The sequence below is a fragment of the Salvelinus alpinus genome, chromosome 34 (assembly GCF_045679555.1).
Source record: "Salvelinus alpinus chromosome 34, SLU_Salpinus.1, whole genome shotgun sequence".
In the NCBI taxonomy this organism is placed as follows: Eukaryota; Metazoa; Chordata; class Actinopteri; order Salmoniformes; family Salmonidae; genus Salvelinus; species Salvelinus alpinus.
Genome location: NC_092119.1, coordinates 20,762,323 through 20,834,411, shown reverse-complemented (window position 1 = coordinate 20,834,411; position 72,089 = coordinate 20,762,323). Strand labels below are relative to the sequence as shown.

The window sequence follows — 72,089 nt, the reverse complement described above, 5'->3', positions numbered from 1 at the left end:
CAACTGTTCCAGAAACTGGTCACAAGTCTCTGCCTGTACTTCCATCTGCGTGTCATGTCCTCCTTGTTTAGCGTTGGGTGCTGAGTGTCAGCTGGAAATGGCTTTGGAGGCAAAGAGGTTAGTCGTTTACCCACCAGGAAGTGTGCTGGGGTCAGGGGTTGTGGTTCATCCACTTCATTGTGCACGAAGGTCAGAGGCCTAGAATTTAGAATAGCTTCAACCTCTGTCAGGACTGTGCACATCTCTTCAAAGTTGAGTGAAGCTCTCCCAAGAACCTTTCGCAGGCATGTTTTCACTGACCTGACAAGTCTTTCCCAGAATCCGCCCCACCAGGCTGCTCGCTCGGCGATGAACCTCCTGGCGATGCCCCTTTCTGAGAAGAAAGCCAAGAGTTGGGGCTCTTCGATTGCCTTCCACAGCTCTTTCAAGTCCTGATCAGCTCTCTTGAACGTTTTTGCATTGTCTGAGTAGATTACCTTGCATAATCCTCTCCTTGAGATTAATCTTTTTAGAGCTAAAAGGAATTTCTCTGTTGACTGATCTGAGACCAGTTCCAAATGCACTGCTCTGGTTACAGCACAAGTGAACAGTGCAATGTATGACTTCTTCACAGACCCATTTTCTTTCACATAGAGCGGTCCTGCAAAATCCACACCTGTGACTTCAAATGGTGGCGATTCCGTTATTCTGTCTTTTGGTAAAGGCGCAGTGACCTGCTGTCCGGCCCTTGCCTTGAATCTTTTACACACTATACATCTTGCCACTGTACTCTTGACTAGCTGCCTAGCACGCAAGATCCAGTATCGCTCCCTGATTTGTACTAGAGTGTCTCTTGCTCCAGAATGCATCACCTGCTCATGGTGGTACTGTATCAGCATTTCTGAGTATCTGTACTTGTTGGGCAGAACCCATGGGTGCTGCTCTCTGAATGTGAAGCTGGACTGTTGCAGTCTTCCTCCTACACTGAGTAGTTCGTGTTCGTCCAGGAACGGTTTCAGTTCTCTGATTTTACAGTCATTGTTTAGGCTTTTTCCTGCCTTCAGTATTTTGATCTCCTGTCCAAAACTCTGTTGTTGTGTTACCTTAATCCAGTACTTTTCTGCATCGAACAGTTCGTCAGCAGTCAGTTCACCTTGTATCTTTATGGTTGTACGAGCATTGGCTATGAATCTCTTTATCCAGGCGGTGACTCTGAACACTCTTTTCAGTTTGCTGTACCTTTCAAGCTCCAACACAGGTTCAGGGATGTCTGTGCTGTTTGCTGCGAGTTGTACAGAAACCTGGCAGCTGGACTTGAGTTCTATATTCACCTCTTCCGGAACCTTGTTATCATCAGTCTCTTCGGACTGATTGGGTGATATCAGAATTCTGGGTCCATTCCACCATAGCTCGCTCTGTATCAAGTTTCGAACAGTTTGTCCTCTTGTAGGAAGGTCAGCTGGATTAGTTTTCCCTTCAATATGTGACCATGACTCTGGATTGATCAAGGACTGGATCTCCGTCACTCTGTTCGCAACAAACTGTTTCCATTTCTGAGCTGAGCTGCAAATCCAATGCAGCACGATCATCGAGTCTGTCCACATTTTGATCTGTTTTTCTTCCATTTTCAGTGTGGTCATCAAGTTGTTTGCTAGTCTCGCTCCAATCACAGCTCCCATGAGCTCCAGGCGTGGCAGCGTCATTTTCTTGAGTGGGGCTACCCTGGACTTGGATGCGACTAGACTTGTTGTTTCCCTGTCTTGTGATTCACCTTGCAAGTAAGCTACTGCACTGTAAGCCCTTTCACTTGCATCACAGAACACGTGTAGTTTCAGGGTGTGGCTATTATGTGGCCGCATGTCTGTTCTGTACCACCTTGGTATGGTGAGCTGGTGTAACTGGGGTAGTTCTGAACACCACTGTTGCCATTCTCGTGTCAGATCAGGTGGTAATTCTTCGTCCCAGCTGAGTCCCCTCTCCCACATTTCCTGGAACATGCACTTGATCCTGATGGTGAAGGGTGTCAGGAAACCAAGAGGGTCGAAGATACGTGCAGACGACTGCAGAACACTTCTCTTTGTGTTTTCCTTTTGCTTTAGAATGCTCAGTAGCGGCCTGAGGTCAAACACAAAGTCATCTGTTTCCGGTCTCCATACTAAACCTAAAACCTTCAACACTAATTCTTGTGTTTCTAGCGTCAACGGGTGGTCAGTTGTCGTACTCTCCTCCCATTTTGTTTTCAATTCAGGAGAGTTGGTCATCCATTTGCAGAGGTCCATGCCTGCAATCGACAACATTCGCTTTGCAGTTGTTGTCACAAGGTAAGCCTCTTCAACATTGCGTGAACTTGCAATGAAATCATCTACATAGAGTGACTCTCTCAGTATCTCTACAACTTCTGGTTGTTCTGTTTCATATTGTTTCAGGTGCTTCCTGATTGTAGCTGCCAGCAAAAATGGACTTGGGGAAGCTCCAAATACCACTCTTTTCATCCTCAGCACACGCAGCTCCTCTTCATTTTCTCCCTTTGGTGGGCCTGTGAGCCATAGAAATCTCACGGCGTCTCTGTCTCTCTCTGCTAGGGATATCTGCAGGAAAGCTTTCTTGATGTCTGCCATGAATGCGATCTCATGTAGTCTGAACTTTATCAGAACGCTGAGCAGATCCGGATTCAGGTTCGGTCCTGTGAGTAGACAGTCATTGAGGGATGGACAGCCATCTTCATGGGACGAGGCATCAAACACCACTCTCAGTTTTGTTGTCACCTTATCTTCTCGGAGTACTGCATGGTGAGGTAAGTAGTATTTTACGTTGTCTGCACTTGATGCGTTGTCCTTGGGCACGTCCTCTGCCATATCCTGTTGTAAGTAGTCCTCTACCACTTCATTGTATCTGCTGTACAACGTCACATCCTTCTTCAGTCTTTTCTTCAGACCTTCAAACCGTTTCTTGGCGATTCTATAGTTGTCTTTGAGTTCTGGCATTTCTCGTTTCCATGGCAACTCCACGTGGTATCGCCCATCTTTGAAGGTGGTTGTTTCCTCGAACCTCTGTAGAGCCTCGGTTTCCTCTGGGTTCTGTGTTTTCTCGCTTATAATACCCAGAGACTCAAGCTCCCAGAATGCATGCAGTTGTTTGGAGACTAGTGTGTCTTCATCAAGTGGGATGAACATGCAAGTTGCCTCGGCGACACTTGACATGAACACGGGTCCCTGCACCGACCATCCAAAGGTGCTCTCTAAAGCAACCAGCGTCTCCGTCAGTCGCTCCACTCTGCCTGATACTATCTGCCAGTAGTAGTCTGCTCCTATCAGGACAGAGAGTTCAGGATCATTGTCATCTCCTGGAAAGTCTGCGAGCTGCAGTCCCTTTCTATTGAGCTCATGTCGAATCTGTTCACCAGGAACCTTCATCACAGCTGTGCACACTTGTGGGGTTTCAATTGCCTCTATCTCTATTCTCTGCTGTTTGTCCCAGACATTCTCCAAGATGACTTTCACTGTGTTGCGTTGGGACGTTGCTGGGGCAGAGGAGCCAAACGTGTGAAGAGTGAGTGCCTCTTGTCTGATTACTGGTAGCTTCAAGCCCTTCACAAGGTTTTCATGTATGAAGCTTCTCTGACTGCCTCCATCTAGTAAGCAACGAGCTATCTTCCTGCCCGATGGGCCTTCTACCCATGCCTTTGCCGTTTGTAGCAACACAGTGTTCTGTCCATCTGGTTTCATCTTCACTGAATGGGGAATAACTGAGGAAACAACAGCATCTGCAGAAACAGTAGGGGGTTGCACCTCACTCCTCTTACCGGTACACACAGCAATGTGATGTCTGCTTCCACATGTTGCACATGACACATCTTTGACTTTACAGAATTTTGCTATGTGTTTCTGTCCTAAACATACAAAGCATCTTCCCATTTTCTTTAGTTTCTCTTTGCGTGTAGCAATATTGTGGTCAGGGCAGTTTTCTGATTTGTGGTCTGCACTGTCACAGAATAGACAGTTTTGTTCCTTCTGGCTGGCTGTATGCAGTGCTGCAGCAGAGGGCATGTTGGGTCTTTTTGTTTTCATTTCATTGGAGAAGCATGACTTGTTCCATGGTTTGCTCTCTTTCTGTTGGTTGCATGATCTTGTCATTTGTAGCGCTCTCTCCCTGCTCTGAACCTCCTTCTGTAGGAAACTGACAATCTCAGACACTTTCCATTCATCATCTACTCCCCTCTGACGACTATAGTCAAGAGCTATGTCCTCTGGAATCATCTGCAGTAAGATTGGGCATAGTAGGCTTCCATAGGTTTCTGACACTACACCCAGTGATTCCAGGCTCCTAATCTGAATTTCACATTCATCATATAGCTGCCTCAATGCATTTAGATCAGAGGATTTCTTCACAGGAGTGAGATTCAGCAGCTTTGACATATGAGCACTAATCACAAGATCTTTCCTTCCAAATCTGCTCTTGAGTAGAGCGATTGCATCATCATAGTTACTGTCTGTTAACATCAGTCCTGCTACTGCCTTTGCAGCTGGTCCAGTGAGATATGTTTTCAGATAGGTAAACTTCTCTTTATTACACAGTGAATCATTGTTGTGAATAGCAGTCTCATACTGACTCCAAAACTCCTGCCACATACTGACATCTCCATAGAATTTCTCAATAATCAACTTTGGTAGCCTTACTGATTGTCTCTGTGATCTGTTTGAGTTAGCGTCACTCACCCGTGCTGGTAGTGGATTGAGATCCTGGTTTTTCTTTATCACTCGTTGTGCACGGCTCTTAAGCATGATAACGCGCTCTTTGTAATCCTCCGTGCATGCAATCTCTGCCTCCAATCCGTCCAATGGGGTTAACTGTTCAATTCCACCATCAAGTTCAAACAAACTGTTCTCCTTAGCTAACAGCAATTCCAACAATGTACTCAAGTGATCGGTATCCGGATTTGACTGGGATATTTCCACGTCAATCTGATTCAAAATCCGTGTTGTGGCACCTCGAATGGTACCCCGCTTTCGTCTCATTCTTTCGGTTTCATTCCGACGTTCTTCCTCAGCCATTTCAGCCGCTTCTTCGTCGCAGCTCATATCCCGGGTTTCGGCACCAAAATATAGAATAACTATCTTCAAAGTAATGACTCGGGACGTCGGGTTTGATATGAAAGCTTCTTTTAGTAATAATTCTTGATCACGTTACATTTAACAACTTTAGATTCTACAAAGCAATGCTAAGATGCTAGCGCAAAGGAGCCAAACGTAATCACCTCTTAATTGCACTTAACTAGCGCGTTCCCTCTCTACTTCCTGTCGCAAGGCATTCTGGAACTTGCAGTCAAAAGCGTAATTCAATACTAACCAATACAATTACATATGTAAATAACTGTAAAGAAATATCTTTAGATACAGCTCAATGAATTAACTTAAACATTAACTCTGTAACACATTAAAGTTACAACAGGCAGTTCTATCTTGTCAGACAATGTTGTAGTTGGGGATGGAAATTTCAGAATTTTTGGTGGCCTTCCTAAGCCAGGTTTCAGACATGCCTAGGACATCAGGATTGGCGGAGTGTGCTAAAGCAGTGAATAAAACAAAGTTAGGGAAGAGGCTTCTGATGTTAACATGCATGAAACCAAGGCTTTTACAGTTACAGAAGTCAACAAATGAGAGTGCCTGGGGAATAGGTGTGGTGCTGGGGGCTACAGGGCCTGGGTTAACCTCTACATCACCAGAAGAACAGAGGAGGAGTAGGATAAGGGTACGGCTAAAGGCTATAAGAACTGGTCGTCTAGTGCGTTGGGAACAGAGATTTAAAGAATCAGTTTTCTGGCCATGGTAGAATAGATTCAGGGCATAATGTACAGACAAGGGTATGGTAGGATGTGAGTACAGTGAGTGAGGATGAGAGGTTGTGTCTCTGGGGGCACCAGTTAAGCCAGGTGAGGTTTCCGCATGTGTGGGGGTTGGAACAAAAGAGCTAAGGCATGTTGGGCAGGGTTGGGGGCTCTAGAGTGAAATAAAACAATAATAACTAACCGAAATAGCAGTAGTCAAGGCATAATGACATTAGGGAGAGGAATGTGTAGGCGATTGATCACGCTAGGCGCTACTACGCTAGGCGAGCTGGAGACATGGCGATTCAGAAAGCTAGCGGGCCGGGGAGAGCAGATGGGTCTTCGCAACGGAAAAGCCTGTTGAAACCACCTCGGACGATTACGCCGGCAGACCAGTTGTGATGGATCGGCGGGGCTCCGTGTCGGCAAGAAAGGGTCCAGGCCAATTGGCAAAAGAGGTATTGTAGCCCAATAATTAGCTGGTAGACCTTTTCAGCTAGCCAGGAGATGGGCCTAGCTTGAGGCTAGCTCAAGGCTAACTGGTGCTTGCTTTGGGACAGAGGTGTTAGCCAGCAGTAGCCATTCGGTTGCAGCTAGCTAGCTGCGATCATCCGGCGTAATGGTCCAGGGCTTGCGGCAGGAATCCGATGATGTGGTAGAGAAAAAGCCGTCTGGGTTGATATCGCGTTGTGCAGACTGGCAGGTATTGACCGAGCTGATGCTGGCTGGTGTCCGAGTTAACGGTGAAGACCGCTAGCAGTGGCTAACTGACTACTAGCTAGTAAGCTGGCTAGCACCTGATGGAGGTTCCGGTTCGAAAGTATAAAAATAGCAGATCCGTACCACATTGGGTGAGGTGGGTTGCAGGAAAGTATATTCAGTTCATAGATGGAAAGTGAGATTAAAATAGATACGAAATATATACAAAAAAAACGTGGAAAGCAACTATTTACACGGGACAAGACAAACACACGTCCGACTGCTACGCCATCTTGGGTTCTGGCCCAAGGTGTATACATAAAGGTGTATACAAGAGATCACCATGATGTCCCAATAGCAAGAAAATGTAGTTCTGGGTGGAGAAAGTTGCTTTCTGTGCATGGTTCTCTGCACGGCTGTGCTCTGTATTCACAAATCAGTAATTGTGTAATGTAGTTGAAAGTACAGTAAGGAGCCGCCAAAATCAACTTTCCAATAACATGGTTCATTGTCAGTGTCGCGGTGCTATTTCATGGTGTTATCTCGAAATTATCCAGCAGGTGACGGTAGTGAGCCACTACCTACATTACCTGCCTATGTGAGGTTAGTGTGCCATGTCAAACGGTTTGTTCACAATAAACAAGCAATGATATGATAGCCGGTGCCTGTTCACTCATCATAGCTGAAGGATATCACAATCAAGCAATAATAGTCTTTTAAACAGAGGTTATTATTTTCTGTTTGACATTAACTCTCAAATTGCAATGATTAACTTTACATGTCGACATGTAGGCCATGGCTTATGCCAGACAAGTAGCTAGCTAGTACACTTCCTGATCACCTCATAGCTCCAGCTCAGCAACTAACGAATGGCAGGCTATGGAATCATCATCGGTATCAGGTGAGGAAATATTTGTGTGCAGTTGAAGCTACCAAGCCAGCTTATTCATTGAAAATGAGGGTTGTCTTTGCCTGCTAATGTGACATGACCGACATCCGCATTCATCCATGCCTGCAAAATAGTCAAGGTAATGCCAATGGCTGAGGCAGGGATAGCCAGGTAGCGCACCCACTGGCAGGCAGCTTGTGGTCATTCGGTGTTCAAACAAGATAGCTGAAAAATTATTTGGGGGCTACATAAATGGAACAGAATAGCTATCTATCCAACGTTGCAATTAGAGCTAGCTGGCTGGCTTCAGTACTAGTCAAAAGTTGACACACCTACTCATTCAAGGGTTTTTCTTAATTTTTTTACCATTTTCTACATTGTCGAAAAATAGTGAAGACATCAAAACTATGAAATCATGTAGTAACAAAACAAGTGTTAAACAAATCAAAATGTATTTCAGATTCTTCAAAGTAGCCACCCTTTGCACACTCTTGGCATTCCCTCAACCAGCTTCACCTGGAATGCTTTTCCAACAGTCTTGAAGGAGTTCCCACATATGCTGAGCACTTGTTGGTTGATTTTTCTTCACTCTGTGGTCAGACTCATCCCAAACCATCTCAATTGGGTTGAGGTCAGGTGATTGTGGAGTCCAGGTCATCTGATGCAACACTCCATCACTCCCCTTCTTGGTCAAATAGCCCTTACACAGCCTGGAGGTGTGTTGGGTCATTGTTCTGTTAACAAAAAAAGTTAGTCCCACTAAGCGCAAACCAGATAGGTTGGCGTATCACTGCAGAATGCTGTGATAGCCATGTTGGTTAAGTGTGCCTTGAATTCTAAAAAATGTACAGACAGTGTCACCAGCAATCACACCCCACACCATCACACCTTGTCACGCCCTGACCAGAGTTTGCTTTGTATGTTTTATGTTTTGGTTGGTCAGGGTGTGATCTGTGTGGGCATTCTATGTTGTTTGTCTGGTTTGTCTATTTCTGTGTTTGGCCTGATATGGTTCTCAATCAGAGACAGGTGTTTTGCGTTGTCTCTGATTGGGAACCATATTTAGGTAGCCTGTTTTGTATTGTGGGTTGTGGGTTATTGTCTATACGTTGGTTGCTTGTGTCTGCACTTTCGTTATATAGCGTCACGTTCGTTTTGTTGTTTTGTAGTTTGTTTAAGTGTTCTTCATTTCTTTGTTTATTAAATTAAGTATGTATTCTAACCACGCTGCGTTTTGGTCCGATCCTTACTCCTCCTCAGACGAGGAGGATTACGACGTTCGTGACACACCTCTTCCATGCTTCACGGTGGGAACCACACATGCGGAGATCATCCGATCACCTACTTTGCGTCTCACAAAGACACGGCGGTTGGAACAAAAAATCTCAAAGTTGGACTCATCAGATCAAAGGACAGATTTCCACTGGTCTAATGTCCATTGCTCATGTTTCTTGGCACAAGTAAGTCTCTTCTTATCATTGTTGTACTTTATTACTGGTTTCTTTGCACCAATTCGACCATGAAGGCCTGATTCACCTAGTCTCCTCTGAACAGTTGATGTGTCTGTTACTTGAACTCTGAAGCATTTATTTGGGCTGCAATTTCTGAAGCTGGTAACTAATGAATTCATCCTCAGCAGGAGAGCTAATTTCATCATAGTGCTTGATGGTTTTTGCGACTGCACTTGAAGAAACTTTCAACATCCGTATTGACTGACCTTCATGTCTTAATGTAATGAGGGATTGTCGTTTCTCTTTCCTTGTTTGAGCTGTACTTGCCATAATATGCACTTGGTCTTTTACCAAAAAGGGCTATCTTCTGTATACCACCCCTACCTTGTCACAACACAACTGATTGGCTCAAACGCAAGGAAAGAAATTCCACAAATGATCTATTGACAAGGCACACCTGTTAATTTAAATGCATTCCAGGTGACTACCTCATGAAGCTGGTTGAGAGAATGCCAAGATTGTGCATAAATATATTTTTATTTGTTTAACACTTTATTGGTTACTACATGATTCCATATGTGCTATTTCATAGTTTTGATGTCTTCCCTATTATTCTACAATGTAAAAAATAAAGAAAAACCCTTGAATGAGTAGGTGTCCAAACTATATATATATAATCTATATATAATATAATTTATAACTACAAAAATGGACATAGCAACTACAGACTGCCCCTTTAAGGATATCAAAAGTGTGCGAGTTTAAGCATGTGTCCATTAGGCCTATGGATTTGTACTTATCAGCATGAATTAGATTGAGCAATAAAAGCCGCACTTTTATTCCATAGGCTGGGATCAACACTATGTAACTGTTGCAAGAGCACATTTTTCATTTGCCAGCCACTGTTTTCAAAAACATTGATTGAAAGACAGCTTAAACATCTTGAAATCAACCATTATTGGGTTCAAATACACATTTAGATTTGTGAACAGCCATACACAACAATCACAATCCGTAAGGCGCAAATAACTAAATTAGAGAGCAGCAGTGTGATTCACGTCAATGCGCTATGAAAACTCAGCAAAAAAAGAAACTGCCTTTTTTCAGGACCCTGTCTTTCAAAGATAATTCATAAAAATCCAAATAACTTCACAGATCTTCATTGTAAAGGGTTTAAACACTGTTTAAAGGCATGAGGACTGCAGATGTGGCCAGGGCAATAAATTGCAATGTCCGTACTGTGAGACGCTTAAGACAGCGCTACAGGGAGACAGGAAAAACAGCTGATCATCCTCGCAGTGGCAGACCACGTGTAACAACACCTGCACAGGATCGGTATATCCGAACATCACACCTGCGGGACAGGTACAGGATGGCAACAACAACTGCCCGAGTTACACCAGGAACACACAATCCCTCCATCAGTGCTCAAACTGTCCGCAATAGGCTTAGAGAGGAAGGACTGAGGGCTTGTAGGCCTGTTGTAAGGCAGGTCCTCACCAGACATCACCGGCAACAACGTCACCTATGGGCACAAACCCACCGTCGCTGGACCAGACAGGACTGGCAAAAAGTGCTCTTCACTCACGAGTCACGGTTTTGTCTCACCAGGGGTGATGGTCGAATTCACTTTTATCGTCGAAGGAATGAGTGTTACACCGAGGCCTGTACTCTGGAGCGGGATCGATTTGGAGGTGGAGGGTCCGTCATGGTCTGGGGCGGTGTGTCACAGCATCATCGGACTGAGCTTGTTGTCATTGCCGACAATCTTAACACTGTGCGTTACAGGGAAGATCTCTTCCCTCATGTGATACCCTTCCTGCAGGCTCATCCTGACATGACCCTCCAGCATGACCATGCCACCAGCCATACTGCTCGTTCTGTGCGTGATTTCCTGCAAGACAGGAATGTCAGTGTTCTGCCATGGCCAGCGAAGAGCCCGGATCTCAATCCCATTGAGCACGTCTGGGACCTATTGGATCAGAGGGTGAGGGCTAGGGCCATTCCCCCCCAGAAATGTCCGGTAACTTGCAGGTGCCTTGGTGGAAGAGTGGGGTAACATCTCATAGCAAGAACTGGGGCAAATCTGGTGCAGTACATGAGGAGGAGATGCACTGCAGTACTTAATGCTGCTGGTGGCCACACCAGATACTGACTCTTACTTTTGATTTTGACCCCCCCCCCCCCCCAGTTAGAGGACGTTTATTTTTTTGCTGAGTTTAGATATCAATAATAAGTGATATCCGTATCACTGTAGACTACACCGCCTGCTGTCATCCTTACCTCCATGTTTGTATTCAAGTTGATTCATCTTTGGATTCCGACAGCAGTCGCACCATTGGAAGAGATAGCTTGGACTGTAGGCTACAAAAGCCTATTCCTGCTCCTTTCCCACGATCCATCAAACATATTTGGTGTGTCATCATAGTTGTCTCTGACTTGTGGTCAGACTCGCTCAGGTGGAACAAACTTAAACCTGCTTCTTTTTTCAATGCTGATTTGAATGTCATTGAGAAAACAGAGATTTTGTTGTTTTCGCAATCATCCTTTCTGAATTTAAGAGCAGTCATGTCGTTTTTCAAAAGCATCTGTAATCTGGTTTTTGAAATCTTTACATGTAACGGATTACATGTAATCCGTTACTCCCCAACCCTGCCAGTGTCACATCAAGCCCCTCGCCACGATGACTGGGTAACTGACAGCTGTCTCTCAACTGATAGGCTATTTGTATATAGCCACTCCCTGGTTTAGCACTGCATGGCCTGGGCTCTGGAATAGCATTGAGACAGCTAGCTGGCACTGTTCTTCAGTAAATGTAGTTCAACTGGTAATACATTTTGCAGGAGCTTGGTGGTAGTTGAACAAATCTAGGTACTGTTTTCAGTAGTTAAATACTTTTTTTGCCAGGTAAAGTTGAAGCTAACTACTGGAACTACACACTCCTTTTTTTTATTAAATATGAGTGAAGTAAGCAATAATTTCCTGACATATTGTTGGCCTTTTTGTCAAGCTCCTGTTGAGACGGGAAGGCATCTTCACCGGCCCTCTGAGCCATCTGTCACGAATAGAAAATGCAGGCTGCTGACTTACCATGAAATAGGCATTAACAGGGAGCTGAGGGAGGAAGTGGACAAATAAGAGTTTGATCCATGTAAATAGAAGCTATACAACCATACACTCTTAGAAAAAAAATGGGTTCTAGAAAGGGTTCCTTGGCTGTCCCCATAGGAAAACCTTTTTTGGTTCCAGGTAAAACTATTTTGGGTTCTGTGTAGAACCCTCTGTAAAGGGTTCTACATGGAACTCAAAAGGGTTATTCTACCTGGAATTAAAAGGGTTCTACCTGGAACCAAAAGAGTTTTACCTGGAATCAATCTAGATAGCACCTTTGTATTCTGAATGTAGTGTATCGGTCAGAAAATATTGGAGTTCCAGGAACTGGCCTCCCACTGGTTGAATCAAATCAAACTTGATTTGTCACATGCGCTGAATACAACAAGTGTAGACCTTACCGTGAAATGCTAACTTACAAGCCCTTAACCAACAGTGCAGTTCAAGAAAAGTTAAGAAAATACTTACCAAATAAACAAATGTAAAAAGTAACACAATAGCGAGGCTATATACAGGGGGTACTGGTACCGAGTCAGTGTGCGGGGGTACAGGTTAGAGGTAATTTGTACATGTAGGTAGGGGTGAAGTGACTATGCATAGATAATAAACAGCGAGTGTACAAAACAAATGGAGGGGGGGATCAATGTAATAGTCCGGTGGCCATTTGATTAACTTTTCAGCAGTCTTATGGCTTGGGGGTAGAAGCTGTTAAGGAACCTTTTGGTCCTAGAGTTGGCGCTCCAGTACCGCTTGCCATGCGGTAGCAGAGAAAACAGCCTATGACTTGGGTGACTGGAGTCTCTGACAATTTTATGAGCTTTCCTCTGACACTGTCTATTATATTAGGTCCTGGATTGCAGGAAGCTTGGCCCCGGTGATGTACTGGGTCGTACGCACTACCCTCTGTAGCGCCTTATGGTCAGATGCCGAGCAGTTGCCATACCAGGCGGTGACGCAACCGGTCAAGATGCTCTCGATGGTGCAGCTGTGGAGCTTTTTTTTAAAGTGGCAGCTCAACATCTGCTCGATGTGGATGTTGCCTGTAATCCATGGTCACTGTGGGGAAGACGCCGTTGATGCACTTATTTATGAAGCCGATGACTGAGGTGGTGTACTCCTAGATGCCATTGGATGAATCCCGGAACATTTTCCAATCTGTGCTAGCAAAACAGTCCTGTAGCATAGCATCCGCACCATCTGACCATTTCCATACTGAGCGAGTCACTGGTAATTCATGCTTTAGTTTTTGCTTGTGCGCAGGAATCAGGAGGATAGAATTATCTCAGGCGAGCAATACCTCCATTTTTTTTATATTAAACATCGCGAACCAGCTGTTATTGACAAAAAGACACACCCCCACCCCTCGTCTTACCATATGTAGCTTCTCTGTTCTGCCGGTGCATTGAAAATCCCTCCAGCTCTATATTGTCCGTGTCATCGTTTAGCCACGACTCTGTGAGACATAGGATATTAGAGTTGGTAAGATAATTCTAATCGTTGTTCATCCGTTTTATTTTCCAATGATTGCATGTTAGCAAGTACATATGATGGCAATGGGAGTTTACTCGCTCACCTACGGATTCTCAAAAGGCAGCCTGATCTGCGTCCTCTTTTCCTCCATCTTTTCTTCACGCAAATTACGTGGATCTGGGCCTGTTTCCTGGAGAGCAGTATATCTTTCTCGTCAGACTCGTTAATGGAAAAAGCTTCTTTCAGTCCGTGGTGTGTAATCCCAGTTCTGATGTCCAAAAGATATTTTCGGTCATGAGGTTCTCAATACCCCAATCCACAGTGGCAGCAAGGCATGAGGTAGGTAGAATGGTTTCAGAGGTCGAGGGTGTGGCAGAGGAACTGTATAGGCGGGAGAGGGAGTCAGGCTTCACATTCTTTGAGCCTGGGCGGTAGGAGATGGTGAAGTTAAATCTGGTGAACAGGAGGGCCCCCGTGCCTCCCTGGAGTTGAGGCGCTTGGCTGTACGGAGATATTCCTGTTTTTTATGGTCGGTCCAGACCAGGAATGGCTGTTCTGCTTCTTCCAGCCAGTGCCTCTACTCTTCCAACGCCATCTTCACTGCCAGGAGTTCTCGGTTGCCAACATCGTAGTTCCTCTCAGCAGGATTGAGACGATGAGACAGGAAGGCATAGGGAGGAAGCTTCTGGTCCTGGGCAGATCGCTGGGACAGGATTACCCCCACTCCAACATCCGAAGCATCCACTTCCACCACAAATTGGACGCGAGTGGTCCGGATGGATGCTGTTGTGAACTGATGATTCAGGTCCACAAAGGCTTTGTCAACAGCTGGAGACCATTTGAACGGTACCTTGGGAGAGGTGAGTGCCGAGAGGGGCGCCACCAGGGTACTGTAGTCCCGAATGAAACGGTGGTAGAAGTTTGCAAAACCAAGAAACCGTTGCAACTGCACCCTGGACATTGGTTAAGGCCAATCCACCACTGCTTTCATCTTTCCGGGATCCATTTGAACATTGCCCTCAGCAATGACATATCCCAGAAAGGTGATGGTAGAGCGGTGGAACTCACACCTCTCGGCTTTCACAAACAGTTGGTTCTCCAGGAGGCACTGAAGGACCTGTCTGACATGAAGAACATGTTCTTGTGCAGATCGGGAAAACAGGATGTTGTCAAGGTACATGAACACAAACCGGTTTAGTATGTCCCGAAGCACATCATTGACCAAATCCTGGAAAACAGTGGCCCTCACTGTTTCCAAAATGCATGACCTGGTACTCATGTCCACTGGCTGTGTTGAAGGCTGTCTTCCACTCATCCGAACCAGTCGGTAGGCATTTCGAAGGTTCAACTTGGAAAATATGGTGGCCCCCTGGAGAGGTTCAAACGCCGAGAAGAGGAGCGGTAGGGGGTAACGATTCTTGACAGTAATGTCATTAAGTCTCTGGTAGTCAATGCACAGGGTCTTGTCCTTCTCCACAAAGAAAAACCCTGCATCGGCAGGAGAGGCAGATGGACGGACAGCCCCAGTGGCCAGAGACTTCTCTATGTACTCCTTCATAGCTTTGGTTTCTGGTACAGACAGAGAATACAACCAACCCCGAGGTGGTGTAGTGCCTGGGAGAAGATCAATGGCACAATCATAAGGATGGTGCGGGGGAAGGGAAGTAGCATGTGCCTTACTGAACACTTTCAGGAGGTCATGGTATTCTGTGGGGATAGCAGAGACATCCACAGTCTTGCTAACATCCTGAGGAAGATGACTTGAGTAAGGCTGTGCTGCTTGAAGGCAGTGGAAATGGCAAAATGGGCTCCAACCCAGGATGGAGCTTGTGGTCCAATCAATCATCAGATTGTCCTTTTGAAGCCTGGAAAATCCCAAAACAACCGTAACATGGGGAGAGGTAATGAGGAAGAACTGTATTGTCTCACTGTAAAGACCAGAAACCCGTAATTGAATGGGCACAGTACTATGGGTGACTTCCCCTATAGAGCGGCCGTCCAGTGCCCTAGCATCCATGGTCACAGAGAGAGGCTGAGTGGGAATACCAAGCTCTGAAGCTATCATGGCATCCATAAGACATTCATCAGCCCCAGAGTCAATGAGCACTCGGAGAGACTTAGATTGGTCTACCCACAGCACAAGAGCAAAAAGGGGTGTGCGGGTGATGGGAATTAGGGAACTCCCAGTCTGACTCACGATAGTACTGGTACCCACTAGAGACAAGGGTTTCCTAATAGGGCAGGTAGCTATAAAATGACCTGCCCCGCCACAGTACAGACGACAGTTATTATTCATCCTCCGTGAGCGCTCCCAAACTGATAGCCTAGTTCTTCCCAAATGCATAGGCTCAGGAGTATCCAACTCACCCGTCGTAGATTCACGAGAGAGCTCAGGTGGCTTTGACTCCTCTCGGAAGAGCCGCCTTCAGAAACTTCCGGATTCCAAAGGAGGTGAACGCGCCATATCGGGTGCACGAGTGTGCCTGAGACCAGACCTCCTCTCACTCTTGCGTTCCCTTAGGCGTCCATCAATTTGAATGGTTAAGGCAATAAGGGAGTCGAGGTCCACCGAGAGTTCACGAGCAGCTAGCTTATCCTTTACCTCCTCAGATAATCTGTGCAAAAAAGTATCGAAAAAGACTCCGGATTCCAGGCACTCTCAGCGGCCAACGTACGAAAGTCCACTGCGTAGTCTGCCACACTACGGGAGTTTTGACATAAGTTAAGCAGTTTGCTGGCCGCCTTTCTCCCGGATACCGGAGACTCAAAAACTTCTCACCTCTGCCATGAATTCCTCCAAATTCCCGCAAATGGCGGATTGTTATTCCCAAACTGCCGTAGCCCAGGAGAGCGCCCTTCCCGGCATTAGCGTAATTATATACGCTATCTTCGATCGGTCTGAAGAAAACGAAGATGGCTGTACCTCAAAAATAAGCGAGCACTGAGAAAGAAAAAACCCGGCAGGCACCAGGATTCCCCGAATATCAAATGTCGCTCTGGAGGAGGTAAGCGGGGTTCACGGGGAGTCGGGATAGGCTGTACCAACTCACCACAGATAGGGAAAAAAATTGCTGGGTGATTGTTTTTTTTCCAGAGGTGGCAGACAGTCTGAGCTAATTCCCTGAGTTGCGCCATAATAGCTTTTAACCCATGGTCGTGGCGTTCCGTCAAGGAACTGAGCCCTTCCAAAAGGCCTGTAGCAACTCCTGATGTCTCCTGTAGGGAGACAGTGTGGCGGAGCTGGTCTGTCATGGCCAGTTTGTACTATCAAGGCACAAGGCGAGACCAAAATGCAGACACAGGAGGCAGATGGTTGGAGTCTTACAATGTGTTACGAATCCCTTTGGCCCGGCAGTCTAGGGGGGATGGTAACGAGACCCGTAACATAACTCATGCAAAGTATAATAGTGAAAAAGTAACAGTGAGAACGAATAACCACAGACAACAAATCTACCGTCAAACACTCATGGTTTATTTGGTAAACACACGGTAAAGGGGGGGGGGGGGGCAGGAAAAGCGGCTGAGCTCGACCCAAGGAAAGAAACAAATATCTAAAAACACCCCTAAGCTAGACGAGCCTAATTCAATACAGCTAACTAACTAACAAAAATACAGTGGGTGGTCCACCCAGTTCTAACTAGTGTTCTTAGACAAAGTATTCCTACGGGTAATGTAGGCCCATGGGCGACTTGTCTTGGTACCCCCTTTTCCACACCATCAAACAAACAGTCAAACACCATAACAAAACAATACTCACAGGATAACGGACACAGTGACATGCAGTTGCTAAACCAAACGAGAGATCTACAGAGAGATTGCATGACTGAGAGATTGAGCTCCAGAGAAAACAACTGAATGGGTTTTTAAACCAAGGGAAAGGGGATGTGATTGGGTAATGGAAACAGGAGGAGGTGTGTCTTCTGATTAGGGGAGAAGGAGAGAAAATAAATACACACACAGGATACACACCCACAGGATACCTGTATCCGTGACACAATGTTTATTAATCCAGAGGGGTAGGCAAGAGTGGTCGTGGACAGGCAAAAAGGTCAAAACCAGATCAGAGTCCAGGAGGTACAGAGTGTCAGACAGGCTCATGGTCAAGGCAGGCAGAATGGTCAGGCAGGCGGGTACAAAGTCCAAAAAACAGGCAAGGGACAAAACCGGGTGGACAAGAAAAGGAGAATGCAAAGAGCAGGAGAAAGTGAAAACCGCTGGTTGACTTGGAAACATACAAGACGAACTGGCACATAGAGACAGGAAACACAGGGCTAAATACACTGGGGAAAATAAGCGACACCTGGAGGGGGTGGAGAATATAACCAGGACAGGTGAAACTGATAAGGGTGTGACAGAAGGATTAAGTTTTGAGCTTCATTTAATATTCAAAGCCACACAATATCTGCCCATCTTTATTGTTTAGGGAGCCTGGTTATTGTCAGAGGCATATTCAGTAAAATCAACTGAAAAAACGTGCTCTATAAATGGAGCGACATCATAGGAGCCAAACACCTAGATAACGGCTGAGCTAGCTGGTAATGCCACACCTGAAACACAACAAGGGTTTGTGTGTGTGAGTGTGTGTGTACTCATGGTTTGTGTGGGAGAGGAGAGCTCAGTGTATTCAAGGGTCCAGCTGGAAAGGGTGATAGGAACAGTGATGATGCTGACCTCTGACATTATAGTCCATACTGAGCCATCTTGCTCTCTGCCTCCCTGACTGCACGCAACTCCTACTCCCACTCCCTTCATGCCATGGCCGTGACACAGCCCTGTGAGGCTCTAACCTTTAGGAGCATCTGCTTTGACGAACCCTGACTCTGGCATTGCACTCTCAGCCCTAGCACAGCCCACCAGGCTGGTAGAGCAGATCAGAACAAAGGGGGACAGCCTTGAGTGTCTGTGCCCTCTGCACTCTGGTTGAACTTTGACCTGGCACCTCACACTCCACTTGGTTCAGTGCCTCCAGCCTGGCCTTGAACAAACTCCCTGTAAACGAGTCTGCAGCTCTGCACATGATGTGGGGCCGCCGCCCGTGCGAGCCTATTGTCATACAAACAGATCTGTTTAAGCTGTTCAAAGCATTGTTTAATTGCACCCAGTTAAGTGGCTAGGGAAGGTCTCTGTAGTAGAGAAGCCTCCTACAAATAGAATGTGTGTGTGTGTGTGTGTGTGTGTGTGTGTGTGTGTGTGTGTGTGTGTGTGTGTGTGTGTGTGTGTGTGTGTGTGTGTGTGTGTGTGTGTGTGTGTGTGTGTGTGTGTGTGTGTGTATTTGCATGTGTGTGCATATGTGGGAGGCCAGATGTCCAGAGCATCTGAATTAACAGTGGACAGTTAATTCAGTGAGGAGAATAATCTGAGAGATGAGGGGCTGATCGCACTGGGAAGCCTATCGACTGGCTTTGGCTTAGAAGTAGAAAAGGGGATTAGCGTTGCAGTTCAGTGCCTGTGTGCCAAAGCCCTAAGATAGACATGGCACAGTGGAAATATCATTGCATTTAAACACCCTGAGTGGAGTGTCTGATCTCTGGTTTTAATGATATTCTCTGAATTATTTGGCCACATTATAATGGTATAACTGGAAGCTTTTACAACAGCACATAACAATGTCAACATGGTGAATTCTATTGACTGCTAGATCACCATGAAGATGCTTTGAAGGCTGAGGCAGCCCAGCATATACTAAATGGTTATCTTAAAACTGTTCTTAGAATTGTTTTCTATACGTCAATTGACCTCTCTTGTTAATCAATATGGTACTTCTGTTGATAGTCAGACAAAGCTCTTGTTATATAGCCTATAGTCTATTGGCCATATGTCAGATGACTTGAGGCTGGTAATACACTCACTAAACCATGCCCTTCATTGTGTCCACACAGGTCTGTTTTAATATTTAGAGACCACCCGTTTATGATGATGCTATGATCAGATGAATGATCTGCCGTGATATCTGCTGCATCTCTTTCTCAGTGGCGTTCTCAGTGCATCTCAGTGGTGGCTAATGGGCCAACAGGCTACAGTCATTATCACGCTGGGTTCTCAGGGTTTCGGTACTTAGATTCAGAAATTCTGCTCCAGATCATATCTGTCTGACCACAACGGATTCATCACCAAACCACTCGACCGGAAAAGCCAGCGGTGAAGGTTTGTTTCAGATGTACCATCAGTACCGGCTGTTTCAGGCTGTTCCTGGTACCCATCCTCACCCTGAAAGGCATGCGCCAGGCTAGCAGTGCCACAGCAGTGTATCTGCCTGCCTTCCTTCCAGTACATATGCCAGTATGGACCTCAGCAGGCATAGACACACACAGCCTACTGCACAAACCAAATGGCTGGGAGACAGATTGGGATTAAACGCTCCATTAGCTCCATAATATTGCATATTTCTCTCTCTCACTGTGAAGGCGGTAGGCGAGGGAGGGCAACATTGTGTTGTGGTGCATATGCAAAGGAGAGAAAATGTTTTTGTCACCATAATCATTCCCCACATTGACAAGCCAATGACATGACCTCAATAGCTATATCAAATTGCAGTTTTTTATATTTCTACTGAGGGGGCAAATGAGAATGGGGTTAAATCCCATTATGGTAGAGCAAAACCAAAATTGCAGCACTCCATGGCACAGTGACTTGTAACATATTAGTTTTGCTATTTTTCACAAAATGTCCTCAAAGGCTTGTGACTCCGACGTTCTTTAAGCTGTTCCCTTTCATTTATTGTTTCTGATGTTTTCCTTTCTTCCTATTTTAGAGTCTGTTTCTGTATATGCAGACAGGGAAACAACAACTGCCATTTTATCTTTTGAGAAGCCTTGGCTAAAGCCAAGAAGCTGTGCTCCTTGACAGTCTGAGGGCAAGCCGGTTGTTTTATCTTCCACCCTTAGAGACCAGCCCACTAAACAACACTAAGACTAAAATACAGGGAGTCAGTGGAGGGGCTGTGAGATGCCCTCTTCTTTCAGAGGTTTAGGAGCAGTGAACAGATACACTCCAAAGGCGACAGAACATTTCAGAATGATGAATAATACAGGCTCAGCTCCAGAGGAGAGAAGGGACTTTGCTTGACATTCTCCATGAGACTAGCTCGGAGCAAAATGGCCCATTCGCCATCCTTAAGTTGACGATTCAAATGTAATTGGAGGGAATCGAAGCATCGACAACAAGAGGATGAGTCGACTGTAGGCCTAAGCAGCAGGCCGCCACTGACCTCAATTGATTTCTTTGTTTTCAGACAACAATGTTTCCCATTAACCTTAAGTCTTGTTTTTAACTCAACATACTGAACTATGCAAATGGTATACACAAGGGTCCATTGTTAAAATAATCACAATTCATTATGTAAATTATTAATCAGCAAAACAAATGCACTTTCTTTATAATTCATAAGAAACAGTGGCCAGTTCTGAAAAATGCAGAACTATAGGGACAGTGTGTGTCTTTAGTGGGACCACAGAGCAGTCAGAAGCACAAAGACATGAGGAACGCAACTGAGATAATGGATCAATTCTCAGAGGAACTGTGAGATGAACATGCTTACGACAGAGCCCATTCTAAACCCACTTGTACTTTCATGTTTATCCAACAATGCAGTCAGTCGTATATTAGAAGTTTGAAAAGCATCTAACATTCTCTAACTGTCGACATATAGCATGATTTGTAAACACCAATGCTTTTGAACCCAAACTTTTCTGATCAATAAAGCAATTGGTTGCATGCAATTTTTCATTCAATTCAATATTTTCCCTTTCAGACAGCAGCGCAATGAATCCTAAAGTACCATGACACCATCAGTTATAACTGAATATATAAAGCAAGACTGCATATTTTCTTAGACCAATTCACTGCACGTTGGCAATCACTTTAATATGTTACAATTAGATCAGCATTTAGAGTTGCCCTGACCTAAGAAGTCATTGAAAAGGCCGAAATACTGAGATTTTGAGGACATTTACTGAACTAATTCCATTAAATTATGTATCTGGATTACAGTGTATTAATTTTGGGAAGACCTTTGAACGGAAGTTGGAATTGAATTTAGCATCTTCTCCTCTGAAAAGTTCATGATGTCAGAAGGGGAGGAATTTGTTTTGAGTCTGTGCAAGAAGCCCATAGGGATGAAAGAAGTCTCCTTTCAACAACACGTTTTGTGATAGGCCAGAATACAAACATAGCTATAACAACAATTCAGAATATACGCTGGAAAGAAAGTATGGTGGCCCTAAGGAGCAAACTAAGAAAAGCCTATGAAGCAGACAAGTCATTACTCATCTTGGAGACAAGATATAACTAGTTGTTTTACTTAGAGAGATAAGTCAGAGTAAAGGGATAATGTAGCCAGTATTATTTCTACAAAATGATATCACTAAGTACATAAATGTCTTGCTTTGGGGCTTATTTAAATAGACAAACAAACACCACACATCACGCTAAGCAACACTGTATTATTAATACTGCTTATCTTATTCTGAGCCGTTAGTCACCCACCACGGCATTACCATCGTTTTGTCTCATTTAGCTAGTAAGAGGGGCACAGCAGTGTTTTCCATTGTTGATAAGGTCACAGCCTTTATAAATCCTTCAGTGTTGGCAGGAACAGAGAGTTGATGAGTGCCAGAGACAGCTAGCATTGACACGGCATCGACACGGCATCGACACGGGTCGGCCAGCCAATCGACACAGGACAACCTAAAAACACGTCACTTCGATACAGCTACGACCGAAAGGGACTTTTTCCTAACAGGTTAAGATAATTAGGTTAAGGTTAAGAAAAGGGTTAGGGTTAGCAAAAATGCTTCGCTAACCTGCAACGAAAATTGCTTTGGGCAAAGCGGCATGTTGTTAGGGAGTCCCCACTCACCACGTCATCCCTCGCCTCATTTAGAGGGTGGAGAGAGCAGCAGAGTGGCCTGGTGGCTCTGGCTCCCTATGGGGAACCTCACCACCATGGCCACTCTGCCCTCTCCACCCACCTCACAGCACATTCCAAATGTTCAGCATCCATTGCTTTCCCTAAACACTGATGTTGCGGCCATTTTGAAAGCCTTAGCAAAAGTGTTGTCCCTCCGTTAAATGTGACCCGATTAAGGAAACTAGGCGTATGTCGCAAGTCACGACTTCACAGAAGAGCCTTTTGATCATACATTTTTGTTAAATCAAAATGCGTTTTTTGTCAAAAATGCCTTCTCGAACATGTGAACTTTCATGTGCCTTAATATCAAAGGTGTATGTCATCTGTAAATACAAAAAAAATAAAAAATTACGAGCCTAGTTGGTTTAGCCACAGAAAAAGTCAGCAAACCTTCCCGCTAGTCATGATTGGCTGAGATAATGAGTGGGCTGGACATGCCGAGAGATGAGTTTGGATTGGTCTGCAGTGTTGCATCTTGTGTCTATGAAATGAGCTGCTCATAATACCTCAATAATCCTTTCTACTGCAGTTTTTTTTCGAAAGATACTATGTTAGCCATGGAGGACTGAAAATATGTTGCTACTGCTCTCAATAACATTGCTGCCTTGAATTTATCAGGCGCTATCGACAAAGGTCAGTGGGAAAAAGTTGTGATGGACTACTTTCTGGACGAAGATCGTGCCATGCATTGCTTACTCTCTCATTTCATAACATGTTTTGAAATCAGTGGAACACAACAGGCCAAACAAGCTGTGCAAACTAAACGGAAACAACACAGGATGTCTGATAAAAGGGGTTGCAATCTGCCGTGAAGCTTTCATACATGTATACGGGTGGGAATAATTTGTGGAACGTTCCAACAAGAATCTGTTCCAAAAACTTTGTAAATAACAAGGATGCCAACAAACGCATACAATGTAGCATGATCAATTCACCTAGATAACTAGCTGCCGAATAGGCATAAACTCACCACGTAGCTTATTCTTAATGTTTGTCCATGGGCTACCTGGGTGAGGACCGACATTTTTCGGAATAAACTTGGTGAGTGAAAAATTTTACAATATTGCCCACTCCCTACCCGGTATCTTACTCTGCCGCTGTACAACATTTTATGCGTTGTTTGTTGGCAACCTTGTTATTTATGAAGTTTTTGGAACAGATTCCTGTTGGAACGTTCCACAAATTATGCCCACCCCATGTATACAGCCAGGTAAAAATCTAGCTACAGTTTCAGATATTATACGTTTCTAATTGTCAAAGTTTTTTCATTGCAAGCTAAAGCTTGCTAGCTGGAGTTCGATGGGTGGCTTACTAACTAACAATGAAGTAACTAACAATTAACCTAATGTGAAGCTTTCATCCATGTATACAGGTAAGAATCTAGCTACAGATTCAGATATTATACGTTTCTAATTTTGTCAGTTTTCATTCCAAGCTAAAGCTTGCTGTTAGCTAGCAAGCTGGAGTCCGATGGCTGGCTTGCTAACTAACAATGAAGCTAACATTATTTGGTTAACTTTAGCTTGCTATGACAATCGGTTTGCATTGCTAGTAACTTTACTCTATGGATTGGGATAGCTAGCTAACATTAACGTGACATGTCTAAACAAAATATCCCAAGTTAAAGCTTGCTGTTAGCTAGCTAACGTTAGGTGGCTGGCTTGCTAGCTAACATTAACTTATGTGTATAAAGTGTGTGTAACGTCAGTGAGGTTTTCTCAGAATGCCATTTCACATTGCTAGTTATAGCCTAATGTTAGCTAGCTAACACTGAACTTTTTGGTTAACTTTAGCTAGCTATGACAATCGGTTTGTACTGCTCGTTAAAGTTTGCAGTTAGCTAACCATCTGACGTTAGATGGCTGGCTAGCTACAGTAGCTAACATTACCTGTGTGTAGTGATGTGAAATGACATTGAGAACATATATTGTATAAATGCTAAAATATTTGTCTTTCAGCATTAATAAGTAGAACACATACAGTCATCAAAAAGAGAGCTGGCCCAAGCAAGCATAGGCAGCAGTGCAGTTATCAACTACATGCACCATTTCTTCACCAACTACGGCGTTGGGAAAACACGTGTGGACCTGAATTGTGATAACTGCAGTGGACAAAACGAGAACAAGTTGTCCTCTGGTATTGTGCCTGAAGGACCATGCACCAGCTCCACCACAATCTGGAACTTCACTTCCTGATCACAGGCCACATCAAGTTTGCCCCTGACTTGTGCTTTGGCCTCATTAAGGAGCGCTTCAGAAAGACCAGAGTGAACACTTTGTCTGAGATTGCTGGTGTTGTGAAGGACAGCACTGTGACAGGTCAACATCCCACGGCTGGTTGGACTGGAGGATGGTACGGTGCTGATGGAAAGCTATGGCTGGCAACAACACCTGACTCTGTACTTCAGGCCGCTGCCACAGATCAAGCAGTACCAGCACTTCAGGTAAAAAATAATTTTCTTTGTATGAGGTTATTCTTATCTAAACTTGGGAGGTGAATTGATGTTGTGCAGGGTTGTAATGTTTTCAGATATCTTTTGTTATTCCCTGTTTTACAGCTTCGATGCTCTGGAGCCTGGTGTTGTCGCCAAGGAGCATTTGGACTCAGTCGGGACTAGGTTTCAGCTGCTGCACAACGCTGACATCCTTCCTCCCATAGATGGTCTGCCTGTAAAGCACCACCTGGACTGGACACAGCTAGACAATATCTTATTGACAAGATCAGAGTTTTGCGACGAACAGGCTATGGACATCACATGACCTGCACCAAAGTCAAGGGCAGGACAGAAACAGGCTCTCCGAATATAGATTCCCCTGTTCATGCGTGGTTTGGACGGACCAGTCATCAGCACTCTCTGCAGTGTCTCTATTCACATGACTCTCTCCTAACACACACCCCATACACTGCTGCTATTTTTTTTTTATCCTGCTGCTCAGCCACTTTACCCCTGATTGTATGCATATAACTACCTCGTCTATCACTGATATCGTTATTGATATTGTTCTTGTACATAGTGTATATTTTATTTATATTTACACTATCTATTTCTGATATTGCTACTATGCAAGTAACCATTTGGATAAAACGTTTACACCTTCTGTAGATACCATCCACTTAGCAAGACTTAGAAAATATTGATATGTGTCTTCGTAACATGGTTTTTGTGACATACCACAACAATATCATGTGACCGTATCACATGTCCACCACTTAAATATATGGCGCAAGCATCTGTTTATGTACTGTACTTGTGGACCTCACTCAGGTTTCAACTCAGGTTGCATGGCCTTAACTTATGTATAGAATACTATGTGATAAGTGCATGTGTAACAGTATATAAAGTATGCTAATTTTTACTCCATACATTTTCCTTGACACCAAAAAGTACTTGTTACATTTTGACAGGAAAAATGTGCAATTCAAACACTTATCAAGAGAACATCCCTAGTCATTAATACTGCCTCTGATCTGGCAGACTCACTAAACACAAATGCTTTGTTTGTAAATTATGTCTGAGTGTTGGAGTGTGCCCCTGGCTATCCATGAATAAAATTGTGCTGTCTGGTTTGCTTAATATAAGGAAGTTGAAATGGTTTATATTTTTTACTTTTGATACTTAAGTACATTGTGCCCCTGGCTATTCGTCAATACATTATTATTTTTTATATATATACAATTGTGCCGTCTGGTTTAATGTAAAGAATTTGAAATGATTTATACTTTTACTCAAGTATGACAATTTAGTACTTTTCCACAACTGGATGTTGCTGGGTGTTATAGCATTTCTTTCACATGACCCATCAATTTAGACAAGTGTATTTTGTAAGTGTCATACTCTAACTTCCGCGGTGCATACAAAGCCCTCTCCCTCCCTCCGTTCGACAAATCTGACCATGACTCCATTTTGCTTCTCTCCTCTTATAGGCAGAAGCTCAAACAGAATGTACCCGTGACAGGACCATTCAACGCTGGTCTGACCAATCAGAATCCACGCTTCAAGATTGTTTTGATCAATGCGGACTGGGACATGTTCCGGGTAGCCTCAGAGAATAATATAGATTTATATGCTGATACGGTGAGTGAGTTTATAAGGCAGTGCATAGGAGATGTTGCACCCACTGTGACTATTAAAACCTACCCTAACCACAAACCGTGGATAGATGGCGGCATTCGCGCAAAACTGAAAGTTCGAACCACCGCATTTAACCATGGAAAGATGACCGGAAATATGGCCGAATACAAACAGTGAAGTTATTCCCTCCACAAGGCAATCAAACAAGTGAAGTGTCAGCATAGGGGCAAAGTGGAGTCGCAATTAAATGGCTCAGAAATGAGATGTATGTGGCAGGGTCTACAGACCATCACAAACTACAAAAAGAAAACCAGCCACGTCACGGACAACGAGGTCTTGCTTCTAGACAAACTAAACACCTTCTTTGCCCACTTTGAGGATAACACAGTGCAACCGACGCGGCCCACTACCAAGGACTGTGGGCTCTCCTTCCCCATTGCCGACGTGAGTAAGACATTTAAACATGTTAACCCTCGCAAGGCTGCCGGCCCAGACAGCATCCCTAGCTGCGTCCTCAGAGCATGTGCAGACCAGCTAGCTGGTGTGTTTACGTACATATTCAATCTCTATCTATCCCAGTCTGCTGTCCCCACATGCTTCAAGATGGCCACCATTGTTCCTGTACCCAAGAAGGCAAACGTAAATGAACTGAATGACTATCGCCCTGTAGCACTCACTTCTGTCATCATGAAGTGCTTTGAGAGACTAGTCAAGTATCATATCACCCCCACCTTACCTGTCACCCTGGACCCACTGCAATTTACATACCGCCCCAATAGATCTACAGACAATGCAATCGCCATCACACTGCACACTGCCCTATCCCATCTGGACAAGAGGAATACCTATGTAAGAATGTTGTTCACTGACTACAGCTCAGCATTCAACACCATAGTACTCTCCAAGCTCATCATTAAGCTTGAGGCCCTGGATCTCAACCCCAACCTGTGCAATTGGGTCCTGGACGTCCCGACGGGCCGCCCCCAGGTGGTGAAGGTCGGAAAAAACATCTCCACTTCACTGATCCTCAACAATCGGGCCCCACAAGGGTGCGTCCTCAGCCCCCTCCTGTACTCCCTGTTCACCCATGACTGTGTGGCCATGCACACCTCCAACTCGATCTTCAAGTTTGCAGAATGCACGGCAGTAGAAGGCTTGATCACCAACAATGACGATACAGCCAATGGGGAGGAGGTGAGGGTACTCGGAGTGTGGTGTCAGGAAAACAACCTCCCACTCAACATCAGCAAAACAAAGGAGATGATCATGGACTTCAGGAAACAGCAGAGGGAGCACCCCCATATCCACATCTACGGGACAGCAGTGGAGAAAGTGGAAAGTTTTAAGATCCTCGGCGTATACATCAGCGACAAACCGAAATGGTCCACCCACACAGACAGTGTGGTGAAGAAGGTGCAACAGCGCAACAGCGCCTCTTCAACCTCAGGAGGCTGAAGAAATTTGGCTTGTCACCTAAAACCCTCACTAACTTTTACAGATGCACAATTGAGAACAGCCTGTCGGGCTGTATCACCGTCTGGTACAGCAACTGCACCGCCCACAACCGCAGGGCTTTCCAGAGGGTGGTGCGGTCTACACAACGCACCACCGGGGGAAAACCACCTGCCCTCCAGGACACCTACAACACCCAATGTCACAGGAAGGCCAAGAAAGATCATCAAGGACAACAACCACCTGAGCCATTGCCTGTTCACCCCGCTACCATCCAGAAGGCGAGATCAGTACAGGTGCATGAAAGCTGGGACCGAGAGACTGAAAAATAGCTTCTATCTCAAGGCCATCAGACTGCTAAACAGCCATCACTAACACAGAGAGGCTGCTGCCTACATACAGACTTCAAATCATTGGCCACTCTAATAAATGGACACTAGTCACTTTATTAATACCACTTTAATAATGATGTTTACATATCTTGCATTACTCATCTCATATGTACATACTGTATTTTATACCGTCTATTGCATCTTGCCTACGCCGCTCGGTCATTGCACATCTATATATGTATATGTATATATTCTTATTCCATCCCTTTACTTAGATTTGTGGGTATTAGGTAGTTGTTTTGGAATTGTTAGATTACCTGTTGATATTGCTGCACTGTCGGAACTAGAAGCACAAGCATTTCGCTACACTCCTCGCAATAACATCTGCTAACCATGTGTATGTGAACAATAAAATTTGATTTGATTTGACGTGATTTTCCCCCCTCATTATGCCATCTATTTTGTGAAGTGCACCAGTCCCTCCTGCAGCAAAGCACCCCCACAACATGATGCTGCCACCCCTGTGCTTCACGGTTGGGATGGTGTTCTTCAGCTAACAAGCCTCCCCCTTTTTCCTCCAAACATAACAATTGTCATTGTTGCCAAACAGTTCTGTTTTTGTTTAATCAGACCAGAGGACATTTTTCCAAAAAGTACGATCTTTGTCCCAATGTGCAGTTGCAAACTGTAGTCTGGCTTTTTTATGGTGGTTTTGGAGCAGTGGCTTCTTCCTTGCTGAGCGGCTTTTCAGGTTATGTCGACATAGAACTCGTTTTACTGTGGATATAGATACTTTTGTACCTGTTTCCTCCAGCATCTTCACAAGGTCCTTTGCTGTTGTTCTGGGATTGATTTGCACTTTTCGCACCAGAGTACGTTCATCTCTAAGAGACAGAACGTGTCTCCTTCCTGAGCGGTATGACAGCTGCGTGGTCCCATGGTGTTTATACTTGCGTGTTATTGTTTGTACAGATGAACCTGGTACCTTCAGGCGTTTGGAAATTGCTCCCAAGGATGAACCAGACTTTGTGGTCTACAATTATCTTCTAAGGTCTTGGCTGATTTCTTTATATTAAGTGAAATAATCTGTCTGTAAACAATTCTTGGAAAAAAGACTTGTGTCATGCACAAAGTAGATGTCCTAACTGACTTGCCAAAACTATGTAAACTTCCGACACACAACGCAAGAGAGAGTAAAGATCACATCTGTTACACTGGTGCCCAGACCAGTCTTCTTGTCTTTGCTGTACATCTGTTACACTGGTGCCCAGACCAGTCTTCTTGTCTTTGCTGTACATCTGTTACACTGGTGCCCAGACCAGTCTTCTTGTCTTTGCTGTACATCTGTTACACTGGTGCCCAGACCAGTCTTCTTGTCTTTGCTGTACATCTGTTACACTGGTGCCCAGACCAGTCTTCTTGTCTTTGCTGTACATCTGTTACACTGGTGCCCAGACCAGTCTTCTTGTCTTTGCTGTACATCTGTTACACTGGTGCCCAGACCAGTCTTCTTGTCTTTGCTGTACATCTGTTACACTGGTGCCCAGACCAGTCTTCTTGTCTTTGCTGTACATCTGTTACACTGGTGCCCAGACCAGTCTTCTTGTCTTTGCTGTACATCTGTTACACTGGTGCCCAGACCAGTCTTCTTGTCTTTGCTGTACATCTGTTACACTGGTGCCCAGACCAGTCTTCTTGTCTTTGCTGTACAACTGTTACTCTAGTAATGCCAAGGTTGCGGGTTCAATTTCTGCAGGGTTCACAAACGCATACGAAAACGTTGATGCACTCACTGTACTGCAAGTCTCTTTGGATTGAAGTGTCTGCTAAGTGACGTACATTAATATGATAGTTTCCCTGCTATGAACCTCAGTGTTGTTGCTGGGTAAACTTTGCCCAACTTTTCTCTTCCTGCCGTAGAAGTGGAATGCACACATTGTAGCCTCTTAGTTAGAATGAGGTGTTGATGTGCTCCCCTCTCTGAACCTCTACACAAGGGTGTTATACAGCTTTCAGTTAATTAATGTGTCAATCCTGTGTGTTTATCTGTTCATAAGTATGACCAATCCTCAATCTACTCAAGGTGACTTTGACCAATAAAATGTATACGTAGCTCATGACATAGTTACTAAATAGGTAATAGTCAACTGTTAATAAACTAGCTAGTAATGCCTCTCTGTTGCCAAAACCTTGATCAATATTACAAAAAATGGATATACTAATGTCCTGGAATTTCCTGTTAAAATCCTGTGCAATTTTTGAAAACAATTCCAAAGCCAACCAATGCATGGCAAAACATCACACACTGCCACTGGCAAGATACTGTAAACAACACATTATTAAGCTTCACAAAAGGCAACTGCAACCAACTGTGGTCTTGGGTCAGTGACTCGCAGAAATAATTGATGTGTTACCACTGCTATCACAAAGCAGAGCAGCTGGAACAGGAGTATAGAGTTGGTGTGTTCATTAGCAGTCATTGTATGAGGTTTATTAGTGCTTGTGAACTGCTTATTTGTATATCATTGCCCTGAAATACATCAGAAAGGCTTCCATAACAACCACAGTATAGACCTTTGAAATGAATTTCCAATGGGAAGAGGTATAACTGTGACACATCAATCCCCTGGTGAGATGACATCATCCATTACATAAAAAGGAAATAGATTCAACCTGTTCACTCTTTATTAAAAGAGAGCAGGAAGGCCACTCAAACCAACCATAGGGAGAAAGCCAATGACCAGGGGCAGAGGCTTAAGGGAAAACATATATAATGTTGAGCTATACAAATGTGGGGTATGAGATACTCGTTACAAACTTACAGGCTTTATCTCTGGTCAGTAGCTAATCATTTATTTTCCTGTAGCCCTTCTCAAAGGACCAATGAATCATCACAGGTCAAACTCATTCCGAATTCCAGCTGGTCTGATCTTGGCTGGGGCAAGTAACCAAATAAATAACCCAAAGTGGCAGGACTTTCAAGTCTAAGAACGTAATGATCCCATTGGATATGGATAATGTCCCCTAAACTCATGGCCTCTACCACTGGGTGTAATTACTGTGCATGTACCACTCCTATTGCTTTGAAGTTGTTGTCGTCTTTCAATGTGAAACAAACCTCTTCCATTATGGAACTTTTTTCATTAGCAAAAGGCAAGTTTGGGAAGCAATGTTTGAGCAGTATCCAGACAAGCATTATATAGAACTGGGCACAGCACATTACCTGTATCCTTTCTCATCTTGCATAGAGTTCCCTGAGGCAAATCCAGGAGATGCTAAGGTACCAGACCTGTAATTGGTTATGGATCAATATCAATAAAAAGCACACTTCTCTTTCTGCTCCAAAACCAGCAATTCAGGCACACAACAACACACAGCTGCAAACTGAGATGTGGGTTTCTCAGTCAAGATGGCTCTATCCTTTCATACACAATAAGTGCAGTCAGTTATTATAGTCATTTTAGCATAGATTAGAACTGAGAGTTCAATATCAATTGTTATGGGTAATCTAGCAGTGTGCTTTGTAGCATAGCATTTAAGTAACCATTTCCATGCTCATGTGGAGTCTTATTGGCCTATGTTTTACAGCTGAGCGGTCAGGTTAAACTTGAAGCCAGGGAATCAGTTTTGCTCAAGGTTGGACCATTAGTCTCTATCCCAGTCTAACACATAAATCACCTGGGCCCAGTTTTTCAAAAGTTATCTATCTGGTTTTCGCCTATCTGATAGCATTAAATGCATACAAGTAGAATGAATAGAATGGACAAATCATAGACTTGAATGGGGACTCCCGTTCTATTTATTCTACTTCTATGCATTTAATCCTATCCGAGAGGCTAAATCCAGATAGATAACTTTTGCAAAACTGGACCCTGGGCATATAAATAGCAATAATCCCCCAAATTGTCCAACAATATTTCCATTCCCATATTATCGACTAACACAGGTAGGCCTATTGTATGAACTATGATTTTAGTAGAGCAAATACGGTCAACTCCTGATTTTGTGAATAGCTCTCTGGCTTCCCAGGAACTGTACTTATCTGATTGTACACTTATCAGTGTGTGTGTGTGTGTGTGTGTGTGTGTGTGTGTGTGTGTGTGTGTGTGTGTGTGTGTGTGTGTGTGTGTGCGCGCTTTTAACCTTGGAATCAAGAGAGTGGTCAAACAGTTTGGTAAGAGGAGATACACTGTAACTGCGACAAAAAATACATTATTCTAGATAGGAAAATAAACTATTTCAGTCGAGATTACATTTTGTTGTTTTCACATATCCTCTCATTCAGTGGTTCATTATGTCAGAAATGCCCTCCCTTTGATCAGTTAATAGATTTCATATAAAACACATTTTGTTCCTAAGGCAAGACATGTTTTACATATTTCTGTTGGGAGAATTATTATGTCTTCTTTTCAAAACAATCTAACCGTTTGTACATTCTGGTATTGATAACGTTACTCCATTTTATATGTTGACAAATTGGTTTATTGTCCAGTTCAGTTGGTTTTGTTCTATTTGAAATGTCAGTTGAAACATTCAAAAGTCTGCATGCACTGAATCACTTTCCTCATTTCTGTTACCATGGCAACATATGTCAGAGAGAAAACAGAGCAGCGCCTACTAAACATTACATTTCTTTCACTGATCAAAATGTCTAAAATGAAATATCATTGAATCAAATATATTATGTGGGTGAATGTGGTTATTAATATTTGCATATCAGAATTGCTTTTTATTAGGAAACACATACTTTGATTTAATTTGTGACAGATCATGAATGGGACTGTAGAGTATTACGTTGATGGCCCTAGATGTAAAATCAGCTCAGCATTCAAGAATCTAACCAACACAACTGCTAAACATAACAGAGTAAATGTGATCACTAATAGCACAGAGAAAACAGGTCACATAGCCATGGTGTGAGAGGTGAGGAGTGTCCCTGCAGGTCAGGTCAGGGGGTCCCTGGCCCTCCGTGACCCTCTGTGTCTAGCGGAAAATGCATGGTCTGTCCGATAATTACACTCCATCTGTGGACCGTGTGTGTGTGTGTCTGTTGCTCCTTCCCCTCTGCTCCATCCTCTCCTCACCCCGACCCTCACCTCCTCCTCCCTCCACCACTCACCTCCGCCCCCGTCCCACTCCCATGCCACCGCTCTCTGTTCTGCCCTCTGGCTTTCCATTAAATATGGCATTAAAAGCCCTGGTTTCACCTCAGAGACGGCTCCATCATGCCCTGTCTGCACTGTAATAACACGGCACAAAAGAGATTGATGGGTTGCATTAAACCCTGTGTGTTGTGAGCACATTTAACTAGTAGGTGAGAGAAGAGGGGAATGCAGTTTCCCGGTCAAGTCATTTGGCTCCCTGCTGCCGCCAATGGTCGCTGCTGACAACTTTCTCTGTTGGAACCTCAGAATTTAGAAGCCTCAGAACTCAGAACCTTCAGAACTCAGGATGTTTCTTTTGTTCGTATTCAAAGTTAACAATGGGTTAGACAGCATCTGCTGCTTAAGTGCAAAGTGAATGGAAGGGCCACGATTACAACCCGGATACAATGCAGCTTGAGTTAGACATACAGTAGACTCTACAAACTGGTAGATGATGGCTGTACTCTGTGTGTGATGACTGTGTACTGAGAGATCATATTAATATAAGAAAGGTTTTCTTACATAGACTACTGAACTGTACTGTGATGACTGTGTTTCCAGAGAGATCATATGAGAGATTGAATACTTGCTGGCTCTGCACTGTTGTACTTATGAAAGAGGAGCTGTCATGTTGTAATAATGGCTGTGTTTGTGTTTCCGGATTCCCTCTAGTGTCCCACATGTCTCCTGGGCTGTATCGACAAACACATGAATTTGCTCTGTACAGCCTGCAGAGAGAATGCAGACAAAGCTGGCAATTACAAGTGCTTAGTTTATCATCAGTACACAAATAAAACAGCAAGTAAGCATTCACCACGCTGCAATCTCGGACTGTGCCTCCGAACGCTAATTAACAGGCAAACGTGTGTAATAAAAAAGCCCCCTCGCTCTTAGCGCCATGACAACGGTCACAGAAGAGAGACTGACAGATAGACAGACAGGCAGCCATTCCTGCGGATCTGTGTAACCTTGGCTTAACACAACAGTGGTAGGCCTTTCTGATTCATATGACGTCAATGCATTGAATTGTGAGCCACGGCATGAACGGCACTGCGTGAAGAAACAAGGCTTTAATGTTTGCTCTTAAAGGGATTAGCCTGGCCAATACATAAAGCTAAACCCACTTCTTTCAGACTGAAATGTCTTCCTCCATGTTTTATTCATGCTGCTCATCTAGACAAGGACAGACAGGTGGGGTGGGTGAGGAGGGACTATAGAGGCTGGTAGAAGGAGTGGAGGGAGTGGAGCTGTGACACGGGCATTCCAGCTACAGATGTAGGATCTTAATTTTAACTATATTGAAACAGCAAAATAATCCTGCAGCAACAGGATTTAAATGTTTAGTCCATAATGTTCCTTGATTGGTGGTTAGGCTATTAGCTGGCCAAAAGTAGGCTACATGGAGTGCAATACTGTTAACATAACCGTGTGTTAGTGTGGACTTTTAGTGAATTTTTGTAAATCAAAAACCCCTTACATGAAAATTCTCAGCAACAAAGGAGTGATCAAATTTAGATCCTAAATCTGTTTCATTATTGGATAGGAAGGGCCTTAAAAGTCCATCGTCTGACAGACAGACCTCTGTCAGAATCCTCTCCTTTGTTCCTCTGATACTAGACAGTAGATCTCCCTTTTATCCAGTGCTGTGTTTGTTTTATACTTCTTGCTAAAGCTTACACAGGGAGTCATGCGTTGGGGTTTGATCAGCTGAACACATGAAAGACATGGTTGCTATGGTGCCTAGTGGCAGCCTTAGTAGTTTACTCCAGCAAATGTATCCTTAATTACTTGTTTTAAGTGTTTTTTATGTGCATTGTTTTGATTTAAAAAAAATAATAGCTTATCAAGTATTGAACACAGATATAATGTTAAGTTAGTTAACATTTTTTACAACTTCTTCAATCAACTAGTTAATTGTTTAGATTCGAAAACCAGCCCAAATCTTCATAGAGCCTTATGTCATGAATCCTCATCTCAACCTCATCTTCTCCCATCTCCTGACCAAAGGCTGGACAAAGAATCAGAAATGTTAGGAACCCTCATTCACTATTGTTAGGTTCTAATTCTCAGAGTAAAAAGTCTACGGACACTATGAAAGCTCAAACCAAGTTTATTCTTCCCAGAGGTTCAATACAGCTGCATAGAAATCCAAACCTATCACTACAAAGAAGGATTCCTCAGAAGTTTTGAAAGGATTAAAACCACCCTGTGTGAGGAGCTCAAGAACTGCTTTATTCAAAATGGGATCCTACAGAAAAAATGCAGACGGAGAGGACAACTAGGGGTTAGGAGATTATTAAACAAACTAGAGTGTTTCGTGTACACTCCCAATGAGAGCACTACACTCTATAGAGACTTGACGCAGTTCAAATTTCATCTACAACACCCTTGCCTATCAGCATGGAACTATTTAATGCCCAGTCTGTAACAAATAACCCCTTCCTGCTGCTCGACCACATACAGTGCATTCCGAAATTATTCAGACCCCTTGACTTTTTCCACATTTTGTAACGTCACAGCCTCATTCTAAAATTGATTGAATAGATTTTTTCACCCGATAATGACAATAGAAAACAGGTTTTTAGAAAAATATATATATCACATTTACATAAGTATTCAGATCCTTTGCTATGAGACTCGAAATTGAGCTCAGGTGCATCCTGTGTCCATTCCACAACTTCATTGGAGTCCACCTGTGGTAAATTCAATTGATTGTACATGATTTGGAAAGGCACACACTTGTCTATATAAGGTCCCACAGTTGACAGTGTATGTCAGAGCAAAAACCAAGCCATGAGGTCAAAGGAATTGTCCGAGCTTCGAGACAGGTTTGTGTCGAGGCACAGATCTGGGGAAGGGTACAAAAACAATTATGCAGCATTGAAAGTCCCCAAGAACACAGTGGCCTCCATCATTCTTAAATGGAAGAAGTTTGGAACCACCAAGACGCTTCCTAGAGCTGTCCGCCTGGCCAAACTGAGCAATCAGGGGAGAAGGGCCTTGGTCAGGGAGGTGACCAAGAACCCGATGGTCCCTCTGTCAAAGCTCCAGACTTCCTCTGTGGAGATGGAAGAACCTTCCAGAAGGACAACCATCTCTGCAGCACTCCACCAATCAGGCCTTTATGGTAGAGTGGCCAGATGGAAGCCACTCCTCAGTAAAAGGCACATGACTGCCCACTTGGAATTTTCCAGAAGGCACCAAAAAGACTCTCAGACCATGAGAAACAAGATTCTCTGGTCTGATGAAACCAAGATTGAACTCTTTGGCTTGAATGCCAAGCGTCACGTCTGGAGGAAACCTGGCACCATCCCTACGGTGAAGCATGGTGGGGGCAGCATCATGCTGTTTGGATGTTTTTCAGCGGCAGGGACTGGGAGTGTATTCCAGATAGAGAGAAAGATCAACGGAGCAAAGTTCATAGAGATCCGAGATCAAAACATGCTCCAGAGAGCTCAGGACCTCAGACTGGGGCGAAGGTTTACCTTCCAACAGGACAATGACCGTAAGCACACAGCCAAGCATAATGCAGGAGTGGCTTCGTGACAAGTCTCTATATGTCTTTGAGTGGCCCAGCCACGGACTTGAACCCGATCTAACATCTCTGGAGAGACCTGAAAATAGCTGTGCAGGGACGCTCCCCATCCAACCTGACAGAGCTTGAGAGGATCTGCAGAGAAGAATGGGAGAAACTCCCCAAATACAGGTGTGCCAAGCTTATAGCGTCATACCCAAGAAGACTCGAAGCTGTAATCGCTGCCAAAGGTACTTCAACAAAGTACTGAATAAAGGATCTGAATACTTATGTAAATGTGATATTTCAGAAAGTATTCAGATTCCTTGACTTTTCCACATTTTGTTACGCTACGTTCTTGTTTTAAAATGGATTAAATTGTTTTTGTCCCTCGTCAATGTACACACCATACACTATAATGACAAAGCAAAAACAGGTTTGTAGATTTTTTTGCACATTTCTAAAAAATAAAAACTTAAATATAATATTTGCTGGAGTGCTGCAGAGATTGTTGTCCTTCTGGAAGGTTCTCCCATCTACACATAGGAACTCTGGAGCTCTGTCACAGTGACCATCGGGTTCTTGGTCACCTCCCTGACCAAGGCCCTTCTACCCCAATTTCTGAGTTTGGCAGGGCGGCCAGCTCTAGAAAGAGTCTTGGTGATTACAAATTTCTTCCATTTAAGAATGATTGAGGCCACTGTGTTCTTGGCAACCTTCAAGGCAGAAATATTTGGCCTCTACACAATCCTGTCTCGGAGCTCTACGGACAATTCCTTTGACCTCACGGCTTGTTTTTTTGCTCTGACATGCACTGTCGATTGTGGGACATTATATAGACAGGTGTGTGCCTTTCCAAATCATGTCCTTTCGAGTCTCATAGCAAAGCGTCCGAATACTTATGTCAATAGGGTATTTCTGTTTTTTGTCAAGGGGTCTGAATACTTTCCAAATACACTGTACCTCAAGCTGAATGGACCTAAAACTGTCCCCCCTGTCTAATGCCTGAACCGTGCTCTTTTGAATGTTTCACCACAAAATCCAAACCCCAATACTTCATGACTGTGCTTCGAGTTTATCGAGCTCCTAAGCCTAACTCATTATTTATCCCTAAAATCACTGATCTGCTCACATCACTCTGCTCCACCTCAACCAACATTGTGATTCTAGGAGATTTCAATATCCAAGTTGAGTCTCTCATGTCAATCTCCTGCTGAGTTTCTGAGTTTGATTGACTGTCTTGACCTGAAGCAACTTGTTAATGCCCCCACACACACCCATGGGCACATACTTGACCTGGTCATTGCTGACTCCGCCCCCATCAACAACATTCAGGTCTATGACCTCGGTGTGTCTGACAACAAGGTTGTCACACTAGACTGGAAATTCCTACCCCCTCTAACCAAGTCCATGCACTGGAACTGGAAAATCATCGACCTAGCCAGCCTGTCAGATGACATCTGGAACCTGTCTCCTCCAGCTTCTTTGTCAGTTGATGAAACTGGAGTTTTACAACCAATCCCTGAGCAGTGTGCTTGACCTTCACGCCCCCATAAACGTACACGACATCGCATTCGTTGGCTCAGCTCACTGGTTTACTCCAGAACTGAGAAACATGAAATCCACTGGACGCATCCTGGAGCGGCGTTTCAGAAACTCAGGCCTCAATGTACACAAACTGGCCGTTCAAGAGCACCAAAGGGCCTATTTCAAGGCCCTGAAAGAGGCACAGTCGACGTTCTACTCTCATCTCCAGCTCTACTACTCTGCCTCCTCCCGCCCTCGACCATCCACTTCGGCCTCTCTCCTGCTTCCTTGAAGTCACCCAGGGAGGTATTGAGAAAACTATCTCCGTAATGAAAACCTCCTCCTGTACCATGGATCCTTTCCAACAGCTCTGCTCAAATCATGCACCCCTGTACTCAGTCCTCTGATAACCAAGATTGCTAACCACCCCCTCCAATCTGTCAGTGTACCACCTGCATTTAAGACCACTGTCATCAGCCCCATTCTGAAGAAGCCCACCATGGACCCAGAAGTTTTGGCCAATTACAGGCCAATATCCAACCGCCCCTTTCTCTCCTAGGTGTTGGAAAACATGGTTGCTGTACAGCTCCAGGACTATCTAAATCAGAAGCACCTACTTGAAAAGTTCCAGTCAAGTTTCCAGCCTGCCCACAACACTGAAACGGCCCTACTCAGGGTCACCAATGACCTGCTGATGGCGGCTGATGCAGGCTCTCCCTGTCTTCTGATCCTCCTGGACTTGATCACAGTGTTTGACACTGGTGACCACCCAATCTTCCTGGAACACCTTTGGGACACCACCGGACTGTCTGGACCAGCTCTGAGCTGGTTCCACTCCTACCTTTGAGACAGGACTGAGTATGTGTCGCTAGGTGGGTTCTGGTGCTGGACCCACAACGTCACCTGCGGTGTCCCACAAGGATCTGTTCTTGGACCCATCCTGCTTGTCCTGTACATGCTCAACCTCTGTCGTGTCATTCCACTGCTATGCTGATGACACCCAAATGAATTGCAAATATATGCAATAGAATAGTTTTCAGTGAAATAATTTTTAATGATAACTGTCATGAGAATTACGTTCTCGATGTTCATAAACAATTAAATTAAACTACTAAGTCTGCTAATCAGGATTTGTAAGATACTGATTGAAATGAAACAGACGGAGGCCCAGCTAAAATAGTCAATAAGGTTTATTCACGGGCGCGCTGGTTAGTTGTACAAAACCATTTCATTTTATACTAGCTCCTTACACACATACTCTTGCACACAAACAGAATTCATACGCACATACATTTGCACACAAACAGTAGGTATCCTACGCCCACACTGTCCTGCTACCCAGCCGACAAAGATTAGGGACCGTGAGAATCACTCCCTGTCCTTTCCCCAATCTCTCAGTGGCCCCTAGCCAAGGTCGGCACCGAATCTTGCTCAGACAGTCTGTGTTTAACTTCTTATGGCTGAAGGGGCAGTATTGAGTAGCTTGGATGAAAGGTGCCCATTGTAAACGGCCAGCTCCTCAGTCTCAGTTGCTAATATATGCATATTATTAGTAGTATTGGATAGAAAACACTCTAAAGTTTCTAAAACTGTTTGAATTAAGTCTGTGAGATTAACAGAACTCATATGGTAGGCAAAAACCTGAGAAGTTCCACTTCCTGTTTGTATTTTTTCTAGGGGTGTCATATTTTCAACCAAGGGCTGATTCAAAATACAGAGAGATGTGGATGGGTTTGCACTTCCACTAGATGTCAGCAATCAACAGAACTAAGTCTGATGACTCTAATGTGAAGGGGGGTCGAATTAGACAGAATTTAGTATCAGGTCCCATGAGGTGACCATGCATTCCCCACGCGCGTTCACGTGAGAGGCAGCTGTGTTCCATCTCTAAATTGAAGTCGTTATAGTTCTCCGGTTGGAACGTTATTCAAGATGTATGTTAACTACATTCTAAAGATTGATTCAGTACATCGTTTGCCATGTTTCTACTGACTATAACGGAATGTTTGGACATTTCGTCACGTTATAGTGGTCGCGCTTTGAGACTTTGGTTAGGGTTTTGGTAAACAATTCTAAAGTAGCTAATTTGACATAAATAACGGACATGAACGAACAAATCAAGCATTTATTGTGGACCTGGGATTCATAGGACTGTATTCTGATGAATTCCTCAAAGGTAATGTAACATTTATCATGTATTTTCTGGTTTCTGTTGAGTCCAACATGGTGGCTAATTTGGCTAATCACCTGAGCGCCGTCTCAGATTATTGCATGGTTTATATTTCCGTAAAGTTTTTTTGAAATCTGACGGTTGCATTAAGGAGAGGTATATCTATAATTCCATGTGTATATATGTATTATCATCTATATTTATGATGAGTATTTCTGTTGAAACGATGTGGCTATGCAAAGTCACTTGATGTTTTTGCAACTAGTCAATCTAGTCGCCTCAATGTAAACTCAGATTTTTTTATATAAATATGAATTTAATCAAACAAAACATGCATGTATTGTGTAACATGAAGTCCTATGAGTGTCATCTGATGAAAATAATCGAAAGTTAGTGATTAATTTTATCTCTATTCTGGTTTTTGTGAAGCTATATTTAGCTGGGAAAAAATGGCTATGCTTATTGTGGTTTTGTGGTGACCTAACATAATCGTTTGTAGTGCTTTCGCTGAAAAGCCTATTTGAAATCGGACACTTTGGTGGGATTAACAACAAGATTACCTTTAAAATGATATAAGACACATGAATGTCTGAGGAATTTTAATTATGAGATTTCTGTTTTTTGAATTTGGCGCCCTGCACTTGGACTGGCTGTTGTCATATCGGTCCCGTTACCGGGACTGCAGCCATAAGACACTTTAGAGACATATTGTACAGTTTATATTGTTTTACCCTAATTCTGACTAAAACTACACACCTCATTAATTATACTTTTACTGACTAAACCTAAACAAACCCATCAGGTAATAAATGTATGATTTTAATAAATTTCATACAGTTATAAGGTTTCAGAGTGGGAATTATTTCATCAATATCTTTCAACCTTTAAATTACTTTAACAATAACTCATTTTAATAAAATGCCTCCCTCTTTCCCGCAATTTTCCGTATCTTTGGTTATGTTACCCTGGCCTTTGCTTTCGCAGACTTTTTTCCAGGTGCAAGTTTCATTCCAGCAACATAGCACCCTAGATCCCACTGCTGGTTTTGTTCTGAAACTGAACATGGTTGGTCCCTGGTTGGGAGACCAGATGTAGCTGGAATTGGTGAAACGTCCCACATGTTCAAAAACTACGTGTCTGACTCATGAACATTTCAACAATTATTAACAACAACAGTTATTTTTTTTTAAAAGCACGATTTTTTCACATGGGACTTTTCATGTTTATTTTTTGTACGGTAAGTAAATATACATACCTGAAAAAGGATACCTACTGTAGTCAGTTTTTTTTATTTAACTAGGCAAGTCAGTTAAAAAACAAATTCTTATTTACAATGACGGCCTAGGAACAGTGGGTTAACTGCCTTGGTCAGGGGCAGAACGACAGATTTTTCCTTGTCAGCTCAGGGATTCGATCTAGCAACCTTTCAGTTACTGGCCCAACGATCTAACCACTAGTCTACCTGCTGCCCCAGTTGCACAAGTGAATGCATTAAACCAAAATGTGTCTTCTGCATAGTTTGTGTGCGTGTGTGTGTGTGTGTGTGTGTGTGTGTGTGTGTGTGTGTGTGTGTGTGTGTGTGTGTGTGTGTGTGTGTGTGTGTGTGTGTGTGTGTGTGTGTGTGTGTGTGTGTGTGTGTGTTTATAAGATGACATGATGGAGGGACTTAAGTTCAGGTGAGCAGATTAGGTGGGCAGAGTCTAAGTAACTACTGTAGTGTGACCTGAGGTTCCAGGTCATCAGCATCAGTGAATAACCTCATCTCTCTGTGGGGATGAAGACATGCTTAATAATACAAATTCTAATAATAATTTAAAAAATATATATAGTTATTTTCATTAAAGACAGAATCTCAAAGTGCTTGTTCAGCAAAATAAACAACAGGTAATTTAAAAAGAAATATAGGCTACAACAGTAACTAAATCAGCTAGATCAAGTCTGTTTGATTGCTTCTTGAAGTCTCCAGATGGACAGCCGCGGTCATGAGAGGATCAGGAAGCTCAGCTAGATGGTCAGCAGAGGTCAACAGGTCATCTTTTTGTGCAGTTCTGAACGTGTTATCAAATGATGTATTTTACATTCTGACATGTATTTTTGTATTATTTTAGATTATTTTCTTTTACCCCATTTTCTCCCCAATTGCTAGTTACGACCTTGTCTCATCGCTGCAACTCCTCAATGGGCTCCTCATGCATTTTGCACAGTGTAAAGAAACTCCCAGGGCCTTCTGAACAATACATAAATTATACACATATTTGACAAGAAAGTTTTTGCTGCAATAATGAATGGGAATATGCAGTTAATATTTGAAGGGAAAGACCTCATGGCAACATCCAAAGAAAACATATATTGTGATTAACGATGCTTGAATAGGTTTCCAGTAAGGATAATTATTTTCGCTGCTTTCATGAATGAAGTGGAATATACAGTGATTATTTCAGACAGAAGAATGTATCTTCTCCCTCCCTCAACCTTTCTCCCTCGACCTGTTGCAGATGACAAATAGAAAGTGTTCTCTGAGGTGAAACATGGTGAAGGACATGGTACTGTTTAAGAAGCTTTGAAATACAATTTACAAAAGCAGCGAGCCGCAAGACCGTGGAAAGCCAAATTCACACTTCCCCCTAGAATGTCGATGCCTGTTAGTGTTGTAAGGCCAAGCCAAGCTGCTCTGTAAAACTATGGCCAAATGTGCACTGAGGTTCACCTCAAAAACATAGGGTTAGCTGTGTGGGATTAGACAATCATCCAGTTGAATTGACAGGTAAATTCCTCAAGCTTCTGCCACCACTAAGCTTTGTGAGTGACAGCCCAGAAAAAACAGCCATGTTATTTATGCCAGTAAAGAAGTCTACTCCACAAATGTCATTTTCAGAGAGTGTATGCATTTAATCAGGTGAGAAGAGTCACGTTTTTGCCACAAGCTGTTCTCTCCATCAGAGGACAGTTGTTATAAGAAGAGGAATATACAGTGTCATTACAAATTAAAGTGGTGAATAGGTGGAAAGACGTCCTGAGGAAAAATTATTGTTAGATTCCTACAGTGTAGTTAATGTGCCAATCATCTAAAATGCATCCAGTCTGAGTAGGGAGGGAAAAACCACAGGTATATATAGGAATAAATAGACTCGGGACTGGTGCTCTTTCACCTGGAACTGTACTAGCTATCACATATGTTATATGCAATGCTGTTCATTGGTGTATCTGTATTGATTCGATGAGCATAATGAGGGATAATTATTATTATAATAGCCTATTGTAAAACAATCTTCTCTAAACAATCCATTTCTATAACATTACCAAACATGTTTACCTGAGTAATGTTTTGTCAATATTTCGCCATTGGGACATTTCCCTCACAACATGACTAATTCATTTGTGAATATTTAGAGTAGACTTATAGAATCAATTAGAACAGCAGGGAGCATGATAGCTTTTACAGATGCTATTATTCAACAGCAGGTTGATGTTTGTTGTCATGAGTCTTGTCCTGGAGGCAGAACTGAACTGCTTCTGCTAGATTGTCTAGCTGCAAAGTCAAAATTGAGTATATAATAAAAAAATGTGCTTTTTGGTCTTAATTTAAGGTTAGGGTTAGGCTTTATGGTTAGCAGTGTGGTAAAAGTTAGGGTTTGGTTTAAAATCAGTTTATGACTTTGTGGAAGTACCACTCTGCAGAGCTGAGTTTGGGAAACCCTGGTGTAAGGCCATCCCTGTACAACTGTAAAGGGCACGTTGCTTCGATGTATGTTCTTGTCATATTATCAGTAGTCACTGTGTGGTTTAGCTGCCCCACCAACCACCACAACATGAGGTAAAAAGGCAACGTGCTCTCTCATAAGTTAAATAGTTATTGTGCTGAATCCTCATTCAGTAAAGTCCATTGAGAATGACAGCATTAAAAAAGATAATCATCAGTAATTCATATATTACCCTGCTAAAACCACCAACACACACTGTCTGAGTAGTGTACCCATTTTATTCACCATTCCAGCCTACCTCTACCCTAAAGCATTGTTTTGACTCTTTCATCTTTGGAGGGAAACGCACTCCTAAAAGACAATTATTTTTTTTAAATTGCGAACGCAAAGAACCAAAGGCCTTGCTCTTTCTCGGCCAGGTCAAGCTGTCCGCCTGGGTTTACCTCTCAACCGTAAGCCAAAACAGGAAAACATATCAAAGCGATTAATATGGAGAGAAAGTCGTCTTTGACCTTTACCAGACCAGCAACGTCAAGACACATACACACACACACACACAGTCTTGGTGGGGATCTGGACATGTCCTCTGCAGTGTTCTGACAGGGCTGGTATTTAGGTGGAGAACGTACCGCTTTGGGCTGATTTGATCTGCTGGGAGCAATAAGAAGAGTTCCTGACTGTAGGTTACTATGATCTGCTGGGAGTAATAAGAAGAGTTCCTGACTGTAGGTTACTATGATCTGCTGGGAGTAATACGAAGAGTTCCTGACTGTAGGTTACTATGATCTGCTGGGGGTAATAAGAAGAGTTCCTGACTGTAGGTTACTGTGATCTGCTGGGAGTAATAAGAAGAGTGCCTGACTGTGCCAGAATGAGCCCACAGGGAAGGTGTTACTAGACATACTACCTCTTCTATTACTTGTTATTTTTTATTTGACTCTTTATTATTGATTATTGTACTGCAATGTTGAGGAAGCTAACACAAGCACTCACTTTTTTCACTGGACTTTTTATAATTGCTGTAAACTGTGTGTGTGACAAATAAATTTTAATTCGATTTTCTATCTATGGTATCTGTGGTACTATCTGTATCTGCACTTGAGGTGGCAATGGAACAGCACTTTGATTACAAGTGGGTTGAGCGAATTAGCACCTGGCGATATGACTGTATTGACTGAATTGTTGTACTTTTTTAAATGTAACCTTTATTTAACTAGGCAAGTCAGTTAGGAACAAATTCTTATTTACAACGACGGCCTACCCCGGCCAAACCCTAAAGACGCTGGGACAATTGTGCGCTGCCCTATGGGACTCCTAATCTCTGCCGGTTGTAATACAGCCCAGGATTGAACCAGGGTCTGTAGTGATGCCTCTAGCACTAAGATGCAGTGCCTTAGACCGCTGCACCACTCGGGAACGTTCTGTCAGTTTGTCTGCCTGTTTCCCTGTCCGCCTGTCTTTCAGTCCCTCCATCTCTCAATAAGTCAGGTAAGACTGGTATACAGCGGGTGCAGGATATCACCCTATGTACTAACTTCCCTATTATTTTGTCTTTGTATAATTTGATAATTTCAACTCCTTGAGTTAATGGGTGTTACATAAGTGTGAAAACAGCATGACAAGAACAAGCTGTTTTTCTCCTTGTTTTCAAGTTCATGATATTTATATCAAGGTTGCTAAACAAACACATGCCATTCTGCCAGATTTTATTTATTTATTTATTTCAGATGTGGTGATGAGGTTATGTTTTCATTTTGCTCAAGTGTTTATTCCATCTGCAAGGTCATAATGAAGTCTAATGTCTGTGCATTGGGAAGACAAAGCTGTCTTTATGCCCTACAGGAATGTTATACAATTGATTATCTTTCAATACCTCTTAAGCCAGACATACTTCTCTTAGTCTTCTATTCAGTTCTATAATTGCCAAGAAGATATGTAATGTATACTCGGTATGCGTATAATGAGATCAACATTACTCTTACTATTTCAGAGACAGTATTCCTGTTGCTGATGCATTTAGTGAAATTCTTAGTCTGCGATGACAACATAATGTCTGTGCTGGTAATGTCAACTTCTGTTGAGCATAATACCTCATCAGCATTTATTAACTACATTGGCATTTTAGAAATCACACTGTTAATTGATCACATTACGAGATGTAAAAACAAATTGTGTTTGGTCCAGTGGTAAAAAACTGTGACTTTTTGTCATCATAGTTGTATAGCCTACCACCAGTGTCCTTCTACTGGCCACTTACATGGCTTTCACCATGTAGGATTGATCATGTAAAACTTTTTCGTGCAAAACTTTATTTTGCAAAAGTGAAGCATACTGTACCACAGCACATCATAAAGTATTCTCCCCTGGGCAGATTCTGCGTGTAGACCGAATAATCTGCTGGGACTGAATGGGATGCATGAGAGTTTCCTTTTGCGAGGGTGGAGACTTCGCAAACCACCGGAACTCTCCATTTCTAACAAGTAAAGTGCCTTCAGAAAGTATTCACACCTCTTGTCTTTTTCCACATTTTGTTATGTTACAGCATGAATTTAAAATTGATTCAATTTTTATTTTGTGTCACTGTCCTACACACAGTACCCCATAATGTCAAAGTGGAATGATGTTTTTAGACATTTTTAAAAATGAAAAAAAAACATGAAAAGCTGAAATGGCTAGAGCTGGCCGCCCGGCCAAACTGAGCAATCGGCGGAGAAGGGCCTTGGTCAGGAAGGTGACCAAGAACCCGATGGTCACCCTGACAGAGCTCCAGAGTTCCTCTGTGGAGATGGAAGAACCTTCCATAAGGACAACCATCTCTCCAGCACTCCACCAATCAGGCCTTTATGAAGAGTGGCCTGACGGAAGCCACTCGTCAGTAAAAGGCATATGACAGCCCTCTTGGAGTTTGCCAAAAGGCACCTAAAGGACTCTCAGAAACAAGATTCTCCGGTCTGATGAAACCAAGATTGAACACTTTGGCCTGAATGCCAAGCGTCACGTCTGGAGGAAACCAGGCACCATCCCTATGGTGAAGCATGGTGGTGGCAGCATCATGCTGTGGGGATGTTTTTCAGCGGCAGGGACTGGGAGACTAGTCAGGATCGAGTCACTACAAAGATAAGAGGCATCCTTCCTAACTCCGTTAACGGAGAGGAAGGAAACCGCTCAGGGCGAGATGGCAAGATAAATGTCTGTGATAGGAGATAATTGAGGAAGGATTAACAACAGAGACTGCATGTCAAGCCTGAATGTAGGAAAGAAGAATTATAAGTCCAGTGCCTTCAGAAAATATTCACTCCTAGGGCTGTTAAGGTGACCGTATTACCGCCACACCGGCGGTCACGAGTCATGATGGCAGTCAAAATCCACATGACCGTTTAGTCAGGTAATTAGGCTTCTCCAAGCTCTGATGCTGCTGAAGGTCATTAGTAGCCTACCAAACTTGCTAACTGCCTGGTACTCAACATTTTGAGTACCAGGCAGGAGCATGATAATGGTCCATTCCAAATCAGAACTAAATTCACACATTTATTATCTAGTATATATAAAGATAACATTAAATTAAGAATATGATGGGTGAAAATATTAGCCTATCACGTGGATTATATATTATCACCTGTGAATGATACCCAGCTTGTGCAGTAAGGCAAGGAATAGCGCATGCCTTTTTTTGCGACTTTTTTGCGACTTTTTCAAGTCATAGTCGCACACCTCATGTAGCCTAGCCCATAGGCCTATATGTTTTTCTAAAGCTGTTATCACAACTAAAGTGGCCAAATAACTCCTTAAAATTAAGCACATTAACCTGCTTTATAACTGGTGTAGAACCTAACAGGCATACATGAGTTTCAAGTTTGGGGAAGAAAAGTTTTACCATAAATATGCATTACATGCATAATCGCATTTGCATTCACTTTCGAGAACAGTGTTTTCCCGCTAATGGGTTGCATTTTGGAACATTCGCGCTTACTGCCGTGTGACTTGAAAAAGTTGCAAAAGCACAGGCAAAATCCTAGAGGAAAACCTGGTTCAGTCTGCTTTCCAACAGTCACTGGTAGTCCTTTCAGCAGGACAATAACCTAAAACACAAGGCCAAATCTACGCTGGAGTTTCTTGGCAAGACCTGAAAATAGTTGTCTAGCAATGATCAACAACCAATTTGACAGAGCTTGAAGATTGTTTTAAATAAAAATTGCCAAATGTTGCACAATGCTGGTCTGGAAGAGACTTACCCAGAAAGACTCACAGCTGTAATCGCTACTAAAGGTGCTTCTAAAAAGTATTGACTCATTATTGACTAATTTACTTGTGTAAATTAGATATGTGAATTAAGTCAAGTGGTATGAGTACTTTCTGAAGGCACTGTATGTCCCTCTTTCGTAGGAAAGAAGGATTACAAAGGAAGTCTGTATGAAAGCAGGAAAAGGAACTATGCAAGTTGCAAAAAATACTTAAAGTGGAACTGATAGCGTTTTAACTACTTTGCAGATATGAAACAATCAGACACTCGTAATATCATTAAAAAATATCTCTATCCTAGTATATACTTCAAAACCAACTTCATAAGAGGTTTTAAAAATAGTTATATTTGACTCAAAATTCCATGATGTACAGTAGGTCATTGCTGGCAGAATAGATGGATGCAGTTCAATGCATGATTAATATAATTCACCAATACATTTCTTGGAAGTCCAAAAAATATTATTATCAGGTTGTAAATCACAGATGGTCTGGTACATTGTTTGCTGCCTCCACCCATTCGGGATGCACTGTTTCAGTTTCAATAACTTAATATTTGTACAAAAACAGACGACTGTAGCTAAGGCTGGGAATGTCAATACGATCAAACTAGCAAGGATAATTATATGTCAGTCATAATGTGGCTAATAGGCTAGAGCACATGTGTCAAATACAAGGCCTGTTGGCCAAATAGGACACACAAGCAAGTATAAGTGAGTTAACAGTTGAGTCATCTACTTCATGAAATTACAGCCTGATGCACTGCCATTGGTGAATTCAACTTCAATTGCACTGCTTTTGTGTGTCCCATTTACAGCACACAACAGTGGGAAAGTGTACAGACAGACACATGACACAGTCCTAGCAAGGCAAATAAAATGTTGCAGTCTTGCTTCAGTTTTTAAAGCTTGAAAATGAATAACCAAAATACAAAACCTGCAACAAAACACCATGCACAAGTTTAAATGTTACAATAACCTATAGATACTTTTTTGTTATTTGGAGTTATTAAATACTTTTTGATTAGGGTCGCAGCATATTATGCACATCTGCAAGCATAACAGCAAAAGCTGGACAAATATTATTTATCTCTTTTGTTTTAATATGTTAAAATGCTATATACAGCATCCTATGTACATAAGTGGACATTATATCAGGCCATATTTTTTCTAATAAAGCAATGGCCAGTTTGGGTCGTAGTTACACGATTTCTGTCGTATCAAATAGGCTATGTCTGGCCCACAGAATCTGTTGTGTTTTTTTCAATATGGCCTGGGCGTTGATTGAGTTTGACACCGCTGGGCTAGCATATCTATTTATGTAGCTAGCTATTTATTTAGCAAGCTAAAAAAACAAAGCCTAACGTTAGCAAGCTAGCTAGCTAGCTTTTATGAGGATGTCATGTCATTAGAGGAGTGAGTGATTTACTTTTTCCCCTCATATTGTTTTTCGGTGGCTACAGTAAGTGTCATTCGGTTAGCTAGCAAGAAATGGGAATCAATTTGCTAGCGATCAACTTGAACGACTCTTACCCAGAGTTAGCATATCTCTTAGTTGTCAATCAAATGTATTTGACATCGATCAAATGGGCGGGCAGACATGAGACAAGCATGCATTGGCAGGCAAGCTGCAGAAGGATGAGCAGGCTACTATTCCCCATCTTTATCAGTGCAATTTTAACAGCCAACTAGCTGAAAAAGTTTGAGAGGGTTTATCTAATGTTCCCTCGTTAGATTTTATCTCATCTCACTCTGGCTAGCATTTGTTGTTGATCTTGCTGATGTGCATAGCTGAGGGAGAGAGAGTCTACCTTTTCATGGTTGTTTGATCAATAGGACAGTGAAGTTCCCAAATGTAAGAGGACTCCTGTGGTATTTACATATTTGACTAAATCCATTCAGGTGTATTTTGTGGCTTTTGGCAAATGTGTTCTAATGATCTAAAGTCACGCTGTTGCTATTGCCTGTAAACACAGTCTAGCTCAAAGTGAATGATGTCAGGCACCTGTCTTCATTGTCCAAATGCACGGCCACTTTCCCACTATATCGCTTTAGAATTTTCACAAATGTCTTAAGTCATTCCCAAACAGAATTGATGAAAACGTGAAAATGAACATATCTAAATGCTCGCTTGTCAGAAAATGTTAAAAAAGTGTAATATTCAAGGAGTGTATATGAACAGATTTGAATAAGATTCCATGTTGCTATTGATCTAAAATTGACCCTAGAAATAGTATTGTTGGAAGATCTGGAGAGACAGGGTCGGTCAATTACTAATGTACTAATACTCTTAGTAAAAGTATTTATCTTCAACTCAATCTGTGAATTCTATTAAATTAGATAGATTCAAACTGTATGTTAAACATCACAGCATAGTTGAAAGATATATGGTGCATAGAAATCCGAAGAGGGTGGCCAGCAAACATAGGTGTAATGAGGGAAGCTGAGGGTTGGGATGTGGAATTGGAGGCAAGTGGGAATGGAGTTTCTGGGCGGGGGATAGAATGACGGTCAAAGATAATAGTAAAAAAATTAAGTCAAAATAAAACATAACAAATAGTAAGTTTGAATGACTCTGAGGGTCAGTGTTGTCTAATGCCTGTTTGCCTGCAGGTGTTTAGACACATGTATATACACACACTCTCATTCAAATGCACACGTGCGCATACACGGACACACACATGTAAATAGTGCCATACATGCACTCAAACATATTCAGTTGGCCTTGCTGTTATGATTTTTGTTGTCCTTGATGTCTTAGTTTTTTGCATTGTTCTTTGTCTTTCTCCTTTTTGTCTTTTGTTCATTTTGATGGATGTTGGTGCATTGGGGGACAGGGGCTTGGGGGACGGGCTCTTGGGGTTGGGGAATGGAATTATAAAATAATTCTCGGGTGGGAAGGGGGGCTGTGTCTCGGATGGTTGAGGGGCAGCTCTTGGGGAACTGTGGGGGGGGGGGGGGGGGGGGGGGTCTTGGAGGGCTGGTGGCCTGGCGGTTGGGAGCTTGTGCCGGTATCTAATGGGTCGCTGGTTCGAGTCCACGTTTTTGACCTTGTGGGAGATCTGTCGACGTGCACTTGAGCAGGGTGTTGACCCTGGTTGCTTCTGTGTGTCGCTCTGGATGGGAATCTGTTAGATGACTAATGTGATGTAGATGTTGAGCGGCTTCACTGCAAGTGGATTGTTTTAAATGTAAAATATATATAATTCTGTCAATTCCACTTTAAAGGTTCAATCTACCTACTTTATCTCAATATCAAAACATTTCTGGGTAACAATTAAGTGTGATTGTTTTCAATTAAAATGGTCAAAAGAATTCTTAGCAAAGACCATTTTCTCAAGCAAGAATGAGTGGGCAGGGGAAAACTAGATGCTATTGGCAGAGAGGTTTGGAACTCTTTCTTGTAAGGCGTGCGTACTGGCGGTAGAGAAGTCAGGCGCAGGAGGGCTAAGAATGTGTTACAACGGTGCAGTTTAATGATAAAAATCACCGTGAACAAAACCCATATAAACAATGGGACAAAAACCCCAGACATGCACAAGCACTTACAATAAACAATACCGGCCAAGGACATGTGGGGAACAGAGGGTTAAATACAAAACATGTAATTGGTGGAATTGAAACCAGGTGTGTGGGAAGACAAGACAAAACAAATGGAAATTAAAAGGTGGATCGGCGATGGCTAGAAGACCGGTGACGTCGACCGCTGGACATCACCCGAACAAGGAGAGGGACTGACTTCAGATGAAGTTGTGACACTTATTAGATCTATGAACTAATTTACCGCCTGGTGATGTCTCCAGGCAGGCCAAAACTCCATCATACCAAAACAGGCTGAAATGTCACCCTTTTCAAACAGCTGTTACACTAAAATGGCATTATTGTCAAGTTTTGACCTCTTTCTTGTGCAATTCCCCACTTGAAAAGGACAGTCCCTCCACATGAAGATTTTAACTGGATTTCACTCAATAAACAGCCATGGAATCAGTTGTTTGTCTTTTATTTACCATTCTTTGATTGGCAGTAAACAGGTGAAAAACCTCAAAAAAGAGATGACAAATATAAGTTACTATTTGAGTTGACAGCCCAATCAAATACACAAAATTATCCACATTCACCCCAGATAAACACATTTCTGCCACCATAAAACACAAGGTTTCCACTTTTAAGCAAATGTTACCCAAAATAGAAACCCACCATTTTTTATCAAATGAGCAGAATCAGTATATTTTCTCTAAATTTGCATTTTAGCCAAATACATTCAAAATATTTTTAGTAGTAAAAAATTACATTTATTTTCTAATCAGTAGTTTTAAGCAGACAAATCTTACATTTTTTTGCCAAAGATTTTTTAGACTATACATTTGTTACTGAATTAAGAACTTGGTTTACTAAGATTTCTACAAAGTTTAAATTACTTTTAACCATTTCAAACAAGTTCTTTGTCAACAATGAATTTGGCTCTTCTTACTTTTCCTTTATACCCCACAAACAACATTTGAAGTTATAAATACCACTGCAAAAGTCCTATCAAAGTTAAGAGTTAAGAGTCTGTGTTTTCCAGAGTATCATTAGCAGTGCACTGCTTAAGTCAGTCTAGCCAAGCATGGCTAATGTGGCGCTTACCGGCTGTCTTTCACAGTTTTGTGGAGGGCTTGGACTTGCACAGTCACCTTGATCACAAAGATGAAGTTTCCTTGGTCTTGTGGTGTTATAAATGCTCCTTTCACTGCGGTCTAAAGACAACAGCAGAGCCAGGTGCTGGCACGCCCAGATTGCCTGGAAGATTTGTTCCACCTGGTTCACCACTGATTGAAGGAGGAGGAGTTTCACCACTGAGGAGCTCCCAGGCAGTTTGTCAGCACAATTATTATCAGTATTATTACAACCTCATAGTGTGGAAATATACAGTTAAATTCGGAAGTTTACATACACCTTAGCCAAATACATTTAAACTCAGTTTTTCACAATTCCTGACATTTAATCCTAGTAAAAATTCCCTGTCTTAGGTCAGTTAGGATCACCACTTTATTTTTAAGAATGTGAAATGTCAGAATAATAATAGAAAGAATTATTTATTTCAGCTTAAATTTCTTTCATCACATTCCCAGTGGGTCAGAAGTTTACATACACTCAATTAGTATTTGGTAGCATTTCCTTTAAATTGTTTAACTTGGGTCAAATGTTTTGGGTAGCCTTCCACAAGCTTCCCACAACAAGTTTGGGGAATTTTGGCCCATTCCTCTTGACAGAGCTGGAGTAACTGAGTCAGGTTTGTAGGCCTCCTTGCTAGCGCACACTTTTTCATTTCTGCCCACACATTTTCTATAGGATTGAGGTCAGGGCTTTGTGATGGCCACTCCAATATCTTGACTTTGTTGTCCTTAAGCCATTTTGCCACAACTTTGGAAGTATGCTTGGGGTCATTGTCCATTTGGAAGACCCATTTGCCACCAAGCTTTAACTTCCTGACTGATGTCTTGAGACGTTGCTTCAATTTATCCACGTGATTTTCCACCCTCATGATGCCATCTATTTTGTGAAGTGCACCAGTCCCTCCTGCAGCAAAGCACCCCCACAACATGATGCTGCCGCCCCCGTGCTTCACGGTCGGGATGCTGTTCTTCAGCTTGCAAGCGTCCCCTTTTTCCTCCAAACATAACAATGGTCATTAGGACCAAACAGTTCTATTTTTGTTTCATCAGACCAGAGGACATTTCTCCATAAAGTATGATCTTTGTCCCCATGTGCAGTTGCAAACCGTAGTCTGGCTTTTTTATGGCGATTTTGGAGCAGTGGCTTCTTCCTTGCTGAGCGGCCTTTCAGGTTATGTCGATTTAGTTCTCGTTTTACTGTGGATATAGATACTTTTGTACCTGTTTCCTCCAGCATCTTCACAAGGTCCTTTGCTGTTGTTCTTGGATTGATTTGCACTTTTCACACCAAAGTACATTCATCTCTAGGAGACAGATTGCGTCTCCTTCCTGAGCGGTATGACGGCTGCGTGGTCCCATGGTGTTTATACTTGCGTACTATTGTTTGTACAGATGAACGTGGTACCTTCAGGCGTTTGGAAATTGATCCTAAAGATGAACCAGACTTGTGGAGATTTACAATTATTTTTCTGAGGTCTTGGCTGATTTCTTTAGATTTTCAAATGAGGTCATGCAAAGAGGTACTGAGTTTGAAGGTAGGCCTTGAAATACATCCACAGGTCCACATCCAAATGACTCAAATAATGTCAATTATCCTATCAGAAACTTCTAAAGCCATGACATAATTTTCTGGAATTTTCCAAGCTATTTATAGGCACAGTCAACTTAGTGTATGTAAACTTCTGACCCACTGGAATTGTGATACAGTGAATGATAAGAGAAATAATCTGTCTGTAAACAGTTGTTGGAAAAATGACTTGTCATGCACAAAGTAGATGTCCTAACCGACTTGCCAAAACTATAGTTTGTTAACAAGAAATGTGTGGTGTGGTTGAAAAACAAGTTTTAATGACTCCAACCTAAGTGTATGTAAACTTTCGACTTCAACTGTATATATAACACAGGAAAATCAAGTTATTTTTACTGTACTGGGCCTTTAACCATTGAGTCAGTCCCTCAAGGAAGGAAATTATTAAGAACCTTTTAAACATCAGCAGTGATATATTAATAAAGTTCATTGAACATCGTCAAAGCCATCTATAGATGAGCTGCACCATCATCGGAGTGAAAGATGAGTGTCATACCTCTTGTGTGTTCATTAATTTGGTAGGAAGAGAGAAGGAGGGTCTGTTTTGTTGTCAGCCACAGGCAGGCAACTAGCTAACACTCTCAGTCAAAAGGAAGGACAGGACTTATTTCGGACCTGACCTTTTCCTTCCTTACATAAACAACAAACACGTCTTTACTCCACAAGCAGCAACACTTACTCCCTCCCTCGCCAATCTCCGCTCCCTCCTTCTTTGACACAGCTATCAGATACCCTTTGAAACAAACCAGTCACATTTTAAGGCCCCTAATACCCCTGTGTTATTGCTGTTACATAAGGAAAGCCCCCCAGGTAAGAATAACAATGAAGATATCAAAAAATGACTGCCACACACAGAAACGTCATCCCGTCCTAATTTAAATGTTATGCTTGTCAAGATTATATTTGAATATTTTTATAACCCATTCTCCATGGTGTTAGAATCAGTAGGTAAGCAGCAGACGTCTATGGGAGACGGTAGAAGCTACAGTAGGAGGTGTGTGTACTGTGTAGTCCTTTTCTTCCTGGATTTAGCTGAGAATGAATGGTGTTTGTCTTTCATATCTTTATTATCCACTAAGTCTCGCCTCCCCCTGGATTGTGTTGGTGTTGTCGGAGGCAATGGTCATCCTCCCTCACTTCTTGTTCCCCTGTATGAGAACGTTTCAGTTCCTGTCAAACTATCCAATCAGGTGAGGCCTTTCAGCACATCATCCCCCCAAGTGTTTCTCCCATTTCTGGTCCAGTCAATCAAGTTTTTACTAAAGGAAGGTGAGATGATATTATTTGATGTTACATGTAATTTGGTCAATACTGTAATATGAACAAGTCCAATACATGTGGTGATTGGCCATTGAGGATGTGACTTCCCCACTGGGCTTGGTGAAAACAGACCTGCTGTGGGACTGAGACAGCTAGACATATAAGGAGAGAGGCTGCCTTAAGAGACTGTACAAGGCATGAATAATGTAGAGGGTATTTCCATTTTGCTTTTCAGATGATTTGCAGGGGGACTTGTGTTTTAACTACAATCAGCACACGTCTCTAGCACAGTGCAAAGACACAGCTTTGATACAAACTCTCTCTCTCACACACACACATATACACACATACACAAACATACACATGCACACACACATACCAACACACACACTGCTTTGATACAACACCTCTCATAACCCAAATGTCCCCCCTCTGAAGCTGCTGCTTTCATCTTGCACAGAAAGGAGCCAGAGACTCTGCTTAGGATACTTCAATGACAGCAAACCCGTCACACACAGACGCATGTTCACACAAAGACAACTAACACACACACAGGGATTAACACAAGCACACTTTGTCTCACACACCAACACGTGCACGCAGGCATACACACACACACACACACACACACACACACACACACACACACACACACACACACACACACACACACACACACACACACACACACACACACACACACCTATTAAGTCATTACGTTCCCCTGCATGGTCTTTGTTTGGAGCAGGATCAATTGCTCCTCTTATCAGTCACAGTTAGCTGGCGGAGCATGTAAAGAGGCAGATGTAGAGGGAGGAGTAAAGAGCTGTTTGTCTGCTGAGGCTTTTTTTTCTCCTTTCTGATCACTGCTCAGTGAGGAGGATTCTCACCCGGTCACAGTCACTGTCTGTCTCGCTCTTCCGCTTTCCCTCTCTACCTCTCTCCCTCCCTTCCTTTTACTGGGTGGGAGAGTGAATATGTCCATGCACTGCAATGTCAGAAAAGGGTAGTTAGATACGAGATAGAGATGATTGTCTCGATACGCATGCCAGATCTTCCTGATCTACATTTTAGTGACACTTTTGGCTCCTTGTCATTATCCTCTGTCCTCCTGTCTCTGTGTGGCTGTAGTTCCATTCACAGCTCACAACTCACTGGTCGTTGTCTGAATATGTAATGTGTTATTGATGGGGTGCAGTGCGATAAGGGTTATCCAACCAAAGATGCTTGGCTTTGATTATACACCAGGGAGGGGAGGGAGGGAGGCAGGGATGGGAGGGGCCAGAAGGACAATTAAAATGTCACCTGTGTAAAAGGGAGGTTTGGGGTTGGAAGAGCCGTAGCGTGATTACCAATCAGACGATACGAGGTGAGCTGGCTGACTAGCCAACAGACATGGACCTTTCTCATCAGACACTATTCTTCTCCGGCTCAGATCTTTCTTACCGACTTAAAAATGACTCAGTAATGAAATCTGGCAGTAGGCTGAGGACTTTGTATGCAGACAGATGTAGGTAGAACCGTAGAACTCCCTAAAATGGATGGCACATCTGGTTGAATGGCAGCATTGCGTCAAAAAGGGCCAACCGCTGCCTGACGACTGGGCAAGATATTGTACCACGGCAACCTGTCATTACTCATTACCCAATTAAAACAGGTATTGTTTTGGTCCATACCCTGTCCATCTCTTTCTCTTCATCCTTCTTCTCCTCCTTTTCTTCCTTCTTTTCCTTCTTGCTCCCCAATCCCCCCTTCCCTGATACACGTGTAAATATTGTACTTTAAATTGTGCCTACCTGTATTATACTTAAACTAACATGTTTATTCTATTCTACTGAGCCATTTACTTTATGTTTGTATTCTTATCTTGTATTATTTATTATTGTTGTTGCATTGTCGAGAAGGAACCTGCAAGTAAGCATTTCGTTGGAGAGTGTAAACCATGTGTATCCTGTACAGAACACTTGAAACTTCTCTTTCTCTTTCTCTTGCTTCTCTTTCAGATAGTGTGTGTACTCTGGCTTTAGCTAGCTAACTGGCATCTTGGTGTCAGCCAGAGACACACAGCACACACACACCCTACCTGGAGCAATCTCCTGTTGAGATGCAAATTCATTGGTTAACAGTGGATTTTGCATGACCAGTCCCTAAATCTATTCGCTGGTTTTCAATATTTTTCTCTCTCAAATGTTCAGCTTCCTCCCCAAAAAATATTTCTGGTTTTATGAGTAATGATGACAAACCTGTAAAGCCTTTACTGAAATATGGCTTGGAAGTCACCAATTGCACTCATACTTTTTGTAACGGCGGTCCTCTGAGATTTAAATCCTCTAAAACATGAATATGTTAATAGGAGGTTAGGATGGTGTTGTGAATGAAATGCAGGAAGCATTTTTCATATGTACTAGATGTTAATGTGTATCTATTGTGAACTTGCAGTAGCTGTCTACATTCGTAATGTGTAGGAATCCCCTACAGTACTTGACTATCCTTTCTAGCAAGAGTGGTCAGTGATAGTCAGGTAATTCAGAAGACAGATGAGGGGGAAACAGAAACTCGGTGATGGGGAGAGGGACACCATGGGGAAGCAATGGAGTGTGAGAGGTGAGAGAGAAAGAGATGTGCGAGGAGCAAAATAGAACATCGTGAGGGGGTGGAGAGAAAGTGGTGGGAGCTAGAGAGAAAAAGAGATGATTGACAGACAGTGGGTAGTAAAGGATCAACAGATAGTTGAGAGACTGCGACAGGGAGCAGAGTTCGTTAGAAGAGCATAGAGTCAGAGTAGAAAACAGTGAGAAATAAAATAAGTAAAACATTCAAACAGAGAGAAGGATGATAGAATAATGAAAGGGCAAACAAGAGAGAGAGAACTAGATGGGAGGGTAGATGAGAGAGACAGGCATCAAACGTCAGCAGGTAGAGGAGTGAAATTAAAGGTTATATTTGAGTAACAGACAGACGGACGGACAGAGAGAGAGAGAGACAGAGAAACAGACAGAAAAACAGACAGACAAGAGGAACAGACGGACGGACGGACGGACGGACGGACGGACAGACAGACAGACAGAGAGAGAGAAACAGACAGAAAAACAGACAGACAGACAGACAGACAGACAGACAGACAGACAGACAGACAGACAGACAGACAGACAGACAGACAGACAGACAGACAGACAGACAGACAGACAGACAGACAGACAGACAGGAGAGAGGGAAGAGAAGCAGAAAGTGTAGATGGGAGGTTAACAGATGAGAGGTTAAGGTATGGTGAATGAAGTAATGTAGCATGGGTACCATTTGATTTAGCTAACATTCCTCTATCCTGGGTACCGTCTGTTTAGCAATCATTCCACTAGCCTGGGTACCGTCTGATTAGCTAAGATTCCTCTAGCCTGGGTACTATCTGTTTAGCTAACATTCCTCTATCCTGGGTACCATCTGTTTAGCTAATATTCCACTCCTTGTACTCTGTGTCTGTTCAGCATGACAAGGACTGGCAAGGAGTGGAATGATAGATAAACAGACTGGTACCCAGACTAGAGGTAATGATAGCTAAACAGACTGGTACCCAGACTAGAGGTAATGATAGCTAAACAGACTGGTACCCAGACTAGAGGTAATGATAGCTAAACAGACTGGTACCCAGACTAGAGGTAATGATAGCTAAGCAGACTGGTACCCAGACTAGAGGTAATGATAGCTAAAAAAAACTGGAACCCAGACTAGAGGTAATGATAGCTAAACAGACTGGTACCCAGACTAGAGGTAATGATAGCTAAACAGACTGGTACCCAGACTAGAGGTAATGATAGCTAAACAGACTGGTACCCAGACTAGAGGTAATGATAGCTAAACAGACTGGTACCCAGACTAGAGGTAATGATAGCTAAGCAGACTGGTACCCAGACTAGAGGTAATGATAGCTAAACAGACTGGTACCCAGACTAGAGGTAATGATAGCTAAACAGACTGGTAACCAGACTAGAGGTAATGATAGCTAAACAGACTGGTACCCAGACTAGAGGTAATGATAGCTAAACAGACTGGTACCCAGACTAGAGGTAATGATAGCTAAACAGACTGGTAACCAGACTAGAGGTAATGATAGCTAAACAGACTGGTACCCAGACTAGAGGTAATGATAGCTAAACAGACTGGTACCCAGACTAGAGGTAATGATAGCTAAACAGACTGGTACCCAGACTAGAGGTAATGATAGCTAAGCAGACTGGTAACCAGACTAGAGGTAATGATAGCTAAGCAGACTGGTACCCAGACTAGAGGTAATGATAGCTAAACAGACTGGTACCCAGACTAGAGGTAATGATAGCTAAACAGACTGGTACCCAGACTAGAGGTAATGATAGCTAAACAGACTGGTACCCAGACTAGAGGTAATGATAGCTAAGCAGACTGGTAACCAGACTAGAGGTAATGATAGCTAAACAGACTGGTACCCAGACTAGAGGTAATGATGGCTAAACAGAATGGGGGGAGAGAAAGAGGAGGGGGGTGGCAGATGAGAAATCATGGCCAATCTAACTCCAGGATTTCTTCTCTAACCGACACTACGAAGATGAGATTAATCTCACTGCTACCAGCATGCCTGCCTATCTGTCTGCCCACTAAATGCTAAGCATGATCATAATAATATTAATAATACGAATTATTACATTATTATACAACCATCCAATAAAGACCAAAGGAAACAATTGCCCTCATTCAGTTCACAAAAGACAGAAACACATGAACCATGACAAATCTGTACAATTATTTGAATGAGGAGGATTGGTACATTATATGACAAGATATAAAGCAAGGCACCCCATACGGCACTGCATATGACAGAGAGACTTCTTTCTATTCTGCCTGGGAACATATCAGATGATTAACTTAATCTAATTGTTAATAAGGAAAAACACAGATGTCAAATTGTTGCCTTTGGCTTAGACAGCACTCAAGGGAGTGACTGAAAAAGCTTCTTCTACTTTCCCCAACGCACAAGTGGTTATCTCCATCCTGCTACCACAAAAATACTTCCACCCTGCTACCATACAGCAGGTAAACGCAAGTATGTCCCATGACTGTGCCTCAAAACCAAATGTCTACTTAGCCCACCACTCCATCCTGGACTTGAACAGCCTTTATGACCAGGTCCACCTATTCAAGGCGGAAGTGCCCACCTTCGCCCGGACCCTAAAGGACATCGCCCTCAACTGCAGCACCAACACCTCACACAGAAGCAACAGATCAACAGACACTCCGCTCAGAGCAGCGAGACACTCTCCCAGACCTTGCTATTGAGAAAGGCCACCATAGGCAGACCTGGCTCCCAAGAGAAGACAGGCTATGTACACACTGCCCACAAAATGAGGTGGAAACTGAGCTGCACTTCCTAACCTTCTGACACATTTTTTTATTTTTTATTTAACTAGGCAAGTCAGTTAAGAACAACTTCTTATTTACAATGACGGCCTAGCAACAGTGGGTTAACTGCCTTGTTCAGGGGCAGAAAGACAGATTTTTACCATGTCAGCTTTTACCTCGTCAGCCTTTTGGTTACTGGCCCAACGTTCTAACCACTAGGCTACCTGCCACCCCATGTATGACCATATTAGAGACACATATTTCCCTCAGATTACACAGACCCACAAAGAATTAGAAAACAAACCCAATTTTCATAATCATGGTGTGCCATCACAGCAACATTTGTGACCCGTCACAAGAAAAGGGCAACCAGTGAAGAACAAACACCATTGTAAATACAACCCATATGTACTGTATGTTCATTTTCCTTCCCTTTTGTACTTTAACTATTTGCACATAATATGATATTTGAATTGTCTTTATTCTTTAGGAACCATTGTGAGTTTAATGTCTACTGTTAATTTGTATTGTTTATTTCACTTTTGTTTATTATCTACTTCACTTGTTTTGGCAATGTTAACATATGTTTGCCATGCCAATAAAACCCTTCAATTGAATTGAACTGAGAGGAGAGAGAGAGAGAGAACACAACTGGAACTTGTATTTGTTTACAAGGCTGCTCAAAGAACCCTGTGTGTGTGTGTGTGTGTGTGTGTGTGTGTGTGTGTGTGTGTGTGTGTGTGTGTGTGTGTGTGTGTGTGTGTGTGTGTGTGTGTGTGTGTGTGTGTGTGTGTGTGTGTGTGTGTGTGTGTGTGTGTGTGTGTGTGTGTGTGTGTGTGTGTGTGTGTGTGTGTGTGTGTGTGTGCAGCATATTTACCGTGTTTTCTGCTTGGGCCAGTCCCTAACACACAACTACACATACAGACACACACACACACTCTAACTACCACACTACAGACTGCATGCATTTCAGCACCATGGACGGCACTGGAACGGCATGCTCTAAATCTGCTGTTGGTGATAGTGGAATAGGTATAGCCACATAGTAGAGGAATACATTATTTGATTCAGATTTAGAGATTCAGATTCAGTGTTTAATAGTCACATGTACAGGGTTGCAGGTCTGATTGCATGGTACAGAAACATGAATAGTCTTCGAGCTCCAACATGCAGGACTAAATTAAATTAAATAATACAAATGGTAATAAAAAAACAAAAATACAATTACAAATATATACAATACCAGTCCAAAGTTTGGATTCACCTACTCATTCCAGGGTTTTTCTTTGTTTTTACTAATTTCAACTTTGTAAAATAATAGTGAAGACATACTGTGGCGGTCCTCATGAGAGCCATTTTCATCATAGCTCTTGATGTTTTTTGCGACTGCACTTTTTTCCCCGTATTGACTGACCTTCATGTCTTAAAGTAATGATGGACTGTTGTTTCTCTTTGCTTATTTGAGCTGTTCTTGCCATAATATGGACTTGGTCTTTTACAAAATAGGGCTATCTTCTGTATACCAACCTTACCTTGTCACAACACAACTGATTGGCTCAAACGCATTAAGGAAAGAAATTCCCCTATTTAGCTTTTAACAAGGCACTCCTGTTAATTGAAAGGCATTCCTGGTGACTACCTCATGAAGCTGGTTGAGAGAATACAAAGAGTGTGCAAAGGTGTCATCAAGTCAAAGGGTGGCTACTTTGAAGAATCTCAAATATAAAATATATAAAAAAACACTTTTTTGATTCCATATGTTTTATTTCATAGTTTTGATGTCTTCACTATCATTCTACAATGTAGACCATGGAATGAGTAGGTGTGTCCAAACTTTTGACTGGTACTGTAAAACTGTGGCAGTGATGAATATGGGGTGGAGGCAGAGTAAAGACGGTTAAGGGGGTGGGGGAATGACCATAGGGGGAGCAGCATGACCATTGATGGGGGAGAGGGGACCCAGTGAAATAGCTCTCGGGCTAGGTAGACATTCACCTGAAGCAGTGCTCTAGAGCTAGCAGGTTTCATCCCACATCTGGGTTAAGATCCATCTAAGGAAATCTGACCAACAAGTAATGCTAAAGGTTAACTTTCTCATAAGCAAAATTGAAATATGAGACAAATGACAATACAGTCAGACTTGATAATTATTTAACTGAATGTCCATTCTGATGCAAAGGATGAATCAAGTTTACATATAAACCCTGCATCAATAGTACAAACCTAATAATAGCTGTGAATGCTGGAACTGAAGAGTACCTCCTCCTCCTACAAATTAGCATTGACTCAACTAGTGTTATGAATGTAAAGTCTTTATCTGACTCCATAGGTCAGGCACTATAATATCCCTATACTGTAATAATACCAAGCAAACAACACCACAGTCTATGAACTCCTATAGAAAACCATCTTTGAAAAACAGCAGAATTGGTGTCATTTCCTCATCTCTCCACCTATTGAGCCTTAACGTTGACCAGAGTTGGTGTGAATGGCAGAGGGTTGGGCACGTGAGAGGTGATGGCAATGGAAACATTTTGTCCATCGCCTTCAGCTGGAAAATGGTAGAGGAGCGGAGAGTGATGAAGATTAGCACTGGATGTCTGAGCAGATGGTGAAAGCAGTGGTCAGCTGCCTGATTGTGAACACACACACTGACACACACACACACACACACACACGCAAGCAGTCACACATCCACACACAAGCACACACTTGCGTGCACACATGCTTAAACACACAATGGACACACCACACTCCTGTGATATAGTTCATTTAAGGAAATACACTGTGATACACTATATCCAGGGGAAATCTAGGTAGTATTGCACAGTATAGAGTGGCAATTTAAGATGCCCTGAAGCGCATGAGGAATAAAATCTACCTCAACTAGCCTGTACCCCTGCACACTGACTCGGTACCGGTGCGCCCTGTATATAGCCTCGTTATTGTTATTCTTATTATGTTACTTTTTACTATTACTTTTTATTTTAGCCTACTTGGTAAATATTTTCTTCTTGAACTGCACTGTTGGTTAAGGGCTTGTAAGTAAGCATTTCACGGTAAAGTCTACACTTGTTGTATTCGGTGCATGTGACAAATAAAGTTTGATTTGATTTGATCTACACACTAGATTCTACGATACACAGGGAATACAACCTATCACCTGCTGGATTAAAGTCAAATGCAGTAAACAGCCCGCTGCAGTGACACAATATATTATTTTCACTACCATTGATAATGGCAGACCCTGGCCATGACCGCACTCTCCGAGGGGGTCAGAGAATTGGGATATGCAAAAAACACATTTCCAATTGCTTATTAGTACACACTTGTAATTGTGGGAAATAGGACAAATATAAGCAACCACCAAATTCTTATTCTTATTATTCTTATTATTGGTGCAGGCTAGACTATTATAAACTAAACTCCACTTTCCTTCCAGATGTGCAGAGATGAAATTAACAGAAAAACAAAAAAACACAAAAATGAATCAGAAAAACACAGTCAGTTGCACACCATAGACTCTGCCAGCAAAATGCTCATAGTTCAAGCATAAGCCGTTGCATGGCAGTCACAACAACAACATGACTATATTCTAATTGAAATAGTCAAACAAATTATAGTTACATCTTTTTGTTTTTCCTTTGTTTCTAATAGCAATGTCCTGCCCTGCTGTAGTGGAGCTTTACTGACTCCTATAGGAGGGTCCCACCTCACTCTACAGCACTGACCTCAAACACTCATGCTCCCTCTTGCGCTCTCTCTCGCTCTCTCTCGCTCGCTCACTGGTTATCTCTCTCTTTTTCTCTCAAATTACTGTCTCTGTCTCTCTCTCTCTCTTTAATTCTCTCTCTCGTTCTCTCTCTTTCTTCGTTCTCAATCTCTCTCACACAATCACACACACACACCATCACTATGATTCTACACTCTTGTTACAAATGAACTCAAAAATTCATTATTTTTGTGGAGCACTTATCTCTGTGCTGATTTTCCATACAATCTACTGGTTACAGATTTGACTTGACTCTATTACAGCACAAATAATGTGAGAAAACACAAATGGAAGATCAATGAAAATGACTCCCAAAAGTGTTATTAAATGACATGTCAGAACTGTTACTGATGCTACATCTGAGTCACTGTACATCGAAAAAGTCACTGGTCTCACTTTGAGGATGCCAAAGTAAAGGGGACTGTTTTTTTGTTTTGTTTCCCACAGTCATCGATCAAGACTTAATTCAGCTCATTATTGTGTGGTTCATGTCCTCATGGATCATCGATGGTTCAGAATTACTGATGGAGTAATGTCCTGTGCTGACCCTGCAGAGTACACAGCTGTTTAAATACAATAATACCAGAGCTGTTTAAATACAATAATACCAGAGCTGTTTAAATACAATAATACCAGAGCTGTTTAAATACAATAATACCAGAGCTGTTTAAATACAATATTACCAGAGCTGTTTAAATACAATAATACCAGAGCTGTTTAAATACAATATTACCAGAGCTGTTTAAATACAATAATACCAGAGCTGTTTAAATACAATAATACCAGAGCTGTTTAAATATAATAATACCAGAGCTGTTTAAATACAATAATACCAGAGCTGTTTAAATACAATAATACCAGGCTTGCGTTCATCCATCTACAATTTACGATTTTTAGACTGAAACCTTGAGTTGCATTTTTACAAACAATATTAAGCCCTAATGAAGTATTATGTTCAGATAAATGTTAAATTCCTAAATTAAACCAGCCTGATTGCCCCTACTATTAAACACTAATGAAGGTCAGCATGAATACTGATACGGCTAATCATTTTATAATATGACGGTTAATGCGGGTGGGTTTTTCCATAAATGCACATGACAGGGTTTCATGTTCAAATATGAATGTGCGAGAACATTATGAGATAATGGTTAATGGTTGGCCCCTATCACCCAGCCACCCACGCAGCTCTGCTGTAGGCAGACAAGTAATGAAGAAATATACACGCACGTACTGACGCATGCACGTATATTCACGCACGCACGCACGCACGCACGCACGCACGCACGCACGCACGCACGCACGCACGCACGCACGCACGCACGCACACACCGCACACACACGCACACACACACACACACACACACACACACACACACACACACACACACACACACACACACACACACACACACACACACACACACACACACACACATACACATACACATACACATACACATACACATACACATACACATAAACATAAACATAAACACATTTCCGGTATACGTTTGAATATGTCCAGATGACTGCATGTCTTGTTGTATAATCATTGTTGCTGTCCCCCTCCCACAAGCACCACTCCTCTCCTGTCTCCTGACATGTCCACCCATCTGCATTTTCAGATCCCCCATCCCTTTAACAACGCTTGTCAGCCCAGCATCACACACATCTCCCAGACTCTAACTCATTGTGCTGTGTTCCCCTGCTCAACACATCTGTGTGTGTCCCAACTGACTCTTGCTGCTAGAACCTGGATCTCACGGCTAGAGTGCAATGCAAAGCAACGGCCATAATGAAGGTATTTGCATTTTAAGTGTTTCTATAGTAAGACAATATTTCCTGTTTTGATGTCTGAGGATCTCATTGCAAATGGCCAGTGGCAGTACAATATTTCATATAAGCCGGAAATGTTATTTTGTAAGACTATTGTAAATTTTTCATCATACATTATCCATGTGGAAGATAAGCCTAACAACATTGCAGCTGTACACTGTATTACTTAGTTTGTGCAAGGCTGTTGTTTTCTTTTCAATGGCCTCACTGGACAATATATTCACCCGTGGAGCAATAAGCTCCACATTTAATATGCTGGAAAAGGATAATTAAAACATTCTATTTGGGATTCATTGTTATTGTGCCAGAGGAAAGAGCGTCCGATATGAATTCTTCTAAATTAATTTGGGTTTTTAACGAGACAGTGTTTGGCTGTGAGGAGAAGAACGAAGTTCACAGCAGTTTGAGCGTATTGCTTTGTGTCCCCATTAAAACATTGCCTCGGACTGTCTGTCACGATTCACTCATCTCTGAGTCACTTCGTTTTGAAGACTTGGGATTTCTCATTTATTCTCTCTCCACATTCGTTCCTCTATCCTACGTACCATTATGCCAATGACTGAGCTATTCTGTAATGCTGTATAGTGACGTTCAGTAACAAACCATGGCTTAATATACACACCAATGACTGAGCTAGTATTCCCACCAGAAATTAAACGTTGTAAGGTTGTTCCACCATGCCCTGTTCTTTGTAACGAGTTACAGCAGCAACTGATCACATCGTAGGTGAAAACAAATAGTTTAATGTTTGTTGTACCGTTCTCGCATGAATTTATAAAATAACGCCTCTAGACCTAAAGTATCAAAAATAAGCTATTCTCTAGTATTTTGACTCTTCCAAGCAAGTAAAAGTCCTCTTTAGGGCCCAACGTGTAGTATAGTACATTGGTTCCATGGAGTGCACCATGACACAAGAATCTCTGGAGGATAGCGAGGTCAACCGGTGAGCATCACCTGTTAGACTTCAGATGGAGGAACACTGTGGGCTAAATACACACCAGGGACCCTGCTGTAGCTCTTTCTCTTTTTCCACCATGGTTTTGCCACCGACACCGGTTTGGCCTGAGAAGCTCACTGTTAGCCTACCACCATCATCATCATCTGTGTGATCTAATCCAACATTGCTCAACACGGCTCCCTGGTAAGCCCAAATGAAGCCATTACCATCAAGCACGGTTGAACTGCATGATTTTGTAGAGCAAAGCAGGGGAATGCCTGTGTGCATGGAGCAGGTTGGCTGCTATTCAGTCGACTGACTTCACTATGACGCTGATGGTCAAATGTTAGCTGAATCACCGCATCAATCTCTCGACAGTGGCTTGCGAAAGGATTCAACCCCCGCAGCATTTTTCCTATTTTGTTACCTTACAACCTGTAATTAAAATGTTTTTTGGGGGGATTTGTATCATTTGATTTACACAACCTGACTACCACTTGAAGATGCAAAATGTTTTTTATTGTGAAACAAATAAGAAATAAGACACAAAAACGGAAAACTTGAGCATACATAACTATTCACACCCCCAAAGTCAATACTTTGTGGAGTCGCCTTTTGCAGCAATTACAGCTGCAAGTCTCTTGGGGTATGTCTCTATAAGCTTGGCACATCTAGCCACTGGGATTTTTGCCCATTCTTCAAGGCAAACTGCTCCAGCTTTCTACAGTTGAAGTCGGAAGTTCACATACACTTAGGTTGGAGTCATTAAAACTCGTTTTTCAACCACTCCACAAATGTCTTGTTAACAAACTATATTTTTGTCAAGTCGGTTAGGACATCTACTTTGTGCATGACACAAGTCATTTTTCCAACAATTGTTTACAGACAGATTATTTCACTTATAATTCACTGTATCACAATTCCAGTGGGTCAGAAGTTTACATACACGAAGTTGACTGTGCCTTTAAACAGTTTGGAAATTCCAGAAAATTGTCATGTCTTTAGAAGCTTCTGATAGACTAATTGACATCATTTGAGTCAATTGGAGGTGTACCTGTGGATGTATTTCAAGGCCTACCTTCAAACTCAGTGCCTCTTTGCATGACCTCATGGGAAAATTAAAAGAAATCAGCCAATACCTCATAAAAAAAATGGTAGACATCAACAAGTCTGGTTCATCCTTGGGAGCAATTTCCAAATGCCTGAAGGTACCATGTTCATTTCTGCAAACAATAATACGCAAGTATAAAAACCATGGGACAACGCAGCCATCATACCGCTCAGGAAGGAGATATGTTCTGTCTCCTAGAGATGAACGTACTTTGGTGTGAAAAGTGCAAATCAATCCCAGAACAACAGCAAAAGACCTTGTGAAGATGCTGGAGGAAACAGGTACAAAATTATCTATATCCACAGTAAAACGAGTCCTATATCGACATAACCTGAAAGGCCGCTCAGCAAGGAAGAAGCCACTGCTCCAAAACCGCCATACTGTCATGACTTCCACCAAAGTCGGTTCCTCTCCTTGTTCAGGCGGCGCTCGCGGTCGACGTCACCGGTCTTCTTGCCATCGCCACTCCACCTTTCATTTTCCATTTGTTTTGTCTTGTTTTCCCGCACACCTGGTTTACATTCTCTCATCATCTACGTGTATATTATCCTCTGTTCCCCCCATGTCTGTGTGCTCCAGCTCCTTCAAGTTGGATTGGTTCCACTGGTGTACAGCAAATCATACCACAGATTCTCAATTAGATTAAGGTCTGGGCTTTGACTATGCCATTCCAAGACATTTAAATGTTTCCCCTTAAACCACTCGAGTGTTGCTTTAGCAGTATGCATAGGGTCATTGTCCTGCTAGAAGTAGAACCTCTGTCCCAGTCTCAAATCTCTGGAAGACATAAACAGGTTTCCCTCAAGAATTTCCCTGTATTTAGCACCATCCATCATTCCTTCAATTCTGACCAGTTTCCCAGTCCATGCCGATGAAAAACATCCCTGTGGCATGATGCTGCCACCACCATGCTTCACTGTGGGGATGGTGTTCTCGGGGTGATGGAAGGTGTTGGGTTTGCGCCAGACATAGCGTTTTCCTTGATGGCCAAAAACCAAATGTTTTGTCTCATCTGACCAGAGTACCTTCTTCCACATGTTTGGGGAGTCTCCCACATGCCTTTTGGTGAACACCAAACGTGTTTGCTTATTTTTTTCTTTAAGCAATGGCTTTTTTCTGGCCACTCTTCCGTAAAGCCCAGCTCTGTGGAGTGTACGCCTTAAAGTGGTCCTATGGACAGAAACTTCAATCTCCGCTGTGGAGCTTTGCAGCTCCTTCAGGGTTATCTTTGGTCTCTGTGTTGCCTCTCTGATTAATACCCTCCTTGCCTGTTCCGTGATTTTTGGTGGGCGGCTCTCTCTTGGCAGATTTGTTGTGGTGCCATATTCTTTCAATTCTTTTTGTAATGGATTTAATGGTGCTCCGTGGGATTTTCTAAGTTTCGGATATGTTTTTATAATCCAATCCTGATCTGTACTTCTCCACAACTTTGTCCCTGACGTGTTTGGAGAGCTCCTTGGTCTTCATAGTGCCGGTTGCTTGGTGGTGCCCCTTGCTTAGTGGTGTGGCAGACTCTGGGTGTCACGGACTTTGAAAGGAGGAGACCAAGGTGCAGCGTGGTGAGCGTACATTCCCTTTTTATTAAAGAAATGTCGCCAACAAAACAACAAACGAAAGAATAAACCGTGAAGCTTAAGGGCTATAGTGCCACAAACAAAGACAACTACTCACACTGAAAGGAGGGAAAAAGGGCTACCTAAGTATGGTTCCCAATCAGAGACAATGATAGACAGCTGTCCCTGATTGAGAACCATGCCCGGCCAAAACATAGAACCACAAAATCATAGAAAACAAAACATAGAATGCCCACCCCAAATCACACCCTGACCAAACCAAATAGAGACATAAAAAGGCTCTCTAAGGTCAGGGCGTGACACTGGGACCTTTCAGAACAGGTGTATATATACTGAGATCATGTGACAGATTATGTGACACTTAGATTGCACACAGGTAGACTTTATGTAACTAATTATGTGACATCTGAAGGTAATTGGTTGCACCAGATCTTGTTTAGGGGCTTCATAGCAAAGGGGTGAATACATTTGCACAAACCACTTTTCAGGTTTTTTTTCTATAATTATTTTGAAACAAGTTATTTTTTTGATTTCACTTCGCGGATTTGGACTATTTTGTGTATGTCCATTACATGAAATCCAAATAAAAATCTATTTAAATTACAGGTTATAATGAAACAAAATAATTTTGCAAGGCACTATATCCATGGTACACCTCACAAATGGCTTTTGATAGGAAAAAATATATCCGTGTTGGTGTCATGACCACTTCAAAATTACCTTTGAGAAAAAAATCTTTAACTATTTCCCAGATTATACCTAATCATCTAACTATGTATCTGTTACAGTAATATACTGTATATTTCTGGTGTGTAGGATTTATCAGTGGTAGAATTTAAAGAGGAAGAGGTAGAATCTATCTGAATGTTAGAAGGTTCAACAACAGGTGCCTAGAGGGTATCACTGGAGGCAGATGACTCTCAGGAATAAATTGACACCTGAGTTGAACAATTAAGGCAGCCCCCCACACCTCTCTGATTCGCAGGGGTTGGGTTAAATGTGGAAAACACATTTTGGTTGAATGAATTCAGTTGTACAACTGACTAGGTGCCCCCCTTTCCATTTCCCTTCTTTCCCCTATAACTCTCTGAAATGAGGAAAGTGACATACTGTACCACCAATTAAATATTGCTCTGTCCAGAGTACCCCTGAAGTACCCCCTCGTGTGCATTTTACCAGTAAGCCTATGGTCTCACAAGTCTTCTCAAGTAACCCCTATGTATAGGCCAAGTACCCCCAGGGGTCCTAGTACCCCAGGTTGGGAACCACTGGGCTAGTGCACAAGAGGCAAGAATTTAATGGGATAGATGTACAAGGCGGGGACGAGGTGGAGATGTGTGGCTTAGCTTGTGACCCAAGGAGGCCTGAGCCTTTGGCTGTGCATTATCAAGCAGATAAATTACCAGCTAGCGGAATGTGACTCCCAAAGTGGCCAGCTCGATCATACTTAAAGAGTCTGTCCTCTCCTCACCTGGGAAGATTCTCTGTTCTCTCGTTCTCTCATT

General features: G+C 42.7%; 1 long non-coding RNA gene across 1 annotated transcript; it reads left to right on the top strand.

The window, feature by feature from the left end:
- The first annotated feature begins 22,860 nt into the window (after nt 1–22,860).
- On the top strand, nt 22,861–25,971 carry LOC139563581 (uncharacterized). The gene is made up of 3 exons (XR_011672589.1): nt 22,861–23,703; nt 24,290–24,774; nt 24,889–25,971. It is a non-coding gene; the product is annotated as an uncharacterized lncRNA (long non-coding RNA).
- The last annotated feature ends 46,118 nt before the right edge of the window (nt 25,972–72,089 follow it).